Source organism: Notamacropus eugenii, chromosome 7, assembly GCF_028372415.1.
Source record: "Notamacropus eugenii isolate mMacEug1 chromosome 7, mMacEug1.pri_v2, whole genome shotgun sequence".
Lineage (NCBI taxonomy): Eukaryota > Metazoa > Chordata > Mammalia > Diprotodontia > Macropodidae > Notamacropus > Notamacropus eugenii.
In genome coordinates this window covers 128,774,527-128,842,797 of record NC_092878.1, presented here as the reverse complement: position 1 = coordinate 128,842,797, position 68,271 = coordinate 128,774,527, and the positions used below count along the sequence as shown (strand labels likewise).

General features: G+C 36.7%; 1 protein-coding gene across 9 annotated transcripts; it reads right to left on the bottom strand.

The window, feature by feature from the left end:
• Positions 1–8,267: 8,267 nt before the first annotated feature.
• On the bottom strand, positions 8,268–65,740 carry UBE2D3 (ubiquitin conjugating enzyme E2 D3). Of its 9 annotated transcripts, none has more exons than XM_072624369.1 (9): positions 62,673–63,342; positions 61,902–62,067; positions 35,559–35,622; positions 35,441–35,472; positions 18,629–18,706; positions 17,745–17,850; positions 11,626–11,719; positions 11,122–11,171; positions 9,496–9,600 (listed from the first exon to the last, which is right to left on the bottom strand). In XM_072624369.1, exons 2-8 carry the CDS (start codon positions 61,923–61,925, stop codon positions 11,123–11,125), a joined length of 447 nt encoding a protein of 148 aa, XP_072480470.1. In that variant the 5' UTR covers positions 61,926–62,067; positions 62,673–63,342; the 3' UTR covers positions 9,496–9,600; position 11,122. The 9 variants fall into 9 exon arrangements, with proteins under 9 accessions (XP_072480473.1, XP_072480474.1, XP_072480476.1 ...); XM_072624371.1 differs by having other exon boundaries at positions 62,615–62,768; XM_072624372.1 differs by lacking the exon at positions 11,122–11,171 and having other exon boundaries at positions 8,268–9,600.
• Between the last annotated feature and the right edge of the window lie 2,531 nt (positions 65,741–68,271).

The following is a 68,271-nucleotide window of genomic DNA, read 5'->3' as shown; positions in this document are numbered from 1 at the left end:
TAGATTTCAGTCTGGAGAGGCAAAGAAAAAAACATTTGGCTGAGACTGCCCCAAAAGATCATGATTTACACCATTTGATCAAACCTAATTCTTGAAAAAAAAAAATACCTAATTCTCACAAAAGAACTTAAGACTTTACTTTTATCTTTAGGAACAATGTTTTACACATACACACACACACACACACACGATTTTATAAGACCTTCCGCTTTCTTATTTAGGTTTGGGATACATTGTTAGGATGCTTCTATAAGGTGTTAATAGCATATGATGAAAAGTGATTGTCCCTTGACATGACAAGATGTTATTTAGAATTTATGTTTTTCCAGTTAAGACTGTTTTTATAACAAAGTTTAAGTACTACATATTGATTATAACCACTATTCATCAATTAAGTATTATTGACTATGAAAGTATATGAAAATATTTTAACAAAGAGAAACTTATTTTGCCATGAGAACATGACTGAAATGCAATGGAGAGTTCCAGATATTATGTGAGCTGCAAATTGAGACAGGTGTAAGAATCATAATATTCCTCAAGCCTTTATATCAAATTGATATGGTTTTTCCCTCTATGGAGAGAAAATGTGTTCAGCACTTCACCATACTCTTAATTACAGACTAAAAGGAATCAGCATTTAACTGAAGTGACATTTTATTTTCATTATTCATTTTCTTTCAGCTTTTATTGGCAGAGAACAAGCTGAAAGGAAAATTTTCAGGTATCCTTTCAGTTTAGTTTATGGTGGAGAAATTGTGACATACACTTAAATACATCATTATTAATCTGTTTTTAGAATGAGCTACTTTAGAACACAAATGTATTAAAAGACTTCTGTCAATTTAACACCATCCTGTACAATGAATTTTTTAATAATGTTATTAAAAACACTAATTACTCAAAATTTTTAAAAATCTTATTTTATAAACTATCATCATATCGTCATGTAAATAACTTGGTGGAATAGAGCTGGTCCAAGCAGTGCCAATTTAGATGCTGCTTGCCAGAGGTAATTAATAGCACTAGGCATGCACTATTAGCAGCACTATGAATTCAGCATATATAACTGACCAGGGAAGTCTAATGTGGATACAGATACTTTGTCCCAGAAGTCCTACTTAAGAAAAGAGAGAAAGCTATGTGTCACACTTTGGAAGAAAGCTGAAGTTTAGAACTTCTATAATACATTATGCCAATAGCAAATGGAAATAAAAACTAAGAAGCCACAATGCAAATGGAGTTTCAAGGCTCTAAAACCAAAGAGAATGGTGAGAAAGAACCACTGATAAAACTACTCTACCTGTAAAGGCAATAGCCCAATTTGTCCATTTTTTTTTCTTTTTGCTCAAATATGCGTGTTACAAGAGTTTTAAGTGTTTTTCCCCTAAGGCAGGAGCAAGGAGGTAAAGGAAATGAATACTTGTTAAAAAAAAACAAACACCTTTTTTAAAAAAGAAAAATAAAGAATGGATGTCATGAAAGCAGGATACACAAATAAAACCAAAAGAAGACATCGAGAAGGGCAGATCAATTTTCTACTAAAACTACCAAGAAAGATGGTCATGCAAAGGTTGAATGTACTTATGAAAAGAATGCAGCTTTGGTGCTGCAAGAAGCTGGGGTTTGTAAAGGCAGGACAGAGAATGAGATAAGAGACAAGGAAGGAAGTCTCCCTGGAACACCAAGTGTTTCACTAAGTTGTTTATGGGTCTATCTCACTGAAATTTATAGGATCCCTGAAAAGAGGTGATGAGAAGATTGAGAATGAATTTACTTTCTACTTTGAGAGGGGAGTAGAAGTGACCCTTATTTCCCGCTTTTAACAGATATTTAAGAAAGCCTGTTATAGCCTCTAGAAGGGCTTGGACTTAAGAATACTGAGTTACAAACATTATTCACATCTGGACTACATCAGAATGAACCTGGAATCTACTAGGGTGATTTTTAGGGTCAGGAGGAAAATAGACACCGTAGCCCAGGTATATGGAGACCAGAAAACATGTCTGCACCAACTGGAACAAACCAATCTGTTAACTAGATGCTAGAAGGATTCTTGCAGACAAGAAGCTGGAACCCAGTATCTTCACACTTTGTGGTACATGCAACTTAACATAGAGATTTACAGGATGGAAGTGATCACAATGAACATTATGCAGCACTGACTTTCCATCCCAAAAATGGATCCTAAGATATTTAGATGATTTTCTAGTGCCAGAAATATAGGAGCGGTTGAAGCAGATTTGGCAAAAAGACAGGGGTGTGATCGCTGCACAGATGGGATATGAGATATGTCCAAGACACAACTCAAAGGAACTTCCTGATTCCCAACTGTATCTGGGAACCATCTAATTAGATTCCAGTATATGTGATGACAGAAATCATTTCAAAGAGCTGATCAATGGCATCATTACCAGTTCAGCAGCCCATACAAATCACCTATAGTCTAAGTATTGAAAAATGGAAAGGTATCCATGTATGTGTGAACTAGTCCACTATGCCAGAAGTCCAAGATACCCTGGACAGTCTGTTAGTACCGGACAAATTATGTAGTTGCTACTTCCAGATTCCTATGTCAAAGTAAGAACAACTCTCGTTTTAGGTTGACAGGATTTAGAATTGGGAGACAATATTGTACAGTAGGAGCACAAGATCTGGAGCCAGGGGACTGTGCTTGAATCCCAGTTTTGCCATTTATTACCTGTGTGACCTTGGCTAACTCATGTTACTTCTGAGTGTCAGTTTCCTCTACTATAACATAAGGGGGCTAAAAGTCAAACTAAGGTCTTCTGTTTAAATTCGATGCTGTTTTCCATTATGCTGTATATTTACTCTATTTAGATGACTATTTGGTACTACTATCTCTACAGACAGACAAGTATCTCATTGAACTGGTGCTAAGGTTTCCACGTACAATTTGGAAAAGCACTTGCAGATGGACAATGAACTCTAGGTCCCAAATTAAGGGATTGCCAGGTACGGCACTGCACATTTTTAGTGGTCCAAAGCTGCTCCAGGATGCAAAAGCCCATCTTTTTTAACAGACTGTTCTTCCAGAGTCTACATAGCCACAAATCATAAGTTGTTGAGATCTCAAAGGAATCAAGGTTCTATACAACTCAACAGCAATGGAAAAATTCACAGTACTTCCCTTTAAAGGACCCAGCTCTTCTGGTTTTTCCCTTTATTTTTCCTTCCAGAAATTTCAATAAGATACTAGATGATATAGAGCCATGATGAAAACTACTTCAACAGAGCCAGTTTTTTATAATGGTGTTTCACCTGGAGTAGTAAGTAGGCTAAAAGAAAAACAGGCAAACAAATTGTTCATCAGGGTCTTCACTTTCACTGGCTGCCTCAAAATGAAAAATAACACCATAAGTGGTCACAACTATTGCTTTTTGCCTCTCTGAAGTACAAGAATTTATATTCCAAGAGTGGAAGTTAAAAGAATGAATGTAGCTTGAACTTATGTGAACAGCAAAGTAAAATCTAGAAAACCAAATGCTCTGATACATAATTCTAAAATATTTTCCATGACACTAAACTTGATTACGATCATGTCTAAAGTAATGCTCATTTGGACAGAAATCTCGCTATCTACCTATGTACCTAAAATATGCGAATCATTGCACCTTTGTTCATTCATTATCACTATATTAGAAAAGAAAAAGAAGTAAGCCCTCTCACACTGTGTGTGTCATTCCAGAATATAAGTTATGCTCTTTGTTATGGGCTGAATTTTGGCTTCAAGATCAGAACACTAAAATCTATTGTATATACGTGTTCTGTTTTCATTGTATATATTTTTTACTTAATTGAAGAGCTCAGGTAGTATGTGTGGTTTAAAAACATCATAAGAGGATGATCAAAGTAGCAGGTGGGAATTCATTATGTAACATAAAAAAGCGGAAATCAACAAAAAACTTGTAAGGCAACAGAAAAGGATCTAGGTAATCAATTACATGTGCTTTGGCAATCTGGGGAGTAGAAATCAGATAGAAATGATATTAAAATGAACTTTCAAATAAAATCAAGATTTTAAATGCAAAACTTTGAACATTGCTAAACTCATTAAGGAGCGGGCTATCAAGAGAAGTTTTCTCTTCTCCCAAGTTTTGTTATTTAAAGGATCTATTGTAAGCGTGACTTTCCAAAACATTAATTATACTGAGAAAAAGAATACAGGATGCACAATAGCAGTTTTTAAAAATGCTGCTATACTTTTAACTCCAGTAATAGTTTTCCTTTCCTGCTCCTTTCACATTGGCATGGATCTTTTCAAAATTAAGAGAGGACAAGCAAGCAGGCTCAGTAACTTACAAAGCAACTTCACTTACATAAGTCTCCAAAGTCTCTTCCCATTCTAAATCTTTTGTCAAGTCTAGTAGAGTCCTAGGAATGTTAGTTTATATTTGTAGATGTTTTCATAATTATTTTCAAATATACTCAGATCTTGTTGCTTTGACCTTCCCACTGACAAATGAGAATGCTTTCAATGGAATGCTAGATTATATTTAACTATCTTAGAGAAGGGTCAAACTAGTAGATCCAGAAAAGATGACTTTGTAGGCTACCCCATGAACTAATACTCTAATTTGGGTACTTTGAACACCTTTTTCTTTTCTTTAACAAAATACTAGCTAGCACTTATATAGTGCTTGAAGGTTTGCAAAGTGCTTTGGTCCATCTCATTTGGTCCTCATAGGAACTCTGTGAGGTAGGTGCTATTATTATCCCTTTTTGAAAGATGAAAACAAAGGAGAGGTTAGGTAACATGCCCAAGAGTCGGAGCTAGCGTTTCAGGTTGGATGTGAACTCACACCTTCTTCCTCAAATTCCAATTATACTGGCTTCCAAATTTCAGAAATTCAGAATTCCGCTGTACACAGTTCAGTAATAGCTACAAAGAGGAGAGTGCTTGCAATTTACAATTATAATTAAAGGATTTCTTTGCAGCAGTGTTTTGCAATTAGTTTGTGATGGAAGCAGAAAATGAGTCAAAATGAGAACTGGAAATGGGGTCTAGTTCCAGTTCTGCTCCTTTGACCTTTAGGCAAGTCACCACTTAGCAGTAAAAACAAAGGTTTTTTGACTATGATTACAAAGTTCCTTCTGACTTTTAAATCTACTAGCTCTGTTTGGATTTCACCCAATTAAAATCTAAGGCAGCCTGACCAATTCAATAGAGCAGACCTTAGTCAGGAAGAGAGGGGTTCAAGTCCTCTTAGTGCCCCAGGCAACTCTCCAAGTTGCACAATTGCCAATATGCTGCATTGGTAGTTCCTCAGGATGAGCTCCCTATACAGACAAAATCAAAGGTCGGTTAAAAAAACAGAAAATTAAGTTTTGTGACTAAGTAACAAAAAACTAAGCCCCAAACAACTAAAGAAAACATATTTTGATAAGAATTTGTGGTTATGAAACTATGTGCTGTTTTGTTTTTCCCCAGAAAGTAATCGAATTTCTGAAAATCAATATTTTCAAACTTCATACTTAATTTAAAATTGCTTTAGACAAATCAAGACCCATTATTCAAGCTTAAGTTATATACATGTTAACTTTTTTTAAAGACCTCAACTAAAACCCCATTATTGGAAGAGCTATAAAGACTATCATTATCCAAAGCAATTTCAAATATTCTAAAGTTAATAATGCTAACACTATATAATGAAAATAACTATGTACGTGTCAGATCTTGTGCTGAAACATGGAATACTTAATAAAGCTAGTTATCCCATAAGATAGAGGAAAACACGTATAAAGAACTTGGGAGATGACAAGATGAATAAGGTGGAACAAAAATTCTACTTCTGCATCAAAGTACTCCTTTAGATATCTTATCAAAATAGATAAATATGGATTTTTGAAGACTATGCCAGCAGAGATTAAAAGCCCTCTCTTGGAAGCTCCTGCTCAAGGTAGAAAATTTTAGTAGACCTATTATTAATGAACTGTATCTCTTGCTCAAGAATCTACCTTAAATTGGGTGAGGTTCATCATGTAGTAATCACAGCTAGAAATTTCATCATGTAGTAATCATAGCTAGAAACTCAAAAGAACACTAATTTACTAAATCTTAAGAGGAACTGTGATCTTTTGAGGGAGGGAGATGTCAAAGCTTAGGGAAGTTTTTTATTATTATTGACATTCTCAAAACCCTTACTTTTTTTAAAAAAAAGGTAAGAAATCTGAAATAGGCTTCATGAATAACAGTACAATTCCTTGAAGCTCAATTTATCCTATCAAAGGCCTTCTGCAGGAACCTTTGTGAGATGAAATTTTAATGACATCCTTAATTAAACAGGTGGAAAGAGGCAATATGGCACAATGTACAGAGATAATCTTGGAAGTAGAAATACCTTTCAACCTCAATGTCATTATCCTTAATACCTACAACCAAAGTTAATACTTTAAATGTGAAAGCTCATTTTCAGTGAAAAGGACCATTAAGGACTATTACCAAATAGTCTGCCTCCCCCCCAAATTAGTTTTTCAAAAACACAAATACTACAAATGCATCCAGTAACATTCACTTAAAAGACTGAAGACAGAAAGACACTGAAACAAAGCTCTTAAGTACTACTAAAAGGCCAACTGGATTTTTCCTAAACACACTATTTGCATTAAAAACTTACGGTAGTTTTACTAAATCACCTATCATCTATTTTGGTTAGTAAATTCATAGGACCATAGGATTAGAGCTAGAAGAGACCCCAGAGGTCATTTATTCCAACTATCTCATTTTATAAATGAACTGACACCCTGAGAGGCTGTGACTTCCTAAAAAAATCACACAGGTAATAAAGTGGCAGAGGTAAGATTTGAACCCTCAATTCCAAATCCAGAACTCAATACAGCACTAAATAGCTAATACCATCAACAAATTCACCTCAATTTTCTGCATCCCTAAGTAACGCAATAGTAATTAGTAGTCATGTGGCTGGCATTTTTTTTTTTCCATTCTAGCCCTTTCCTTGTGATTTCTGGAATCTTCTTAAGCTTATGCTTGTAATGAACTGATATCAACATAATATCCATATAGTAAGAATTCAGAACAGTACATTAGTTTCTCCAATTCCATCATAATTGTTCTGCTAGACCGAAAACACTTCCTGAATAGTTTCTCCAAGAAGTCAGTGATTGTCTTGTGAAAAGCTAGGGACTTAGGTTTCAAAGAAGGTGCATTTTCTTTGATCAGCTCGAAGTCCTAACCCCTTGACTTTGTCCCTTATGACAGTTTATGAACTAAAGTGTAACTGTTGCAAAGACTAATGCTGAAAAGGTCAAATTTAAGAGACTAATTAAGGAATCAGTTTGCGGTGAATGTTTATCGCTTATCCTACACGTTCAAACTTTTGGTCCCAGTAACTAATCACTGAATTTCTGAATAAGGAAGATATTTTTTACATTTAAGAAAATTAATCTTAGGAGGCAAACCAAAATTCTTTACAATCGTGTGGGTAGAAAGAACTTATGTTTTATCTTTTTTTTTTTTCAAAATAAATCTCCCTTTGAAAAAGATTAGATTTGCATTTTTCAAAATGCTTCAAATTTTCAACAAAACTGTATTATCTACCCACCATCATTCTATAATTTGTGAACTAAGTCAAACATTAAGTTTAGAATGACAATGAGAATTTTCAAAGCAAACCTAAATAGTTGGGTTAAGATGAGTTTACAATGTCATTCTTACTAATATAAAAAAACTATTTCTGAAAGCATGCATTTCAATTTCATTTTAGAGAAAAAAATTAAGTCAATAAATCATATCCAAACTACATATTCAAAATTTTTTATAAAAATTAAGGTTTCACATTTATTTTACATCTAGCTTTCCATGCCTGTGTTCAGACAAGGAATAAGATTGCACGTAACTATAAGTAGTGCAAAAATATAGTGCTGGAGAGAAGTCACAGACGCACTAAAAACTGAGAGCGTAAGACCATTAAGAAATGAAAAGACAATCAACACAACTAGGGAACACAGGCAAAAACTTCAGAACTGAACGTGTGAGTGTGAAGATGAAGAAAGATTATATAAATGCCCTAGTTGCTTTTGAAGTTAAACTGTTGGTAGAGATAGCACTTGTTGAATGAGCTCCCTGCTCTCCCCAAAACTGTCCCAGTAGTAATGACTTTTATCCATTCATTTCTAGTCTCCTGAAGTATGTCTGTTGCATAAAAACGCTTAACGTAAAATGGCTGAACAAATCTTTTTCAACGGGTATGAAAATTCCACATAAGTAAATTCACTTCCACACAGCCTTTTGACAACTCCCACACCAAACAGTACTTTATTTTGTTTATTTGTCCCATTATTACTCCCATGTTAGGATTTTTAAGCTGTTTTCAAATGTACATGGTGAAGAAAAAGTCAGCAAGAAGGGGTGGCACCTGGAGAAAGTTTACCCCCACAAAAACTCTTTTCCAAACTGCTGGGTCCCAAGTCCATTTGAACTCTGGGCTACCAGTAGTAGGTGTAGCAGTCCAGCTACACTGTTATCAGATCAGCTTATAACTTTTGCACACATCAGGCTGATCAATGTGTCAACCTGAAACAGACTGTGTACTTTAACTGAACATGGCAAAATAGTCACTCTATTGAACTTTACATCATCATTTGATGTCAAACAATGAGGCAAATCCAAACAGTATATACAAAAAAACAGCTTTGCATTTACAAAAGATTTTTGTTTCCCATATTGATTAATCCAGGCAGCTAACTCATTGGTTTATGCAACTTTATTGAAGAAAAATAAATCAATTACTAGCAGAGCTATTAGTTGATCACTCATCCATTGACAACTTGCATCATTTATTCAGTGCTATATTAAACAGTGTATTGGAAGATAGATTAACTAATAGCTCCAAGCCTCCTAACAAAATTTAAATGAAAATTACAAAAAGTTCAAGACCCTATTTTGGAATACAAGGGGTGTTTGACTTCCAATTTCCATTCTCTGTAGAACAAGAACAGGTCATTCCTTTATTGACATGCATAAAATACATCACGTTTTCTGTTCTGCTGATGCTATAAATTCAGTACCAATTCTCCAACCACATCAGTTATGAGCATAAAGTATATCATGAAGACCTCAAATCTCTAACAATGGAAGGCTTAAACAAGATGGATGCTGCTACAGTAATGTTGCTTCCTTTGATATGACAATTTTGCATCCATCTCCCTCCCCCTCAGATGGTATCTTCAGCATCTGTTAGAGCAGTGAGGAATGGTTTTAGTCTCATAACCAAGTTAGAGTGAAGACATTGGCCACATAATACACATGCTCCATTTTTTAAAAAATTCTGAATCTTGGGCAATTGTTCTCTTGTAACTACTTTACAGTTTCTAAAAGCAGTTATTGTCCAAAGCTGGAAGAACTTAAGTCTTCTCAGACGAGCATGTGCATGAATGGAGGGAGGTAAACAAAAAATAAAATTAAAAAAGATGAGGTCTGATAGGGGAGCAGCCGGATAAGAAAATCAAAAAAGGAACAGTAATTTAAAGTTTATTCCAGCTATAATGCAGGTTATTCTGACTTTAAGGTAGCATCACATGGCATACTTCTGAGTCCATTCTCGAGATATTCTGTTGTACCTGTAAATAATGGAAAAGATTTTGAGAAGTTCTAAACCAATAAAGCTTTAATAGTCATACAATTCTTTAAAATATTTAATGAGGAAAGGAAATTACCACCAAATGGAATCCTTTTAGCGAACACCATTCAAAGGCAAAGAGCTTTTGGTACTCATGTTAATGTACTGAAATGGGGGCAAATAAAATTTCTATGTGGAAAGCCCCCACTTATTGTTTTTAACAGACTTAAAACATATTAAAATTGTGTATTCCCACATTTGAAAATACTTTATATCAGTGGAAAAGTTCAAATGGGTACTCAATTTTTAAAAAACCCTTCTCACCATGTCTAAGCCCCCCCAAAATTGCTTAAACTATAATACTAGGAGTTATCTCAAACTTGTTGTTTATTGAGGCCAGAAGTGGTATCAGGAGCTTCCTGACTGCAGTCCCTTGCTGCTGGGGAGCCTGGTGGAGCACTTTAGTTGCAAGTTCTGAACTTTGTAGGACCAGTAAGGCCAAGGGGGAGGCAATGGTTAAAGTTAGAAAATAGGAGGTTAAAAAACGAACACTGGTCATTATTGGGATTAAGCCTATGTATGAATTGCTCTTCTAGGCTGAGTGAGATAGGGAGACTCATTCTCACACAGTGCCCTGCTTTGAATCCTCTTCCCTGCACTCCCCCCAAAAAGAAAAAGAATTTAGATTAAAAAAGATCTAGTAAGTTATCTAACCCCAACTTTCATCAGAAAGATTCATGTCTTTCTGGACCACCAACAGACCTATGACACAGGCAGAAAAGGACTAAAGGAGAAATGATACAGAAATGAAATACATGGTAAGAGAAGTAAATGCCACCCATCACTTTTTATAGTATCAGAAAGACATCAAATGTTACTGGAGGACTACCTTGACTTAAAATATAATGATAGTTCTTTAAAAAAAAAAGTGTACATATTTGGGTAGAGGATATGAGGTGTTTTTCTTTGAAGCAAAAACAAATAATCACCTACCCTGTGCTTTCACATAAATTCAACAATAAACTTCTATCCCACCTACATTTATGGCTATAGTCTTTGTCTAAGTACCCCCTTCAAAAAACCTTGCACCTTAAAACAATATACACTGGGATTCACAACAAAGTGACACAGATACACATGCATTCTTGTCAGTAGTAATAATTATGATGAACTGAACAGGCTTAATATTTTCCCCAAAATAAATCTGGTAACTTCTACATCTAACATTCCATCTCTACCAAAGCTGTTAGTTAAATTTGTCTTACTTACCAGCTCAAGAGACAAGCCAATTCAAATTTCTTATTACTACTACTAATTACTCTGCCATGCATATGTACCATCAAGCAATAACTACTCAGTTATATTGTCCACACTAATCAGATATCAAGCTGTTAAACGTACAGACTGAGTTAACGGCTGCATCCATTACCTTTTGTTAGTGATTCAGTGCTTTAAAGCATGCAGCACTCGAGTGCTGGCAATACTCATGGTTAAGTGCACTGTGAAGTGCAGATCTCCTTACCCTACAACATAGCGTATTTCTCTGTCCACTCTCTGGCTAACCTATTGTACCTAATTAAACAAGTTGGGATTAATTACCACAAATATAAAACTAATCATGTTGGTGATGAATTCTACATACTCAAAGTAACAAAGATTAAGTATTTATGAAAATTATATAAACAATGATTAATGAAGGATAACCAATTTTATCATAGAAAAAATGGTGAAAGTTAAAGTAATGGATTTTTCTCTACTTGTATCTAAAACCTATTAAAATTTTTTAAAACTATTTTCAAGTTCTAAACTTTTAAAAAAAGTCTTTAAAGGCTCATTTTTCCTTCATAATAAAAATTTTCTTAAATTTAAATCCCACTTCAATGTGGCCTGATTTCTGCATGTCTTAACTGGGAGTTTTCCTAAAGAGAGTCATACAGTGTATGAGTATAACAAGTTCAGTGAGTAAAACCATTTTTCCCACTATTCAAAGTGTACTTTTTTTTTTCTTATATTATTCTTTACTTACTTGTCTCTGTCTGTTTTATAGATCCGTGCAATCTCTGGCACTAAGGGGTCATCTGGGTTTGGATCACATAGCAGTGAACAAATGGATAAAAGAACTGAAAGAGAATAGTGTGATTCAAAATATCAAACCAATCTGTAAAAAAATCAATTAATATTTGACTGCTTTAAAATATGCATCAGGGCTTTCTTAATTCTTAACATTTTGGAGGTTTGCAGTTTTAGTCATAAGGTGGCAATAAGATAAAGAAATGTTACAAAGAGCACGCTGGAGCCAAGGTCACACTTTCTACAGAACTCTTCAGAATCAAAGTCTGAAAGCCTGACAGTGGCTACTGAGGTAAATAAAGATGTAAAGACAATGCTGAGCACAGATTTTAACCACAGAAAAATAAACATGTTATGCAATCTTAGTCTATTTCGCTATCATACAAAATCCTAGTTTAATCCTTTCTTGTAACGTGTAGGCTGCTCTGGCTTCTTGAAGATTATGCCAACAGTGTGAGGTAAGCTTTGGCAGATTCTATGATGTTGGCAAGGCTTCAATTATAGTCCTCAAAACAGACTATTCCTGCTTTTTGAGAACAAATTAACCTATATAGAGTATCTTATTACCAAGGTTTATTAGCAACTCTCATTACTCAGTAATGAATTTTTTAGCTATGAATACTCATAAAACAAACAAATATAAACTCTCCTTTAATTCTGTCTGGGCCCTTCTGCTTCTACAGTAATGATAAGATTGGGATAAAAAGAGGGAATGGGAAGAATCATACCATTTTAAAACACCAACATGGCTTTTGACTTTCTAACATGATATGCTTATCAAGTAATTAATACTACTGAACGTAATACTAAAGGAACTGAATTTTGCATTCATGATACTCATACTATAAAATGAGACAACATCAACAACAAAAAAATTATAAGTAAATGGAAGGATAACTCAGTTTCTCCTTGGAAAGGAATTGGTTTGGCCATATATAAAATGGCAACATTTCAGAGGGTACCTAATTACTTTATTTTGTAGTACTCATGGATAAACATTTGCAAAAGCCTCTAAAAAATAACTCCAGCTTTTTCATCAGTATCTAATGCAGAGGATGAAGATGAAGGGAAATTCAATAAAGATCTCAATGAAACCCTTAAAAATATCTCAATGTATAATTTAATGATAGAATATAGGTTGCTTCAAAAATCTTAACAAAATTTTAAACTATTAAAGCTTAAAATTGCATTAAGACTTTTGGAATACCCTGTGGATGACAGAGCTGGATTTGGCTGGGAGCATGTGAATTCAAGAACCACCTCTAAGGAATGGGCAAGTCACTTTACCCTCTATGTTCCTTAAGCAATTCCCTAGGAGCCAGTGACGATAATCATGGTGGGAAGGTCTTGCATAGGGATCCTTCCCATTTCTGTGTGCCTAAAAACCTCAATGACTTCAAATGCAATGGTGAAGACAAGGTTAAAATGAAGGGAGTCCAAAGGCTTTATGTCTATAGATAGCATAAATATTTCAAAAAGGTTGTGAAGTACCAGAACTGATCAATAACAAATAATATCACAAAAAAATGAAATGACTGGTGAATAAGAGAATTTTTGAAGCAGCTGTGTACAGAAAAATCAGTCAATAAATATTAAATACTTACTATGTGAGAAGCAGTGGAGATGCATTGAAAAAAAGTCTTTCAACTATGTATTAAACATGTAGAAAATAACAAATAAATTTAACTATTTGCAGAAGAAAGTTATTAGCAGCTAAGAAAGGCTTCACGTAGAAGGTTAGTATCTGAATGGTATCTTGAAGGGAAAGATAGTAAAAAAAAGAAAAAGGGAGATGTACATGGATTCTGCTCTTTCTCACAAAGGTGATGCGTGAGGAAGGAAAGAGGGTATCAGGTAAATCTTAATGTTATCTGAATTGAAGAAAGGAGGACCTAACACACACGATCGTTTGGGGTAAAAATATCTCCATGTCAGATAGGAAACAAACAGGGCTAGAAAACAAGTGGAGTAAGAGATAAAGTAACACTTGTAGTTGTGAGCAAAAGAAACTTCCTAATCCTTATGGAGGGATAAAAAGACAAAGGGAGGCAGGTGAGAAAAAGAACAAGAATCTAAGGCACTATCCATGAACTGGAAAAACTGTGGTTATAGTACCTGGAGAAAAATAACTGAAAGTAAGAACTCTGATCAAAGCAATCCCTAACCATTTCTACCAAAGACCTAGGATAATACATGCTAGTTGCTTCCCAACAAAGAGGTGCAGAAAGGGACATACATTTTAGGATAGTCCCATAGTGGACTCATTTTCTCTTAATATACTTAGTCGTTAACCAAGCTCCATTCTCCTTTTGGTTCTTAATGGAAGAAGGGGAGGAGAAATAAAAGTGACATTAAAAAAAAAGTCACTGAAACATTTTTAAAGTTGCTCTGAAGTTCAGAAGGAAGCACAGGAGTTTTGAAAAGTGGTAAATTTTGTTGTATACGTTAAGAAAAAAAGCAATATATAAAATGGAGATTCATATTTTGTTTAAAATTCTTTTTATTTTCTGATCTATATATGGAAATGCTCCTTTTTGGTGTTGAACATTAAAATTAAAAAGAGAGAAATTATGGGGATATCCATCAATTGAGGAAAGACTGAACACCTTGTGGTATGAGAATTACAACAGATTATTGATTCTAGTCTAAAAAATACCCCAAAGATGCCTTCAGAGAATTCTGAGAGGTCACACCTCACCTCTCAACTGTACCTTGGGAAGGGGAGTAAGGCAACAATAATGAGAAAAAGATGAAGAGAATCATTTAAACATCTTTTTTTCATGCACAGAAAGCTACAGAAGGAAATTCTGAAGAAGTATGGACAAATAGCAAGACACCTTTGAAAGTAGCATGTTTTTAAAAAGTAAGCAGTACAGAATTGTTTCAAAGACAATTATACATATATGAAAATCTCTTAGTTTTAGTCTGTTAAATTCAGATTTAAAAAAAATTAAATTGAAAGAAGAAAAAGTGGCCAAAGACAGAGCCTTGGGGAATATTGGCAGAGGATATGACATGAAAAACAGGCAACGGAGATGAGGAATACCAGAAGACAGAAATGTCACAAAAAATCAGAAAGGAAAATATCTAGGAAAAGGTGATTAATAGTGTTTCAAATGTAGCAAAGAGGCAGAAAGGATCAGGGCTGAGAAACGACATTTGGCAATTAAGAAGATCATGAGTAACTGTGGAGTGGCAGCTACATTCAATGTATGTAACACTGGCCTTGGAATCTTTTAAGACCTGAGTTCAAATTTGGCCTCAAATATTTACTAGCTGTGTGGCCTTGGACAAGTCACTTAAGCCTTATTTGCCTGTTTTTCACCTGTAAAATGAGGATACACTAGAGAAGGAAATGGCAAAATACTCAATTATTCTTGCAAAAGAAAAAAAGCCTAGAGTTGGACACAAGTGAACTTAACAAGGACAAAATAATTTTGAAAGAAAGCAATTTCAGTTGAATGATGAGGTCAGAAGCCAAGCTACAAAGAACTGAAACGTAAGAAGGTGTATAAGCAGTGAAGAGAAAACTAAGATATAAGACCATGGCTTGACGTAACAGTAGGATCTGAGTGGGGAAGGGATGTGTTATGTTTGGAGGCAATAGGGAAAGACTACAGATTAAAGAAAAAAGATGAGTAATTAAAAGGGTAACTGCTATCAAAGATGGGAGAGGGTGGGATTAATGACACAAAAAGGGTCTAGCCTTGAAAAAAAGAGCAACCTCACTGCCTCCCTCCTTGCTCTGCACTGGGGGAAATGAGGAGAATGAGAGATGCTGGAGCTTAACACAGAATGGCCTCTGCTAAAAGACTATGATGTATAGGAGGCTTGAGGAAAGAAGACCTGAAAGAATTTTGTGGGCAATGAGGCAGGGAATTCATTAGGAAGGAAGGAAGGAAGGAAAGGATTGTCTTGTTGCAATAAGGGCTCAGTTGAGGTTGTACAACATGAATTAATAAAACATATACTCAGGAGGGGTGTGAGATTTCCTTTAGGTCTGTTCATAGAAGAATGTGAAGGAGGGAGAAGAGCAAATGATGGGAAATAACTTAGGTGTTCAGATTTGCCAAGAGTTTAATTAATGTAGAAAGACAAGGTGGGGAGGGGGGACAAAGCGTTTTGGAAGGTCAAACTGGTTAACTATAAGGTCAAGATGAGAAGTACTTCAAGTCAAATTAGCAAAGTAATGAGAGACTGGAGGTCCTGATAACTTAAAGTAAGTTTTAAGAAGAGTGAGATAGGGAAAACTGGGATTATAGGAGGCTATGATCAAAGAGAGAAATCTTACAGCATTAATCAAAAAAGTGAATAGTGTGATCCAGTGTGTAACTATTCTTGTGCATGGTTATGGTAGAATAGGTTGTGGGATTCAAAGGCATTATAGAATTAGGAGGTTAGGAAGTTTTATTAATATGGACATTGCAGTCTCCTAGTATAAGGCCCTGGCTTGTAGAGAAGATGACAGTAAACTAAACTGAGAAAGGGAAACTGTGGATCTTCTATAAAACATTCACTATGCTCTGCATTGAGTAGAAAGTCACACCACACATTTAAGCAGAATAAAACTGACAGCAAATTAGTAGATTAACTCTAAGTGATGGCACACAGTTAAATCAACTGCAACCTGATTTAAACAAGCTACTGAAACTGAGAAATGACCATAAAAACAAACCTCTTGCTATAATGAGTAAAACTGCCTAGCCATCACATCAGTCATAAATACTTGATCTCCTTGCCAAGCAGAGAGCTATGATAACTAAGGATAACACCAGTTCAGATTACAAATGTTCATTACATGATAAAATAGAAAGGTGATAAAAAAAATTCTGTTCAAAATCACCCCATAAACAGCAATGAATATGAGAGGGAAAAAAGTTTACAGAAAGCTTGGTCAAAGACCTCAAAATCTCCAGTTAGGCCAGATGATGGGGCAGCTAGACAGCTCAGTGGATAGGCCTGGAGTCAGGAGCACTAACCTTTCTGAGTTCAAATCTGGCCTAAGATACTTACTAGCTGTCTCACTTAGACCTATTTGCCTCAGTTTCCTCATCTGTAAAATGACCTGGAGAAGGAAATGGCAAACCACTCCAGTCTCTTTGCCAAGAAAACTCCAAAAGTGACAAAGAATTAGACACAACTGAAATGATTTAACAACAAAAACCAATACCAAGGAACATTTCAGAATGAAACTGAAAGAACAGAATGGAAAGGGAAAGACTTGTAAAGATGTGCTTTATAAGCTCCTATTCAAGTCAAGGACAGTGAAACTATCCGTTATATGTGAATTCTAAAATCAGTGTCACATACTGTTCATAGAGATAAATTTCAAGATACTCTTCCTTCTATTCCCTTCTTCACAAAAGTGACCAAAAACTACCAAAATCATAGTAATTCTAGCTACAGAAAACCTTTATGAAAAGTATACATACCCATACTACATCTGGGATGAAATAAGAGGTATTCGCAATGGTTTCTTTTTTAAGCCTTTTATCTCTCAAGGTGCCTAAGCACAGAGTTCTGCACACAGGCATTTGTCTGTTGAAGTCAATTCTATGATGTAAGCTGGCATAATATTTATGTGTCACTTTAATTTCTTAGTTTGGAGTTTTTCAAGCTATCAGTTTTATAAATTCATCAATTTAGCTGAGAAGCAAAGCTAAATGTTAAAAGAAATATTTTTTAAAACGAAGAATGGTCTTTTTTTTGTTACCAGCATGCTGTAATGCCAAAGTCTCAAGATCCTTTCACTCTGCATGCTAAGTAACAAGAAATGTCAAAATATTATACAGTATTTTGTTTAAAAGAGTAGAGGGCAATCTATAGAACTCTCAGAACAGGTTTAGACAATAGGAGATTATTCAAAAAACAAAAAACTACTTTCTTACCCCAAGAAAACTCTTAACAAGGGCTTGCTAAAGTAGCAACAAACTTCACCCAGTGATGGAAATGTGAACAAGTAGTAACCAAAAATAACTTTTCAGAGAGGCCTTGAATAAAACCCATCAATCAACCAACCAAGAGGGAGAAAAGTACTATCAAGAGCTACATAAACTTCATTTATTTTTTTTTTACCTTTAGAAATAGTTAAAGCAGGAGACCATTGTGATCTTAGAATATCGAGACAAATGCTGCCATTACTGTTAATGTTTGGATGATAAATTCTTGTTGTAAATGCAACCTAAAATAAAGAACAAAATACTTAAGGGCTTTTGAAACAAATCAACATCTTCTGCAATTTTTCATGCACCAACTTAAGTAGAGAAAAAAGATTTTAAATAAGCCTAAAAATTAGTTCATTTTTAATTTTGGCATCTAATTCTATCATTGATACATAAAGCAACAAAAATAAATTAATCCCATACTTTACTTTAATGCTGTGTTTGAGTAAAAAAAGAAACATTTATTTAGCATTCACAAATTAACAAAGGCTAAAAGGTTGGATGTTACTTCTTAAGTCAGGTAATCTCGATTGTCGTAATGAGAATTTTAGCATGGCAGGACTGATAGAAAGTTTAGGATTTATGCTTTCTGGATTCTACTAAAAAATTGTGTCCCAAACTACTAAAATGATCTATCAGCAAATATTCACCTAGAAAAGGAAGAAAAACATTTCTATTTGGACTGACAACACTCATTAGCCTTCAGACCTAGTTTGCTGCAATGGCACTACAATCATAATTCCTATAAAGTCAAGTCATTTTAGGGACAATGTATATATTTCAGCTTTGTTCAAGATTTCACTATAATGTAAAGTTTTATGTAACAGAATATTTTTCTGACTAAAAAGAGTTGAAAATCTTAGTCTGAAGAGCTTACAAATGTGAATTAAGACATTTTGTTTTTAAAACGAGATGAGACCACAATTCTGTTACTAAGTTATATTTTGAAGGCCATGTGTAAGTATTTCCTTCTAAGTAAAACTTCATCATATGTCAATACTTTTGAGAAATACTTGCCTTGGGTGGTTTGAAGGGGTAGTCTGTAGGGAAATGAATTGTCAAAAAGAATACACCGCCTTGATATGGGCTGTCATTCTGTCAAAAAAAAAATCTGTTTAATGTCCATGGTATCATTTAAATATGCTGATTCAAAATGAACTTTATCTATTGTCAGTGCCTTTGATCATGAGTCAAAATTAGAAAGCAGTACCATAATTAAATCCAAATTAATTTTGTCAAAATTCCAACTAAATATTCCATTTGAAATTAATCTATTCCAAGAATTTTCTATATCCTATGCTCTATGGCAAAGGTGTCACACTCAAATAGATTCCTACGGCTGTATACTGACTTAGAAAATCACAAATTAACATTATCTACGTTGTGTCATATTTTAATTTTGTTAAATATTTCCAATTGCATTTTAATTTGGTTCCTTCAAAATGAGACAGTTGCAAGTTTGACATCTCTACCCTACAACATTAAAAGAAAGATGTTGTTAAGCACAGTATTCATGTTAAGCATGCCAAACTAACACTATACACTGGAGGGAAGTTAAGATAAAAAAATATGCGGAGTATTTAATTAACTATAAAGCAGTTGGCCAACAAAAGGTGAGTCTTCGGATTGAAATTACTTAAAGGCCATTCCAATCCCCAGTCAAAAGAATGTTCTTTTCAATAAATGAGTAACAGTAGCCTTAACAGGATGACCACATATGTTCATATCTGAAATTTAGGTTTTGTTGTTTTGTTTTTAAAGAAACCAAATTAACCCTAATGTTGCCCCTTAGTTCTAACAGGCTCTGATTTTCCCTGTTCCCCTATGGAAAAATAATCTTAAAATTGCTGTCACCTTTTTTTTTAATTTCCATACAAACACATACACTAATAACCAAAACCAAAAAAAGTTAGGGAAATGGAAAGGAAAATACTGAGAAAAAATATGGAAGTTAAATATTACTTGCAGAATGTGAATAGGCTAGGGAAGAGGAAACCTATGAACTTAATTATTAATGCATCAGAATTTCATTTAGTTCTAGGAAACTAAGCAATTGAGTTTTTTTCATCCCTAACTTAAGTTACAAGAATAATACAGCATTTATCTGTCCCAAGCTATTTTTATAAAAGATTCAATCAGATGGTCCAGAAAATATCCTTTTCTGACAAAGTTATGGTTTTGTTCAACTGTAAGAGTTCTTTTTCAAACTTCAATTTGGCAAGACATCTTCTAAATCCAAGGTACTCTATTTAAGACCCTCGGGACACAAAAATGAAATAATTCTCTTAACTTCTTAGGACCTTTCAAACTAACAGGTAGATAAGACAAAAAACTACTCAAAACAATTCCAAAAACCCTAAGTTCCAGGTTTTATCTCAATTTTCATCTTTAACAGTAGAAAGGTACTAAGTGTTTATTCGAAGGGAGACTCAAACAAAGACAAAAAGAGACAGCTAACTGTGCTGAAAGAGACAGGATGCAAAAAGTCGATAATAGGCATAATTCAAAATATAAATATAAATGCAAAATGCTGTATTTAGGTTCCTAGGGCAGCTAGATGGTGCAGTGGATAGAGCACTGGGCTTGGAAATCATGAAGATTCGAGTTCAAATTTGGCCTTACTAATTGTGTGGCCTTGGACAAGTCACTTAACCCTATTTGCCTCAGTTCCTTGGTCTGTAAAATGGAGACACACTGGAGAAGGCTATGTATGGCAAACCATTCCAGTACATTTACCAAGAACACCTGGTGGACCAAAGTCCACAGGTTCACACACAGTAGGACATGAATGAACATCAACCAGAAATACTTAGGTTCCAAAAAAATCCCCAAAACAAAAAAGTCACACCATCAGCTCCAGTCTCACATCTCCAACTGCCTGCTGAACATATTGGCACAGCAGAAAGACAACTACTTGGAGTTCTGGTGTCAGAAGACTTAGGTTCATGCCCCATCTCAGCCTAATTCCTTGCATAACTTGGGGGAAATTCACCAGCCTGGCCCCATCAGTCAAATGAAGTCTATAATAGATAGCTTCTGAGATAGATTTCAATTATATAGTGATAATCCTGTAGTCATTACCTGCAGGTCAAATAGATACCTCTATCTCCTTATACACAAAAAAGAACTCATTTTGTTTCTCCTTAAACCCAACTTTAACTTCTCTGCTGGATGTACTGCCCCCTGTATTTTAGTCACAGAGGTTCACAGCCTAGGAATCATACTCATCATCCTCACTCGCCTATGTCTTGTGGTCAATTATATCTCCACAACATATCTTGTATCTGTGCCCTTCTCTCTACTCACATCAAGACCACTTAGGTTCAGGCTCTCAGGGCCTCTTGCACTGGACTACTTCAACAGCTAAATAGTGTCCCTAGGTCAATCAAATTAACAAGTATTTATTAAGCACCTACTATGTGCTAGGCACTCTGTTAGACCTTGGGCATACAAATAACAATGAAATAATATCACAATGTAATGAGGAAAACAAGTCACAAGCACAGACAGAGAGAACACAAACTATGAGGCAGCTCCAGACAGATGTTATTGAATGAGGGGAATCAGAAAAGGCTTCATATAAAGGTGATATCTGACCTGAACTTTTCATTAAAAGAGGGTTTTTCTATGAGGCAGAAGAACATTGCATCCACTCAGACTGACCAAAGCAAAGGTGTTGAAGCCCCCAGCATAAGGAGTAGAGAGAGGGCCAGTTTGGCTAAATTACAAAATGTGGGATGGGGAGAAATGTATAAGGAGACTGGAAAGGTAGACTGGAGTCAGGATGTGAAGGATTTTAAAAGTTAAACAAAAGAGTTCATATTTCATCCTAGAGACAACAGAGAACGACTAGAGTTGATCATATTGGGGGCGGTGGACGTGATTTGTGTTGCAAGATGAGGAGGGCCTGAACTGAATCTAGGTTGGTAACTGAGGACGCAAAGAAAAGAAATTGCATACAAGACATGTTGTAGAGGCAGAAAAGGTTAAGATTTGGCAACTAAATGTATGGAGTGAAAGGAATAGATAACCTAGTGTCTCACCTTTCTAATCTATCAAATACCAAAGAAAGATCCCTAAAAATAAAGGACTACTGCTAAGGAAACTTCAGTAAGTCCTGATTTCCTCCAAGATGCAAACTTCTCCATCTGATATTTCAAGGAAGACCCTCACAGTCTAGCTCCAGTTCATCTTTCTACTGAATGACTGTATGCTGAATATGTGCACACCTCATCCTCCCGAAATTCCCTCTACACTGAAGCTAATCCAACTTAACTGCTACTTCTCCCCATACAGAATATACTGTTTCCCATTTCCAGGTCTTTGCACAGGTTGTCCCCGATGCTTGGAAGACTCTTCTTCCTCTCTCTACCTCTTGGAAGCCCTACCTCCTTCCAGGCTTTTCTTGATGTCTGCTTCCTGCCTCCCACCCAGTACTGGGTTTTGTATACATGCTATTTATTTGATCTGTGTGTTCCCTTAGCAGAATGTCAATTCCTTGAACGTAGTAATGTTCTGCTTTATGTTTTGACAGCCTAGATGACAAAAAATACTAAAAGAGCGATGGGTTTTAGTGGACAAGCATGAGACAAAACTTGACAGGACAGTCAAAAAAAGCTCATTTCAGGCTTCAGTGAAAACGGCCTATAGTACTGAATCCAAAGAAGGTTACGTAGCCCCAGGATTCTGCTCTGCAAGACACCCTGGAGAAATTGCATTAAGAGCAAGGAAATCTAGTCATTCTATACAAGAATTATTCGAATAAACTGGGAATATTTAGCCTGGAAAAGATTAAGAGTCAGGGAAAAACATGTTAACTGTCGACATACTCAAACAGTTATCAGGATTAGAATCAATTCTGTTTTTTCTGAGAAGGCTGAACAAGGATCAATGGATGTCAGTTACAAGTTTTATCAAGAATATCTTAGTAAGTCCAGACTCATGGAAAAAATGTTATACAATTCCAGAAAGAACTGAAGAACTCTAAATATAAACTGAAGCATAATTTTCTCACTTTTTCTTTTTTAAAAAATGTGGCTAATGAGGGGGCAGAGCCAAGATGGCAGAGTAGAAAGATGAACCTGTTCTTGCTCTGCCCCCATAGCCCATAAAAGACCTGTAAAAAGTGACTCTAAACAAATTCAAGGGCAGCAGAAGCCACAAAATGACAGAGTGAAAGAGATTTCCAGCCCAGGACAGCCTGGAAGGCCAACAAGAAAGGTGTTATCACGCTAGGTTCAGAGCAGAGCACAGCCCAGCCTTGGCAGCACAGGCAAAACAGGACTGCAGCAGGTTTCAGGGCGCAGAATGACAAGTAGCAGTTGCTGTTCCCAGATTTCTCAACCCACAAATGCCAAAGACAGTTCCAAAAGTCAGTAAGAAAGCTCTTTCACCTGGGTGAAAGGGGAGCGTGGTCTGGCCCCAGCCTCAGGATAGCAGAAGGGTCCACTTCTGGAGCCCTAGGCCTAAAGACCCTAGGGGAATCGAGTAGCTGATCTGGGTGGCTCAGTCCTGAGTGGCAGTCCTGGGGTGAGGATGAGCACTGAAGCTGGTGTAGGCTCTAGAGAAGAAATTCTACTCCCAGAACCTGGGCAGAAGAGTGCTTGTGGTTGCTCACACACCACAGCACAGGCCAGGAGAGGAGTAAACTCCTCTCCCTTGATTGTGCCACGTTGGAGGAACTGAAAACTTACAGGTCCCTAGAGTATACTCTCCACTTCACAAAGTCAAATGCCCAAAAGAGCGTAAAAAAAAAAAAAAAAAGACTATAGAAAGTTACTTTCTTGGTGAAAAGGTATTTTCTCCCATCCTTTTGGATGAGGAAGAATAAAACATACCATCAGAGGAAGACATAAAAGTCAAAGCTTGTGTATCCAGAACCTCCAAAAAATATGCAATGGTCTCAGCCAATGGAAGAGCTTGAAAATCAAGTAAAAGAGGTAGAGGAAAAATTGGGAAGAGAAATGAGAAGTGAAGAAAGAAAATATGAAAAGCAAGTCAGCACCTTGTTAAAAGAGGAGCCCCCACCACCAAAAAAATAGCTGAAGAAAATAACATCTTTAAAAATAGACTAACCCAAATGGCAAAAGGGGGCCAAAAAGTCAATGAGGACAAGAATGCTTTAAAAAGCAGAATTAGCCAAATGGAAAAGGAGGTTCAAAAGCTCACTGAAGAAAAGAGTTCCTAAAAATTAGAATTGAACAGATGGAAGCTAATGACTTTATGAAAAATCAGAAATTATAAAACACAATCAAAAGAATGAAAAAATAGAAGACAATGTGAAATATTTCACTGGAAAAACCACTGACCTGGAAAATAGATCTAGGAGAGAGAATTTAAAAATTATTGGTTTACCTGAAAACTATGATCAAAAAAAGAGTCTAGACATCATCCTCCAAGAAATTATCAAGGAAAACTGCCCTGATATTCTAGACCCAAAGGGTAAAATGGAAAGAATTCACCGAGATTACCTCCTCAAAGAGATCCCACAAGGAAAACTCCTAGGAATATTATAACCAAATTCCAGAGTTCCCAGGTCAAGGAGAAAACATTACAAGCAGCCAGAAAGAACAATTCAAGTACTGTGGAAATACAATCAGGGTAACACAGGATTTAGCAGCTTCTGCATTAAGAGACTGAAGGGCTTGGAATACAATATTCCAGAGGGCAATGGAGATAGGATTAAAACCAAGAACCACCTACCCTATACTGAGTATACTTCAGGGGAAAAAGTGGAATTTCAATGAAATAGAGGATTTACAAGCATTCTTGCTGAAAAGACCAGAGCTAAATAGAAAATCTGACTTTCAAATAAAGAATCAAGAAAAATACGAAAAGGTAAATAGGAAAGAGAAGCCTTAAGGAACTCATTAAAGTTGAACTGTTTGCATTCCTACATGGAAAGATGTTATTTGTTACATGAGGTCTTTCTCGGTATTAGGGTATATACCCTACATATGTGTGGGTTTATATGTATAGGTATACATATGTATATAAATACATGTATATGTGTGTATACACACAGACACACATGGCACAGAGTGAGCTTAATATGAAAGAATACCTAAAAAATAAGATTTACTGTTGAATAGAAATGTACTAGGAGTAAGAGAAAGGGAAAGGTAGAATATAGCAAATCATCTCATACACAAGAGGGAAGAAGGAGCTTCTATGATGGAGGGGAAGAGGCGGGAGATGAAAGGAAATTGAGCCTTACTACTCTCATGGGATTTGGCTTAAGGAGGAAATCACACTCAATTGGACATGGAAATCTATTTGACCATACAGGAAGGCAAGAGGGAAGGGGATAGGAGAGGAAAGATAATAGAAGGGGCAGCAAATTGGGGAAAGGGATAATCAGAAGAAAACAAAATTGTGCGAGGATAGGTCGAGGGAGAGAATGGAATAGACTGAGGGCAGGATAGGGCTGAGGGAAATGCAGTTAGTCTTTTACAACATAAATATTATGGAAATGTTTTGCCTTCTTACACATGTACGATGACCTATGTTGAATTGCTTGTTTTCTTAATGAGGTAAGGAAGGAGGGAGAGAATATGGAATGCAAAGCTTTAAGAATGAATGTTAAAAAATGTTTTAGCTTGCAACTGGAAATTAAGCTATACCGGCAATGGAGTACATAAATCTATTTTGCCCTACAGGAAAATAGAGGGGAAGGGGGATGGAAGAAGGGTAGATAACAGAAAGGAGGATAGACTGGAGCAAGGGGTGGATGGGGTGCATGCTGTCCTGGGGTGGAGTGGTGGGAAGGGAAAGGGAGAAAATTTTGAATTCAAATTCTTGTGGAAGTGAATGTTAAGAACTGAAAAAGTTCTTGATATATTTTTAATATGACACCTTTATAAATGATAAACTGTCCATAAACTTTTTCCCAATCTTCTTTCACTCTAATCTTGGCTATATTTATTTGTACAAAAACTTAATTTAGTGTAATCAAATTTTTTCATTTTACACCTAACTTTGTTTTCTATGTCTTACTGATTTATAAACTGTTTACCTATCCATAAGTCTGATAAGTAATACATTCCATGTTCTTTTCACTTTCTTGTTATCTCTCTTTATATCGAGGTCATACAACTAGATATAATGTATCCATTTTGACCTTATCTTAGTAAATGGTGTAAGATACTGGTCTATACCAATTTCTACCTTACTCCTTTCCAGTCATATAAAATGAGGTATTCTATACCTACCTGACTAGCTAAAATGATTGAAGGGGAAAACAATAAATGTTGGAGGGAATGTGGAAAAATTGGGACACTAATTCATTGTTGGTAAAATGATCCCACCACCTTGGAACGCAACATGGAATTATGACCAAAGAATTATTAAACTACCTATACCTCTGTGACCCAGCTATACTGCTACTAGGTTTATTTCCAGAGATGATTAGTGAAATAGGAAAAGAGCCTATATGTTCTAAAATGTTCACAGTAGCTCCCTTTGTGGTAGCAAAAAAAATGGAAATTGTAGGAATGCCCATCAATTGGGAAACAGCCAAACAAGTCACGATATGTGATTGTGATGGAATACAACTACTGTGTTATAAGAAATGATGAACTTAATGATCTTAGAAAATCATGGAAAGACTAAGATGAAATTAAGAGCAAAATGAACAGAACCAAGAGGACACTGTAAACAGTAACAACAATACTGCTTTAAGAATGACTCTGAATGAGTTAAGTTAATTTGACTAAATACCCAAATGATGTATAAAGGACATATAAAGACACAATCTGCATCTAGAGAAAGAACTGATAAATCAAAGTATGTACAGATTATACGTATGTGTGAGTACACACACATACACTGATGTCTAATGGCAGCCACCCAAAAAGGGTGAGGTAAGGCAGAAAAAAGGACGGGAAAAAGGAAATTTATGCAATCATTTTGTTGTATACTTGAAATCTTGTAAAGAAGATACTTATTCAGCAATGAACTGAATTAGATAAGCTGGAAGATCTGTTCCAAACTATAGAATTCATGGTTCTGATTTTTAAATGTTTCTTAAAAAACCCCATATACTTCCAGTTGAAAAATCAATATTACCATTAAAGTGCTTAAATTCAACAGGAAGTGGGTTGCTATAAATTCAACTGAAAAAAAAAAAAGTGTTCTGGACTTCTCAGATTCAGATAAATTACTTCTGTTAAAGAAAAATATGGGGGCGAAGCCAAGATGGCAGAGTAACATCATGGACTTTCTAGAAGACTGTCCCCAACCCCAGCCAAATGTCTGTAAAAAATGGCTCTAAACAAATTCTGAAGTTGCAGAACCCACAGAATGACAGAGTGAAGTAAATCTCTAGCCCAAGACAGCCTGAAAGGTCACCAGGAAGTGTTTTATCATACCACATGGGAGCAGAGTGTGGGCCACAAGTGCACAGAGGGGACCTGAGCAGGTCTTGGGGAGACTGAATCTCTCCCACCTGTGGAGGTTTCCACACTTCATGACCCCAAAATGCTGAATATAAATTGGAAAGTCACTGGAAGAAGCCTGTGGGACCAATGCAGGAGTGGAATGGTCCAGCCCCAGACCCAGGGTGGCAGAGGGGGGAGGGGATGGAGAAACCCGAGGCAGCAACAGCAAAGGCAGCAGCAGCCACTGTTTCGGGAGCTCTAGGCCCACAAATTGTGGGAGTATCGAGTGTCTGAGAGTACACTCCCTAATCCCACTAGAAGCAGAGAACTACCTTGACAAAGAGCTCAAAAGTCAAGTAAATGGCTGGGGGTAAATGAGCAAAAATTGGAAAAAGAATCAGATTATAAAATCTTACTTTGGCCACAAGAAGATCAAAGAATGCAAACAAAAGAAAACCATGTCAAAGCTCCTTCTATCCAAAGCCTCCAAAAAAATTTGAATTGGTCTCAGGCCATGGAAGAGCTCAAAAAGGATTTTGAAAATAAAATAACTGAAGTAGAGCAAAAGTTGGGAAGAGAAATGAGTGATGCAAGAAAATCATGAAAAATGAGTCAATTGCTTGCTAAAGGAGACCCAAAAAAATGCTGAAAATAACACTTCAAAGAAAATAATTCCTTAAAGATTTAAATTGGAACAGAAGCTAATGACTTTCTGAAAAATCAAGAAATTATAAAACAAAACCAAAGGAATGAAAAATTAGAAGACAATGTGAAATATCTCATTGGAAAAACAACTGACCTGAAAAACAGATCCAGAAGAGACAATTAAAAAATTATGGGACTACCTGAAACCCATGATCAGAAAAAGAGCCTAGACATCATCTTTCATGAAATTATCAAGGAAAACTGCTCTGTTATTCTAGAATCAGAGGGTAAAAAAAAATATTGAAAGAATCCACCAATCACCTCCTGAAAGAGATCCAAAAAATAAATACTAGGAGGAGTGTAGCCAAATTCCAGAGTTTCCATGTCAAGGAGAAAATATTGCAAGCAGTCAGAAAGAAACAATTCAAGTATTGTGGAAATACAATCAGGATAACACAAGATCTAGCAACTTCTACATTAGGAGATCGAAGGGCTTGGAATACGATATTCCAGAGGGCAAAGGAGATAGGATTAAAACCAAGAACCACCTACCCAGCAAAGCTTAGTATAATACTTCAGAGGAAAAAATGGTCATTCAATAAAATAGAGGACTTTCAAGCATTCTTGATGAAAAGACCAAAGCTGAATAGAAAATTTGACTTTCAAACACAAGAATCAAGAGAAGCATGAAAAGGTAAACGGGAAAGAGAAATCATAAGGGACTTACTAAAGTTGAACTGTTTACATTCCTACATGGAAAGATCAGACTTATAACTCTTGAGACTGTTCTCAGTATTTGGGTCGTTGGACGGATTATATACATATAGACAGAGGGCACAGAGTGAGCTGAATAGGAAGGGATGATATCTAAAAAAATAAAATTAAGGGGTGAGAGAGGAACATATTGGGAGGAGAAAGGGAGAATTGGAATGGTGCAAATTATCTCCCATAAAAGAGGCAAGAAAAAGTTTTTTCAATGGAGGGGGAAATAGGTGAGAAGGAAAAAGTGAAGCTTACTCTCATCACATGTGGCTTAAGGAGGGAATAATAGGAACACTCAATTTGGTATGAAAATCTATCTTACACTACAGGAAAATAGGGGAGAAGGGGATAAGTGGGATGTGGGCGGATGATAGAAGGGAGGGCAAATGGGAGGACAGAGTAATTAGAAGTAAACACTTTAGGGAGGGACAGAGTTAAAAGAGAGAATAGAATAAATGGGGGGCAGGATAGGATGGAGGGAAATATAGTTAGCCTTTTACAACATGACTTTTATGAAAGTCTTTTGCATAATTACACGTGTATAACCTGTATTGAACTGCTTGCCTTCTCAATGGGGATGAGTGGGCAGGGAGAAAGGGAGAGAAGCTGGATGTTAAAAATTGTTTTTACATGCAACTGGGAAATAAGAAATAAAGGTAATGGGATATAGAAATCTATCTTGCCCTACAAGAAAATAGAGAAGATAGAGATAAGGGAAGGGAAGAGTGTGATAAAAGGGAGGGCAAGTTGAGGGAAGGAGTAATCAGAATGCATGGTGAAGGGAGAGATGGGGAGAAAATTTCGAACTCAAAATCTTGTGGAAATGAACGTTGAAAACCAAAAATAAAATAATTTAAAAGAAAAATTAAAATGTGACACTTACTAGTTAACTCATAAATATCGGTACTTCAAAAACTGTATCATTTTTAACAATCCTAAACTGGTGAGTTTTCAGAAATGATTTATAATTAAGAATATATACTGTACGTAATAAATATCGTTTGGGTTCTTTACTGATTATCAGCAATGGCTACAACTCAGAGCTTCTTAACAATAACAAATCAGTAATAGTATTTTAGATTGTGAATTCCTTTTGTGTTCATTCCTAAAAGAAATGACTAAAGCGATGATTTGGTGGAAATTTCAAAGTTAATTCTAACCTGGAAATCATCATCAAAGACAGAAAAACTCTGATTTGGTAATAAATTAACTAAGAAAAGAATAGGAAATTATATACATGAAAATCCAAGAAACTAAAGTTCATTTGGGACCACAGCAGTCAAATCAATAACCCATTTCTAAGTCCTGGAAGATTTCTGGAAGGGTTTTCTGAAGAGCTATTGCCCTACTTCTTCTCCCAATGTGCTTACATATCAGGACCACAGATTTAGAAGAGGGGTTCTTAACCTGGAGAGCTTGAACATACATAAATACATACATACATACATACGCACACATATACATAAATACTGATTTCAACATGTTGCCTTTGTAATCTTCTGTGTTTTATGCATTTAAAAATATAGTTCAGAGGAAAAATTCATAGGCTTCACCAGACTGCCAAAAAAAAGGTCCTGCTTAAAAAAAAATAAAGAAGGTTTAGAACTCCTACTCTGGAGCTAATAGGAACCTCAGAGGACATCTAGCCTAACACTAGTTAACTGACTCATTTCATGTATGAGAAAAACCAGAGCCTATGAGTATATTAGTTGTTCAAGTTTAAATAGCTGTGTACTCCATTTATGGAACCAGAGAGTTTCAGAGTAGAAGGGACCTTGAGCCATCTAGTTCATTTCTCTTCATATAATGCTACCAACTCACATTTAGAATAACTTAAAGTTTGTAAAGTGTGCCCTCCCAATAGTCCTGAGAATTACACGGTGCAACGGCTATTATTCCCGTTGTGAAGATGAGAGAACAGGAGTTCTAAAAAATTATCTTACCAAAGGTACAGCTTTTAAGAAAGAGGCAAGATCTGAACCCAGTTTATAGCCTCTTCTAGTTCTAATTCTCTACTAAGATCCCTTCCTAGTGGTCTGGAAGTTTAGCCTGTACTTGCAAATTCCTTCCTGTACCTACAAATTCCCTCCTAGCATTGCTTTTGGGATTGAATAGATTAAACCTATTCCTTTTTCCCATGAACAGCCCTTATAGAAATCTTTCTCCCATCTTGCTAGGCATCTTCTAAAATGTCATCCTCAGGGGCTCCCTTTTCATTCTATCCTCTTTCTCCTTTGGTTGATATCCTGATATCCACTCCCAGAGTTTCAATGATCATCTCTCTATAGATGACTATTGATAAGGTACAGTCCAAATTTCTAACTCCACTCCCACATGACCAACTGCCAATCTGGACAAACAGACCTAACTCAAATTCAATATCACTTCTCCAAACTAAACATCTGACAGCACCACCATCCTTTATCACCATGGTGTCCAATCTTAGAGTTACCTTTGATGTTTCCCTGAAACCCATACCCATTAAGAGTAAACCAACTTTTGGTAACTGGAACTGCCTTGGGGAATTAGGGGAACAGCTGAACAAGTTATATGATTGTAATGGAATATTACTGTGCTATATGAAATCATAAGCAAGCTGATTTCAGTAAAACCTGGAAAGACTTACAGAAGCTAAAAAGTGAGCAGAACCAGAAGAATATATTGTACACAGTAACAGCAATACTGTACAATAATCAACTATGAATGAATTAGCTATTCTCTGAAATCCAATGAGCCAAGACAATTCTAAAGGACTTGTGATGAAAAATGCTATTCACATCTAGAGAAAGAACTTAAGAGTCTGAATACAGACCAAAGCATACATATTTTTTCATAGTTTTTTCCCACTTCTGGTCTGTTTCTTCTTTCACAACATGACTAATATGGAAATGTTTTAGATGATTACACATACATAACCTATATTAAATTGTCTACAGTCTTAGGAAGGGGAGAGGTGAGGGAGGGAGAAAATTTGGAATTCAATTTTTTAAAAAAAACATTAAAATTGTCTTCATATGTAACTGGGGGAAGATATTATTCATTTTTTTAAAAAAGAATAAACCATCTTTTGGCACTACTAGCCTTGATGACATCCATACTATCCACAATGATAGTCCATCCCAGGTTTAAGAAAAAAGGTTTAAGACTTATATGAACACAAAAGTGAAGTGAGCAGAACCAGAGTAACAATGTACACAGAAACAAAAATACTAACAATAATCAACCATGAAAGACTTATAAGGGGTGAGAAACTTGTGGCCTCAAGGGCACATGTGGCCCTCTAGGTCCTCAAGGGAAACCCTTTCACTGAATCCAAACTTTACAGAAAAAAATCCCCTTAATAAAAGGATTCATTCTGTGAAACTTGAACTCAGTCAAAAGTCTGAACCCAAGGACCTAGAAGGTCCCATGCAGCCTTGAGGCCACAAGTTTCCCATCCCTGTGAGCAATTCTAATCAACAGAATAATCCACAACAATTTCAAAGGTCTCAAGATTAAAAATGCTAGAGAACTGATGGACTGAGCACACACTGAAACTTTTTTTTTTCTTTGGCAACATGGCTAATGTGGAATTATATTTTGCATGATAATAGGTATCATATTTCTTGCCTTCTTAAGGAGTAAGGAAGCAGAAAGAGGGAATCTGGAACTGAAAATAAAAAACAATATCCATCCCATTCTTCATTAACACAGCCTGGGTCATTCCCTCATCATCCCTTGCCTCATGTGCCTCATCAGTTTCCTAATAGTATCTCTGGCAATATTCACTTTCTTCTTCAATCCACTTTTTTACACACCCATATTCACAAATCTTCAATGGCCTACTGCAACTAGGATGAAATACAAACTTCTCGGCTTGGCATTTAAAGCCTTCCACAGTATCCCTGCACCTTACCTTTCTCTAAGTCTCATTTCATTTTAAATCCTTTCATTCCAGTCAACTGACCTCACAGCACAAATTTATCCAGTTGCATATTCCATAGCTATTTCAAACTCAAAAAGGGCAAAAGGGAACTCATTTTCTTTCCCCATAAACGCACCTCCTTAACCTACTGATGTCCTGTTTTCGATGAAGGATAATTAAGTCATTCAGATTCACAACTAAACTCTTCACCTTATTTACTCCACATATTCCATTAGTTGATAATTCTGGTCAATTCTATTACTACAAACTACTTTGTATCTATGTCCCTATTTCTAATATACCACAACTGCCCTAGAATTAGGTCCCAATATTTCGGCCTAGACTACAAAAATAGTCTGTTAATTCTCTCTGTGCATCTAATTTGTCAATAATCTCATCCTCCACACAGCAGCTACATTGATATTCCTAAAGTTTAAGTTTGAATGTGCTACTATTGAGTTCAAGAAGCTGCAATGATTCCGTATTGCTTTTTAGGATAAAACACAAAATCCTGTTTGATATATAGAGCTCTTCTTAATCTGGCTCTATTTTTTGCAGGCTTGTTAGAATTACTCCACTCTACTTCACAGTCTGTGAAATGTACCCATTAGCTAATCTCCACACATGAAACTCAATTTCCTACTTTAAGCCTTGGCTTAGGAATCTTTCACATCTACAACACGTCCTTTCCCTCATTTCTATCTCTTCAAATACTTACCTCTCTTCAAGATTCAGTTCAACTACCACCTTCCTTCATGAGGTTTTCCTGATTCTATCCAGAAATAGCTTCCCTCACAAATTAAATTTATGTACTTTGTATGAATTTTTCTATGCACACCTTGCTCCTAGGTGTCTCCCTCCGCAAGAAGAAAATAAATAAGAATTTTGTATGTTTAGTGCCTAACGTGTACCTGGTAATCTTTAGTATTTAGTAGGTATTTATTAAGTGTTTGCTGAATTGGACAGACTACACAAGAACAACAGCTAACTAAAAAGTTACCCAAATAAAGGCTGACGCAAGACTTCGTACTATGTTATCAATTACCCATTATACTACTACAAAAAGTCCAATGAGTTCCTAGTGCTAATGTCATATACAGGACAAAAGCAGGTAGATATACAGTCCAACTTGTGTTGATCCATCCCAACCACCCATAATGCTTCCAGGCAATGTCTCCATTCCCTGAAATCAGGGAACATAAGCTATATTTTGCTAAGTACATACACAGACCATCATTTTAAAAATTATGGATTTATTATGTCTATTAGGGAGCTGACTTTCAAGTTAGCATCTGAACTTTTGGGTGCAGCAATATCAATCTAAAAGATGTGGTTGTATTTTAAAATGTAAAATTTCTATGAATTGACTTAATCCTAGAAGAAATGTCAAGATAGTAGCACTCATTCTCTGAAAATCTTGGGAAGAAAATTCACCTAGTCATTAACGTGTAAGTGTTGCTGGGAATACAGAGCTCTAATTCCACTAAAAAAGGCAGAAAATACCTGTTTTGACAACTTTCTACCTTTTGCAAAGTGCTGATTTACTTTCTGTATCTAAAACAAAAAAATTCATGACACAATTCTGAAAACCATCCAAAAAAAGAAGATATGCCTTGAATATGAAAATGCTGGCTTTTCTGGTGACTAGAACTTACTATCCAACAACTATTCCCATGCCTCACCTATATAAATAAGTGGTTCTCATAAAGAGCATAAGGCACTACCAAAAACCTAAAGAATCTTATAAACCTAAAATAAAATGACCTCTAGTATATAGTTTAAGTGTGTCCACAAAATTCATCTCTTAAAACAAAAAAACCTGTGCTTGGAAATTCTGATTATAGAGGATGCACGTTTATGTATTTTTTATTAACAATTAATTTAATATTTAGTATTCTTACGATATAGCATAAAATTACATTTAAGTTTTATATATACCCCCAAATTCCACCATCCTATGTAAGTCTCCCAAAAAAGTTTATGCTAACAAATTTAGGTTTACATTTAAATCTCTGAAAATTGGTTTAGAACAATTATTAAATATCTATCAACCTAAAAAGCTAAATAATTTTTTTCTGTTACCCCAGAATGCCAATACTATACAATCTTGTCTGACTCAAAAGGTGGAAAAAGGAGAGGAATCTGTAGAAGAGTAGGAGAAATAACTCTTGGATAAAATGACATGCAGCTCAAGCACTTCACAGATTAATCTAGATTCTGACTGTACCATGCTCAATTTTTGCTCCACTTGTGAAGGACTACAGCTAATTTTCCTTACCAAACTTTCCTAACCCCTGACACTTCTGATTGCGAATTGTTAAAATGGCTACCATTTACACGGTAAAGTATAACATCATTTGAAGTAATATATGAAAACCTACCATTTATTTTAAAATCCAAAATTACTCCAACACTAATCCTTTAATACAGAAAAATCACTGTTCAAATAAAGACACCACAAAATCCTAAAATATTTTCCAATTCAAAGACTGCTATATTCAGCATTTATTTTAGTGTGGTTTACTGACAAAATTCTTTTAAGTGTTTAATCTATATGGTATGGTAATTCAGAATAATACAATTAATCTTTATCTAGGTTGGATTAAAAAGCAGTTTACTATTCCTGATGCTGTTTACCTAAAAAATATTTTACATTTCTGTAAAGCTATTAATACAATTAAGGAGTTAAATGTCAACATAGCTGATTCACCACTACACACTTAATTTAATGATCATGAACTGTAATTAAACAGAGTAACACCTTTAAATAATGCCTGACTCATTGTAAGGTCAGAATTATTTAAATAATTTGTCATAAAAATAACCAGGAAAGCCTATGAGAGTGCTTTGTACAACAGCTATAAAGATCATCTGGATTGATGTCAAGGAAATTTTGCCATTTCATTCAAGTGCCACACCCTTAACAACAAGATGGGTCACAAATATGGAATTTAAGACTTGTGACTGAGTCTTTAAATTACTTGATATTTCCTTCAGGGGAAATACTGTTATTATTTAAAAACAAACTTTTATGACTACCACCTCACTAAGCAAAGAGGTCTAGCAAAATTTAAAATTCTAACCAGATCAAAATTGAATTTTCAATTAAAATCATCATTTAAAAAGGTTCACAATACTCACAGGTCCCATAATTGTGGCTTGCCAATGAAACACTAGAAAAAGAAAAACTCTTGTTATCATCTAAAAAAATGTATATGCTCTTTTCAAATTAAATGGTAAAGTTTTGGAAAGCACTTACTATCATCCCCAACTGGACCTGCAGAACACTGTGCTGGAGGATCACGGGCCAAATCGCTAAGTTCCTATGCAGAAAGAAAGTTATAGGTCAATATAATATGCAAATGTACAAATAAAAATAGCATTAGTTACAAGTTACTTTACATACTTCCCATTCTATAGATGATAGAGATAATACGGAATACAGTACAGAAAGGAAAGCAGATGCAAACCAGGACAGTTTGCACTTTCCCAGTGGTTGTATTGTGTGTGTTGGGGGGAGGAGAGGGAACGCAAAGGGAGGTGGTGTGAGGGGTGGGGGGGGCACGGAAGTCCTATAGGTAGCTACCACGGGTTAATCTTGTTAGTTGAGAATAATGCAATTTTCATAATGGTAGAGCCTATAGAACTATCTGAACCTTGGTCAGCATCTGCCCTTTTCCATTCATTACACTTCAAAGTCAGACCTTGCCAGCAATGCTTCCTTATATAATAAGGGTTTCCCCAAAGTTTTCAAACTTGATTTACTAATGCACTGCTTTTGAGAGGTAACTGTTATTGGGCTTAATGTCATTCCTACATGTGGCTCTCCTTATTAAACATAAGCTCTTGTGTACCAATTTGTTCAAATGTCAAACTTTCCAGGATAAGGATTATGACCCCAAAAACTTAAATGCCAATATCTAACTTGTAATTTGGATGAACTCTAAAATAAAGAGTATGAAATACCCACTTTCATCAAAAGCAATAACTTTTTACGAATTACCACTCACACCATTTACCAACACAAAAAGGAATGCTTGTGAAAACTCTCAAAGGTAAATATTTATTGCCTACCAAATGCAATAATAATAGTAATAATGATAGTAAATCATGGTCAAAATTTTAGTGATAAGCCTTATTTTAGATATGTGATACCGAGAATAACTAGATCCATCTACAGAACACAAAGATAAAAAAACTTGGGTCAGGCCAGAGTGCTCAACTTTCCATAGTCCTAAATATTTACTAAGCTACAAAGAAACTTTCATTTTCATGTCCTTTCACAAATGCCCCCCCCCCCTCCACGTTACTTTTATAGAACTTAACGACTAGGACACAAAAAGCTGCTTTAATACAACAAAAAAACTACATTTTTGTGCTATCTTATTCTAAACTCAATTTCCAAAAGGTTCTTCTCTTCCAACAATAAATAGCACAGTTCCTTACCAGAGAAGAAAAACCACTGTCTTCGCTTCTATTAATTTTTGTTGTTCTAAAGTTATTTTTTTTTTTGCTATAACCATCTTCTCAACTATATCATCCTAGTTTCCTCTAAACCAAAAGATAACTATATCCTTTTAGGTTTCTGTTTTTTTCTTGCTTTTCCATGTTGTTAAATCCCAAACTTGCACCCTCAGATCGTTTAAAGCTACACGTAAATGAATTCCTTGTGTCCCGAAGAAGAATACAATGGAATCAATTCCGCAGAACTCCCAAGGAGTTTGGAGAAAGCAGTGCGCTGCTTTCATCAGTGTAGGAGCTCCCAATGAAGAAAGCAAATGGGGAGCCTCTCAGGAATTTTTAGTTTTAGAGATTTAGGTGACTTGCTCAGGTCATCCTGATTTTCAAGCCAACTCTATAACATTATTTACACTACCATGTACCTGAAAACTAATGACCTCCAAAGTCTGATGTATATAGTAGCAGAACCAATGTGTTTAGAAACCCCTTCACAGATTTTCAGAAAACATGTTTGCATAAGGAGATCCTGTTTTCTAGGGCTTAAAAAAGTTTAAGAGAAAAAACAAATTACTAAGTTACAAGAGAATAATTATCAAAAAAGCATTAAGCTGAAGCAATACTATTATAGCCTGGCTAATTAGATGTTAAAACCAGCTTGATTCAAACTCGATCCCTTCATCAAAAAAGCTTACAGCGTAGAATTCCCATACCAAACAAATTAGCGTAAGTCAAAGATGAGTTTTTTCTTTCAGAACTGTAAGAATTAGAAGATCATCCCCAATTGATAAAGGGTCAAAGGATATGAACAGGCAATTTTCAAAGGAAGAAATTAAAGATATCTATAGTCACATGAAAAAATGCTCTAAATCACTATTGATTAGAGAGATGCAAATCAAAACAACTCTGAAGTACCACATCACACTGATCAGATTGGCTAACATGACAGAAGAGAAGATGATAAATGTTGGAGAAGATGAGGGAGAGATGGAACACTAATTCGTTGTTAGTGGAGCTGTGAGCTGATCCAATCATTCTGGAGAGCAATTTGGAACTATGCCCAAAGGGCTACAAAAATGTGCATACCCTTTGACCCTGCAATACTGCTTCTAGGACTGTATCCCCAAGAGATCATAAAAATGGGAAAAGGTCCCACATGTACAAAAATATTTATAGGAGCACTCTTTGTGGTGGGCAAAAACTGGAAATCAAAGGGATGCCCATCAATTGGGGAATGGCTGAATAAATTGTGGTACATGAAGGTAACGGAATACTGTTGCACTGTAAGAAAAAATGAATAGGAAGACTTCAGAGAAGCCTGGAAGGACCCGTATGAACTGATGCTGACTGAAAGGCGTAGAACCAGGAGAACTCTGTACACAGCAACAACCACAGTGTGCAAGGATTTTTTCTGGTAGACTTAGAACTTCATTGCAATGCAAGGACTTAAAAAATTCCCAATGGTCTTTTAAGGCAAAATGCCTTCCACATTCAGAGAAAGAACTATGGAATTCAATTGTAGATTGTAGCAGATCACTTTCTTTTGTATTACATTTTGGTTTGCTATATGATTTCTCCCATTCACTTTAATTCTTCTATATAACATGACTATGGTGAAAATGTATTTAATGGAAATGTATGTGTAGAACCTCTATAAAATTATATGCCATCTTGAGGAGGGAAGGGGGAGGTGGGAAAGAAAAAAATCTAGGTTGTATGGTAGTGATTGTCAAACACTGAAAATAAATAAAAAACATTTCTAAAGAGAAAAAAAAGGAATTAGAAGATCAGAAGAGACAAGATCATTTAATCAAATATTCTATCTACTACATTTAAAAGAATTTCCTCTATGATATACCAAACAGATGATACCTGAAGGCAAGTTGACATCCCAACAGTGTAACAAGTGAAAAGATTCTAGAGCACATCAGACCAGAAAGATCTAACCTTTCTACCTCAAACCACTAAAAATTATATAAATGGTGTTTTAGTTCAGCTGTTTCAATCGTTTCCTTCTCTTCATGAGCCCATTTGGGTTTTCTTGGTAAAGATACTGGAATGGTTTGCCATTTCCTTCACCAATTCATTTTGTCAGATGAGGAAACTGAGGCCAATAAGGTTAAATGATTTGCCCAGGATCATACAGCTGAGGTCAGATTTGAACTCAGGAAAATGAGTCCTCCTGACTCCAGAACCAACAAACTGGAATCATTTGTGTAAAAAAAAATCACTGTGTGAGGTAGACATCAACTCCCTCCTTCCTCCCTCCACCCCCCATTAATGATATTAAAAACAATTAAGGACAGAATTTAGTTGGGGGAAAGGGAAAGTTAAGATACTCCCACAAGTAACTAATGTTTAAGAATGAGATCATTATATTAGAAAGGTACAAAAGCTTGAGTGGAAAGACTTTAGAATTAATCTATAAAAATAGAAAATCATCAAACAGAAGGTGAGAAGCATTTAAGGAAAAGAGGTTACCAATTTTTTCTGATAAAGAGCAATACAATTCAAATGAAGTATCAAGTGCTTAAAGAAGAGTGCTATGAGATAAGGTTGGTACCAAATCACGAGAAATTCTCCAGTACTTTTAACTTTGCTTAGGCATAGGCAATCAATGAACATTTCTGTGCAGCTGACTGGCATAACCAACTCCACAAAGAAAATTAGTCAAGAAGAATAAAGGGGGAATAGAGACAGGTGGGTAACTAAAGCAAAATAGTGGTGGTGGTAAAATGGGATGTAAAAGATACCCTTGAGTTAAAAAACCATTAATAAACCAATGAGATGTGAGAGAGAGGGAAAAATGCGAGACAACACTAAGGTTTTGAACATAGACAGTGGAAGAATACTGTGCCTCTGATAGAAAACCAAGTCAGAAGGAGAGTTACGGGGAAAAAGATATTTAAAGGCTTGATTTTACTTACACAAAGTTGAGGTTGTTCCAATTTGCCTACCACACATTTTTTACAAAGTCTTACTTCAGCTCTAAATTGTCTCTCTCCTCAAATTTCAACACATTTTGCCACTGCCTCTCCTTGAATCTGATCACTCTTGCTGGTATTATAAGGGATTGCAAGCTCTTAGAACTCCAGAGTGCCACACTGTCTTGTTTATTCTCAAAGGCTAAAATTACAAACACCCTTTTAATTCAACAAAAATGACCCCTGAGCTAAGCCTCCAAGGGAACAGATTCTCTAAGTTAAAAGTGAAGAAAAGAGTGTATTCTAGGTAAAAAGAATAAAATATGCAAAATGCATAGAGAAGTAGTATTGGTATTGCCTTCCTGGAATGCAAGTAGCCATTTGGGTGGTGTATACAGTTGGAGGAATGAGAAACAAGGAATATGTTAAGTTTGTTACAAGCAACTAATTAGAGGTGATGGATAGACCTATCCTCTCAAAAATTTTTAACTTAAAGTTGAGACTGAACAATATAGAAATACACAAATGTATTTGCTTTGAGTTATCCAAGTGGTTATTTGCTGACAGCTAGCCAAAAGAAAATAAAAATACTAAGCACTAACCAATGATTATCAAACCATATTTTAAAATTTCTTCTGATACTTGATTTCAAGGTTTCAGTTTAAAAGGAAAAAAAATGGTTCAGTTTTCTAATTCTGAGTGTTTTGTTTTCAAATAACAAAGCTTTGGTGTCCTCATTCTTGAGTCAACAAAAGGGCTGCACAAATAACACATTGCTACAGCAGTAAATTCTCCTCTGATTTTTAAAATAATAAACTTTTAGTTAGAACAAAAGAAAAATCTAATCATTTTGGCAATCAGTTTCATTTTTTTATCAGACATATGCAAACATGTCTGATGTGCCATTTTTCTATTTATTAAAAATCAAACAGCAAACATCATCCTCAACACTTTCCACAATTCATTTTTAAAAAGGTTTCTTAAAATTTTTTTTTTGTCATGGACCCTGTTGATGCCTTTTCAGAATTTTTAAATGTATAAAATAAAACACATGGAATAAAAAGGAAACTGATTATCTCAAAATACAATCATCAATTTTAAAAAGCCAAGCTCATAGGCCCTAGGCTAATTTACCCTTAAATTTCACTCTTTAAAAGTCACTCATTTATTTTATTAATCTTACTTATTAAGTTCAAATTTTGCCTTGAATACTAATTTGTCTTGTACTTGTGCTTCTCTATGTTTCCTAGTTTTTTAAATGAAGTGACAGCAACCATTCATATTTGGGAGTACATGTATCCCAAAATTTACTAACATAAAAAAGGATACTTGTTTTAGAACGCAATGAATTTGTTTTCCTGATACTAAAATCTTTTTAAGAACATGTATAAAACTAACTCTCCAGCAACTTACAATTTTAACAAAAAATGTAGCGCACATAAATGCATTCCCCCAATAACTATGATGCAGTAAGAGGTAAAATTAAAATAATGTGTTCAATGTCTTCCCATGGCAGTTTCAACAAAAGCCAGGACCCTCAATGGTCAGTGTACTTTCCTACCTTCTTCTATAGATCATAAAATAAGGAAAAACAATTAACTTTATACAAATTCACTTATTCTTGAAGAGAGATGTAGCTGAATATACACTTTTGGACAATAACCTGGCAACATACTATAGGAGTAGTAACAAAACTGCTAATACTTTTCTTGACCTAGGACCTGTATGAATATATAAAAGCACTGCTGGTTTTCCAATTACTGAGTAGTAGGCCAAATTAAACCGACATCTACTGAATGGAATAAAATATTATAAAGAATTTAAAATATGAAAAAGCGCATACAATGTAAAACAAAAAACAACAATTGCAGAATTGGTACATTCATTTTGAGTACAACTACTTTTAAATGGGGAAAGCTATTTTACAAGGCCACAGAAGATATAAGTAGAAGGTGATCTAGACCAAATAAATGTCACTGTTCAGATTTAAGAACCTGAAGGTCATCGTTTGGGGCTTTTTTCACCTTTTTTTTGTTCAGTTCAATTAAAATTTAATAAGACAAATAGCTTAGAAAGTTATAGTAATATAGCATACACCTCTTTTAAAAAATACTGATTATACTCCTAATAGTTAGAAAATAAATAATACAGTAGTCTTTATTAGTGAGTTAATACCAATCAACACAACTGAATTCCCACTATATGCAAGGCACAGCATTTCAATCTGTGAAAGATATAACATTACCTTATTTCAAAAGTACTAGATGAAATCACAGGATTTTGAGAGCTGTACGGGACCACAGATTATCATCTAATCCTCAACTCCCAAGAGTATATAAGTAGTGTGCCCAAATGGACATAACTATAACAGGTCTAAGAGATTTAAAGCTAATTTGGGGCTTTAAATCCATTACCCTCCCTAGAGTATCCTGTCATCAGAGAAGTGGTCAAAGGAGAGGTGGGTAGGAAAAGAATACTACTATATGCACTCAGAAGAGAGAGATTAATGTGGGTTACTACAGAAAAGAAAACTCAGTGCCTCTCTCAAAATCCACCTTTCCATTAAACATTTGGGGGGAGGAAATTATAAACACAGCAGAATGGTTTTCTTTAAAGAACCAACAGCCACTTCAGTGACTCAGCTCTGGGTTATATAAGTTATAATTATTGTAACATTAGTTTATTGAAATTTTTTTTTATAAAGCTTCATTTTGGGATCCTGAACAAATGGGTCAAAGGTCAACCACTATATGTACTCTCAAAATAGGGAAAGGAAAAAAACTGCAAAATCTTTTATATGTATAAAATATGTAGAAAGATCTAGATATATAATGACTCTCGTTTGACTCTTTACTTCAAATATTCCTTTAAAAACTTGTTATTTGTTAGTATAAGTATGACCTCAACTAAAAAAAAAATCTTCCACAATAGGCTACTTCTGAAGTTTCTGTGACCAAAAAAGTTCATCTGAAATAATGGCCAGCCCCTTTACATGTGGCTAAATTTGCCTTTCAGACAGGCAAGTGCAATCTATTAATGTCCATTTGTATTCGAATCCTGAGAGGATCTGCCATGCCAATGACAGGGACCTTACAGAAAGCTAAAAAACATTACCAAGTCAAAAGGAGGGAATAAAGAATAAGACTTTAGGAGAAGTGCTGGCTTCCTAGTAGCAATCAAAAATTACTTTTTAAAGAATTAAATCATTCTCTAATCATCTGAAAAAAACCTAACACCCAATGTTAAAACAAATTTTCTTTTCCTCACAGGTAGGGTGATGCTCATAAGTAGAAGGTGCTACTCAGAATTTAATAACCTCACATGCTGCTAATATAGTATACATTTACTTCTGGCTGGTAATAAAATCACCTTGGGGCACATTTCACAAAACTTTATTATTACAGTTAGAGTCATAAGGTCGTGTGGGATATGGTTCAAGAAATCATTTCTTCAGAATAACTGGTTACTAGATACAAAATGTGACAAGAGTGAGACAACTTTTATTTTTAACATTTAAAAATTCTCTATCTGCATGAATTTTCATTAATTTATCATGCCACATATACAAACAAAAGATCACACAGAGCTGGCAATTCTAGATATGTCTCACAGCCACAACTATAGTACCTTTTGTACTGAATTCATGAATGTGAACTTCAGGAAGTAATAACAGCCATTATTGTTAATTCAGGGGAATACTGTGTCATTTCAAATTCAATTTACTCCTAGAAATTAAACACAGAAATAGCATCATTGTAGGATATTCCCCAGGAGACTAAAGTTCTACATTGCCCATAGAATTAAATATTCTTATGAAAAAACTATAGGGAAGTAATGAAATTGAAGACTATACATACCACAACTTCAACTATTAAAAAAAATCAGTAATCACAATGAACACCCTTGAAGCTAATATGTTAAAGTACATGGTCTTACAGTTCAGTAAATAAGAGAAGGCTGTACTGTTACATGAATCCTTAAGACCCTCAAAAAACAAATCCGTATACATTTTTAACACTCAGGGAATCCAAGTGAAGGTGGGCATAAGGGAAATGGTGAAAAATGTTGGCAAAGATGATCCTGGAGTAAGAAATTAAAGGTCAATGGCTTGTACAGACAGCTCACAAGTACTAGGAATGTCCAGTACCAAACAATATTCCACAAAAAAACCTGGTTATGCCAAAAGAAACTACTAAAAGAAATATCTAGTTACAAATATGGGAGTTTGTTTTCTGAATTAACTATCTCAAATGTGAGAGATAATAATCAAAATCACATTTAAACATAAAAACATGCAATACAATTGAGATAATTTCAACTTGACCTATTTTGAAAAGTTACTGCTGCTAAAAACTGGGAAGTTGACAGAAGAACAGACAACACCAGATTACAACTATTTTCTAAGTAAGCTTAAACAATATTAATCAAATAGTCTCAGCTACCACACCACCCCTAGATCTCCCTAGATCTCCCACCTCTGCCAAGGAGTCAAGTGGGGTTATCTTGTCATATCCCCTTCATATGTTCTTGAGTATAGATGACACTGTATTAATTCCATTAAATCCTAGAACAATGTAGCCTACTAAGTTAGTTCCATAATCACCCAAAAGAATCAAGCCTAAATGTTCACCAAGATACATAACCAACATTATAGATCCAGACTTGGAGAAACACAGTTGGCTGGACAACCTAGAGTGAGTGAGTGAGTGAGAGAGTGAGTGAGTGTGTGTGTGTATGTGTGTATGTGTGTATGTGTGTGTACATTTACCATGCATGATTGTTCTTGGTATGCTGTATAGTGCTTTTAATAACCAAGCTTCTCCCTGAAACCAAGATCGATGTTTTAAAATTCTAATATTCTTTTGATAATCTTACGCCACCAGAATTCAAATTTGTGTGTTAGCTACAGTAGGCTTCAGTTGGTTGCAACATACTACAAATGAAGAGCTGAGCTGAAGTGTAATGTAAGAGAAATGTATTATCATAAAAAGCGAGCTAGTTATGTAGTACAAGGGATACCTAAAAGAGAACCTGTGCTCTACAGGTATCCTTATAAAATCAAGAGGACTACAAGTCCCTGCAGCGGATAGATTTATAGGACATGGATGTGAGCTGCATATAATGAACAAGTACGGATACGTGATTGCGAAGGCAACCAATGGGGCCAGTGATGATGAGATCACTTTTTCAAAATGCTAAGTTAGAGGGGTGAAGGAGAGTCATTTATTCAATAACTGGCTTTTTAATTAAAATTACATGCAATTTATTTTAAGAGATTTGTCAATTTTTTTTTTAAATGGTGAAAAGGGATATTGAAATTAAGACAAAAAGTCATGTACCACTAGCAATACAACACAGAAGGGTCACCTGAAAGGGCCCTTGTGGATGTAACAAGTTCTGAACACCAAAGTTACTTCAGTAAGGAAATTATTTTCTATAGGAGCTTCAAGCCAGTGAAGAAAGTTCACCAGAAAAATCAAAAGCTTAACATTAACACAATTACCGTAGAGCTAGATAACTTAAGACTATCAACTTTACAGGAATTCCCTAAATTCTTTCACTGTCACAAAACTGATACAAAGTCACTAGATTATATACCATGAATTTGCATTCTATAAACAATTCTGTCCCAACTTCAGATGTGCAGACAAGAAACTCAAGGTCTAAATTAGAACTTTGGGTTAAACAAAGTGATAGAGACATTGCAACCAATCATACTTTTAAAATGGCATGTGATGCCAAAAACAAGCTACATTCTTCAATTTGGAAGGCTGATAATGCTAAAGCACTAAATATTATTTTTACAGTTTTGGTAAGAGGGAAGTGATAACTTTATTCATAACCTACTTGATTTTTAAAAGTTTCTCACTGTGACCTTGGGGTCACAAAAAATTTGGCAAAAATAAAATTAGGTTTCTGAAACACGACCAAAAATTAAGTCAAAATAAATTGAGTAATGAATCAAGAGGTGTTTCTGGCAGCACTTTACCATGCTGTGTTTTGAGCATCTCCTAACTTGGCTCTAAACACAAATGGCTTTGCACTGAGCATGCCCTCAGGCTATGCAACACCAAGGAACCAATCCACAGTGGCATAATCGCATAAAAGGGTCATGAGTGGAAAAAGTTTAAGAAATCCTGGACTAGATGATCTCTAAATCTCAAACTAACTCTTTTTCTTCTTCCCCCACTTTTTTTGGGGGGGCCCTTTATTTTTTTTAATTTATTAATTTGTTTTCCGTTTTAAATGATCACTTCCACAAGTTCCAACACATATATTCCTATTTAAACACATTTTCACATTAGTTATGTTGCGTAGAAAAATTACAACGAATGGGAGAAACCGTAAGAAAAACAAAACATAACAAAGGAGAAAATAATCTGCTTCATTCTGCATTCCAACTCCATAGTTCTTTCTCTGGATGTAGATGGCATTTTGCATCATGAGTCCCCTTTGGAAATGTTTTAGGTCCTTGCACTGATGTGAAGGGGCTAAGTTCAAACCAACTCTCTTGGTGGAAGGGTTTGGGGAGATGGATTCAGTGGGAATTACAGATAAGAATGAAATAAAATTTTCAAATAATAAATCCAACCTTTATATCACCTTAATTATGATCTATGATACACCTTCTCTAGTATAAATTGTTGGAATGGATTTAAGAAAAAAATATCAATAATTTTTTTTAAGTTTTAGGGTTTAAAAAATGAGATATCTTTGAACATTTTAAAGATACATTAAAAACATCATGGAGTGTGGAGAACTTCAAAACTTCAAGTTATGTAACTGCCAATATAAATATACCTTATGACAAGAGGGTTCCAACAAGTAAACTATTTTTCTTGTCAAAATTTTTAACTTAGTACCAGAATCAACCTCCAAATACACTGTCATTTTTCCATAATACCAACTACATTTCACAACTAAATCATTCAAAGCATGTGCCTTTAGCTTATTTCTTAAGACACTGGTAACTAGTATAAGTCATTTGTAAAATTCAACAACAGAAACAACTATTTAACTTTCTCATGTCAGCCTAGATGAAACCATCTACTACAACAAGAACTAAAACTCTAAAATAAATATTCTGCTCGAAACACAAATCACATTTAACTGCACTGCCTAATGAGGACATATGTCTACAATAACTGACACTATTGAACAAAATATTAAAATGATTCCATTTTCTGAAGAACCTGTAGTTAACCTATCACTCCTTTAAAAAGCTACATATGTAACAACTAAAAATGAAACCTATTACCTACCCCTCCCCTTCTTTACCAAGGCAATTGGAGCAAAATATTACATTAGACTTTGGTGATGTTTTGGGTTAGAGGGGTAGATTCTATGGGAAATAGAGATGATGTAAAAACAAAAGAGAGAATTTAAATGTTTTATTGATGTTTAGCCATCATTATCACCTTTATTTCCACATTACCCTCCTCTCTTTAGAAAGCTCTTTTAACAAAAGAATTTTATTTTACAAGTTCAGCAAAAGTAAGATGCCAAGTCTGACAATATATGGAAAATATGCAAGCCCCCCCCAGCTTTGCAAAGAGAGATGAAAGTATCTCCTCTCTTCTTTAAGACCAAGCTTAAGTATTTTAATTTACACAGCAATGAAGAATAAAGATTAATTTAAAGAAAAAAGTGAAATTTTTTAAAAGTAATTTATAAAAATGGTCCCACCAGGGACCCTTTACACACCCTTTAACGTTATTCCCTTGGGGGAAGGTAGGTGCAAGTCAATTCAGCTACTGAGCTCACCTATATTTTCAAGCCTCTACCCTCTCCTCCCTTCAGGAAAGTCTCCCAGATGCCCTTTTCAGACATGGTCAACATGAAAATGTTTTGCTTGACCGTACATGTTTGTAGCAGAGGCTTTGTTTTCTTGCTTTTTCAATGGATAGTGAGGAGAAGAGAAAGAGAAAGAGGGAGAGAGCTGTTCTTCATTCAAAAATAAAATTTATTTTTTAAAAAAGTCTTTATAAATGTGTCACACCATCTGAAAAATACACTCATTGACACATGGAGTTTCTTCTTCTCTGAAACTTATATACATAACTCTTGGAGAATTGTCAGGAGCACAGAGACACTAAATAATGACTTTGCCTAGGACCACATAGGCGATTATGTGGCATATAGAGGCCATGAACTCAGATCTTTCTGACTTACAAAGCCAACTCTTCAAACAATTTTACCACTACATGCTGGCCCCAAATTTAAAATTAGCCTTACACAAATTTCCATTTCTGAAAGGGCATCTTAAATCCAAAGAGCAACACTAAGAAATATTCTAAACAAAATTACCATTAAAAAAAAGTAAAAGCATATTGTGGGGCAAATCTTCACACTTCTAATATTACAGACTCAGTCTTTCCCTTTTATTATCATTTTTCTAATATTGTTTCTTTGCCTATCAGTAGCCAATAGTAGGGAAAGTTAAACAAGGTGAAAGGAAGGTGAACGAGATACAGAAAGGGAGGTTCATATTTAAACAGGGTATGGCAAAAGGCCACCAACAATTATAAGTCACAACGAAAAAGCAACTTTTAGGTGCAGGAGAATTTTGAATTAAGTATAAAACACCAATGGAAAACTTGCTTTTTGTTTTAGGTACAAGTGTCACTTAATTTAATTTTTTGCGATGTTTTGTTTTCTTCTCTGCTCTTTTCCCTTCTTCCAGTGAGGTGGGCACATGAAAAAAACGTCAGTGGTCAGGTTCCAGATGCAGGAAGAAGTCAAGTAATCATGTACAAAATGTACTTGAGGGATGGAGTAGGAGGGGGTCTGTTTAAGGTTAAAAAAGTCATTATATTATTTTGTAAATAAGGAAACAACATCCACAAAATTAGGGAAAAAAGACATTTAAATATCTCTTAAATGAGCATCATAAAAATCTAAGATAACCAATTTCAGAAAAATTAATTGGCTGCAGTTAAATTTGTTAATGCCAATGATTTAATGGTTTTAACAAAGGAGACAAACTTCAGAAGCAGGAAATATTAGAGGTCAGGCATAAACTGATGAAGCCAATTTTAAGACAACTATCAAAAGTGGTTTCTGGAGAACCCCAGGCCACTGAGGTTATCTACATAGCAGCTAGTACTTCACTGTCTTCTTAAGTAAGTCAGATTTATCCAGATCCTACTATTCTACACTACAGCTAGTCAGTAAACCCATACACTGGTCAGGCTGTTAATGTAATTGACTTGATCCCAAGATGGGCCAGTTAATTTCCAGTCAAACCTCATCTCCAGTCTGTTAGCCTTCTTCTAAATTACTTGTGTCAAATTCAAATAGAAACGAATCCCTGGTGAGCTACACATTGATTTTAAAAAACCCACAAACTAACATTATCTACATTACATTGCATTTTTATTTTTCTTAAATACGTCCCAATAACAATTTAATCTGGCTCAGACCCAGCTCTGGACTTTTGCCTGCTAGGCAAGCAGGTTAGACACCTCTACTGGAGCACTTCATCTTCTGTTGGCCACCCCAGGTGTGGGGAGAAAAGGAACATTACATTACATCAACCAAAGAGTATAGGCAGTACAGGCAAGTATAGACTTGCAGAGTGAGGGAGAAAAATGCATGTGGCAAATAAAACTCTGTGGAGTTTATAAAACATTTTTATTTAAAAGTTTTGAGTTCCAAATTCAATTCCTGCTTCCCTCTTCCCCTCCCTGAAACAGTAAGCAGTCAGATATGTTGTGCATTTGCACTTATTTTAAAACTATACTTTAAACTGATACTAGTTTTAATGGAGTCAAGTTCCAGACTGCTCTTTTTTACTGACCAAGGGAAACAAACTAGTCTCAACAAGAGTGAAAAGGCACAGAGATCAAAAATTATTTAAAACAAAACAAAAACAAAAACAAAAAAACCCCACAAACAAATCAGGGGATTCTCTACTGGTTGAACTTTTGGTCTCAAAGGACCCTTCCAAGATTGACTTTCTATGAAATGTTACAATTTTAAAACTTACAATGACATATGGTAATAGCATAGAATAGAGATTCTGGTGATTTCATTGATTCAGGGAACTACAAGGAAACACTACCAATTGGTACTTTCTATAGAAGAAAGAGTCTTAAGAGAATTGACTAAAGCACTGAAAGAATGAGTGAATCATTAAACAACTACTAGTGCTGGGAGGCAGACGAACTTCAGGCTTCCTAGCTCCAAGGCCAGGTCTGAGTTTCCAATGCCTCTAGACAATGACAAAAAAATACTACAGGAAAAATAACCAAATCAAAATAAATATTTGCTAAACACATAACGCTAAAACCTAGGCACCACTGGAGAAAGGGAGGACAGTATAAGAATGACAATAAAGATCACACCTTTTATGTATGTGTGTGCATATATATGTATTTATACACATACATACATATACATACACTATATATATGAGCTTACACAATTTAATCTAGTGCAAATAAATTTATTTATTTATTTAAAATTTAAAGTATAAAATACTTATTTATTTAAAATAAAAATTTTTAATAATTAAATAATCGCTTCACATATTCAAGACTGTACCTAACTGTCTAACTAAAAAATCATGGCTAGAGATCATCCATACCTCCCTCCATTTTACAGACTAGGAAACTGAAGAATCGGAAAGAATCTACTTGCCCAGAATCACAGAATTGTGTCTGATGCAGTATTTGAATGTTGCTTTCCTGACTGCAAGTCTGGCATTCTATCTACTGTGCCATCTAGATGCCAAATGCTATGTAGTAACATAAAAAAAGAAAAGTCACTTTAATCCAAAGTGATGAGCAAGATTTACAAGATTTAACAGTTTGGGTCTTATGAAATATCTAAACAGGACATTAAAATTAGAGGGTAATGGCTGACAAAAAAGACAATTACTGCTTCCACTGCAGAAATACTTTGCCGAAGAGTCATTAATTAAATCTTTGAAGAGAAGGGAAAGATTAAGTCCTTAATAAAAATTATGGAGCTCCACAATAATTCAAAGTGATACAATTCTGTTCTGGAAAGTTTTACTAATTCCCATTTTAAACTCTAGTTTGAAGCATTAATTGATAAAGCTGAGAAAACACTGAGAAAAATTTGTTAAGAACTAAGGTTTATATTTACTCTTTGGTCATTGTACACTGGCATTAACACAAAATTAGTAATGATTTTTTTAACTCCTAAGCAAGCTTGAAAACTTTTATCTTCAAGACTCACAAACCCCAGCTTCTGGGATAAGAACTCCTTGTTTGACAAAAATTGCTGGGAAAACTGGATAACAGTGTGGCGGAAATTAGGCATAGACCCATACCTGACACCGTACACAAGAATAAAGTCCAAATGGGTACATGATTTAGGTATAAAGATTGATACCATGAATACACTGGAGAAGCAAGGAATAGTGTATTTATCAGATCTATGGAGAACGGAAGAATTTTTTTACTAAAGGAGAGATAGAAAGCATTATGAAATGCAAAATGGGTAACTTTGATTACATTAAACTGAGAAGTTTTTGCACAACCAAATCCAATGCAACCAAAATCCAGAGGGATATAGTAAATTGGGAAAGAATTTTTACAGCTAAGCTCGGGGATAAAGGCCTCATTTCTAGAATATATAGAGAACTGACTCAAATGTATAATCAAACAAGTCATTCCCCAATTGATAAATGGTCAAAGGATATGAACAGGCAATTTTCAGAGGAAGAAATTAAAGCTATCTATAATCATATGAAAAAATGCTCTAAATCACTACTGATTAGAGAGATGCAAATCAAAACAACTCTGAGATACCACATCACACCTATAAGATTGGCAAACATGACAGAACAAGAAAATGATAAATGCTGGAGAGGATGTGGGAGAGTTGGAACACTAATTCATTGTTGGTGGAGCTGCGAGCACATCCAATCATTCTGGAGAGCAATTTGGAACTATGCCCAAAGGGCTACAAAAATGTGCATACCCTTTGACCCAGCAATATCGCTACTAGGACTGTATCCCCAAGAGATCATAAAAATGGGAAAGGGTCCCAAATGTACAAAAATATTTATAGCAGCACTCTTTGTAGTTGCCAAAAACTGGAAGTCAAGGGGATGTCCATCAATTGGGGAATGGCTGAATAAATTATGGTATATGAATGTAATGGAGTACTATTGTGCCATAAGAAATGATGAACAAGAAGACTTCAGAGAGGCCTGGAAGGACTTATATGACCTGATGCTGAGTGAAAGGAGCAGAACCAGGAGAACTTTGTGCACAGCAACGACCACAGTGTGCGAAGAGTTTTTTCTGGTAGACTTGGAATTTTGTAATAACGCAAGAACTTCTTATTAAAAAAAAAAAAATCCCAATGGTGGTTCTCAAGGCAAAATGCCTTCCACACTCAGAGAAAGAAATATGGAAGTCATTCGCAAAATGTAGCAGATCATGTTTGTGTATGTGTATGTGTTTGTGTATCATGTTTTGATTTGTTATATGATTTCTTTCATTTATTTTAGTCTGACTACATAGCATGACTATAGTGAAAATACACTCAATAGGACAGTATATGTAGAACCTATACAGAATTGTATGCAGTCGTGGGGAGGGAAGGGGGTAGTGGGGGGTAGGTGTGGGGGGGATAAAATCTCAATTGTATGGCAGTGATTGTTAAACATTAAAAAAAAAAAAAAGACTCACAAGATGGAACTGTACTTCTCTCATTTCATATCACTAAGAAGATAAACAGAAACTTCCTGTTTAATTATAGGTGAGACACCTAAAATAAATAAGTTCTTTGCAATTAGATATAATGGGTAAGGGAAGTTAGCTTTTACAAACAATAAAATTTTCCTTTTAAAATCATCTATGTAGATAGTCACTTAGTCTCAAATCTTTATAGTTCCTAGACAACTTAGGAACAAATCAATTTAAACTTTTAATCTTTACTATGTTAAAATGATTTTAAAATTAGTAGCTACACACCTTATGTTTAACAAAACAATTATGAATAAATACTAAAAACCAGGAGTCATGTCCATCATGTAGTAAGGCAGGAAAAAGGTTCTAGAGCCACATGCAAACTTAGAGGATTTATAAAAGGACATTGGCCAACGTTAAGAAAATTCAAGAGAGGGGAGGTTGCATTGCAATCTGCACCTGCAGGATTGTGAGAAAAAAATCACAAATCTCCGCTTAAATTAATAATGTACAGAACAAAGACTTGGCAATAAATGTCATTTGTTGATGAATGGAATAAGTGCTGCATTTAGAGACAGAGGGACCAGAGCTGGAATTACAGATCTATATGTACTAGGAGGGCAAGATGCTTACTTTAAATCTCAGTTTCCTTGTCTATAAAAAGAAAAATCATTGCTTTAGTTACTTCAGAAAGGTAGAGGAAGAATCCAAAGAAAATGAAGTTCTTAACCTTTGTTTTATCATGGAACTTTTTGGTTTCTTTTGGCAGTCTGGTAAAACCCTTGGACTCAGAGTAATTTTTTTTTTACAAGTGTAAAGTAAAATACATAGGATTGATTACAAAGAAAATCAATTGCAAATACAGCTATCAACCAACTCAGACTCCACGTTAACAACTGGTATAAAATATGGAAGAGATTATCTTTAGGGAGAAATTGGAAAACTTACAACTTCTGAAGATGGCTTTTTACAAAGTACAGTAGATAAGATAAATGCAAAGCATTTATCTCCACAGGTACATTTTGGAGAGTGGGCAGCAAGATGATTTAAGAACTAAAAAATGTAAGTAATAAAAGTTACTCATTAAAAATATGTATTATTGATATTCAACCTTAAAACTAACGTGATGATACTGTTTTCTATCATTAATGAAAACCTTTAAATTTAGAGAAAGATTAAATTTTCAGTCAATATAGTGGAAACAATAGCTCAACCTAAAGAAAAACATGTTTATTTTGCTCAAACCCAAAAGAATGGTGGAGTGGGAATGGAACAAATATTTAATATAAAGTTCATGTTTGCAATACATTTTTAGCATAGTCTAAGAAACACATGCAAAAATCTGTGTAACAATTCTTTATGGTTTGCCATTTTCATTATTGTAGTTAACTTTTTAGAAGGCACCTCACAAAATATTTTTTTTTTACAATAAGACTAAATATTGAATAAAATTAAAAAGTAGGTGCGCTCCCAAGTACACGGATCCTGTGATAGGTACCAAAACACAGCACTGAGAATTAACTGTATGATTAATAAAAGTATTTCAGTTTAAGAAGACTTTTTTCTCTAAAAAGTCCCATGAAACACCTTTTTTAACAGATAAAAAAACTAAGTCTTAGAGAAGTATAAATAGTTTGATAAGGAAATTTTCCTACCTATAGTGCTGTTATACTGACACATTTAGAAACAAAGATGCAATTATTTCATATGCTTTTATTTTTTCAATTTTGTTTAAAAAGCTAAGTTCAAAATCAGAAATATGAATGCTAGACAAGGCATCAGCGGTACCCAGATTAGCCACAATGACAAATCTTTGGCTAGGAAAAAACATAGTTCTTCCTTTCTAGAGATAACTAAATGGGAACAATGTTGCATATGTTGTAAGAGTAGTTTTGTTGGTACGTTTCACTTTTGTTTTTCTTTGTTAAAAGGGAAGTCTTCAAGGAAGACAGGTTTAATGAGAAATGAATTTGTTACCAATAAGACTTAAAAAATAATAAAGTATCTTTCTGATGTTTTTAAAGGCACAAAATTACCATATGTACTATCATGAAGTTCAAGAAAAAAACCACTCGATTTACGTTCAAATTTCAACTCTGCCACTAAAAAGCTTTTATGACCTTAGATGAGTCGCTTCGCCCAATTCCTTCCTTTCAACTAAAAATGAAGATAATAGTTGAACAAGCTTTCCTGGGCTGTTGTGAAGAAAGTTCTTTGTAAACTATACAAAGCTACAACAATGCAATTATTATAGTAACTAGTACCAATGTCCATTGTTCTATGAAGACAAAAACCATATTCCCATCGTATAAAGTAATTCCAAAGAAAAAATCCACGGAAGTCAGAGTCAAAATGAGAATTAGATGAATTTTAGCTATGAGACAGCATAAAAGGATATAAAAAGTTGTCAGTACTAAATTTAAGTGTATGAAAACTTTTCATACAGTACTTCATTTAACATTAAGATGCAAACTTTTCGCAAGGGAATTTTAAACTAAAATGAAATTGAAGTGGCCATAATCAAACTGGAAAGATAGTCAAGTAGAAATTGTGGGGATAGGATAGGAATTATTCGGATTTCAAGAGCCAAAGATCACACACCCACCCACCCACTAACAGAATGAAATGGCAGCTCAGCAACTGACCTCCAAAAAGATATCCAAAACACAAAAGGAGAAGCAACACTGTGAAGGGTCTTAAAAGACAGCGGAGATAGTTGTGTAGCATTTGTTTTATATTTAGGTACATGATTAATTTCTTTTACATTTTTACCAGGTCTCCACAACTTTCAAATATAGAAAACCAAAGACAGGGTTATCCCAAAAACAAATTTATATGAACACTTTAATGAAGTCAGAGAATAAGTCATATTCTGACAATTATGTTTTAAATGTACAATAGTAGCTGAAGTCATAAATCAAAAGCTTATTTAATTCGTAACTTAAGGTATATATGGGAGGGGATGGGGGAAAGGTGAAGAATTCATCAAAACTGAAAATCCACTTAAGGAAAATGTCAACATCCATTTGTAGATTTAAGAAATGCCATTCTGTAGCTAGCCAATCTATCCATGGGTAGTGTCAGTTCCAGAACTCTTTGAAAAATAGAAGATGCTTGACAGACATTCCTAACTTCACAGTAACACTAAAATAGATTTCCCTCAGAGCTCACCTTAAGCCTAGGCTAAGAACCAGCCCCTGGCCCCTCCACTATTTGAAAATGTCTCCAATTCCTTTAACCATATTCTTTCCACTTCAGAGAAAATCAACTTATAATGTAAATAACTTTGGCTCTTTATTGCCTACAAAACTACTTTAGATTGGCCTTCAAAGCAGCTGTCACATGCAGATACTCCAACTAAATGGGGACTACTTCCCCAAATACATTCCTCTCCCCATTCTGTTTGAGTACTGAAAGGGTAGCCCCTACCCTTTCTTTTCATGCGGACATCTTATTTCTCATCCTTCAAAGCCTAGTTTAAATGCTATTCTCAAAATATTAAGTACTTGATTCTATCTCAAATGTAAACAATGTCTTCCTCTTTTGAATTCATCATCTTTTAAATGTCTCTCTTACGGGACTGTATTCTATTCTGCATTGTAACATTCAATTCAATAAACATTTAAGAGCCCACTATGTGCCCCGGTAAGCAATGGGGTTAGGCTGGGACACAAAAAGAGGCAGGAGACAGCATGAAAACAAATATATACAAAGCAAGCTGTATATAGGATAAATAAGTAAATGAGGTAAAAAATTGGAATTAAAAAGTTAGGAAGGTTTGATTTTAGTTGGGACTTGTAGTCAGAGAGGAGAGCATTCCAGGTACAGGGGACAGCTAGAGAGAATACCCAGAACTGAGAGACAGAGTGTCTTGTTCAGAGAACTGGCAGGAAACCAGTGTCACTGGATCAAAGAGTAAGGTGTAAGAACACGTGGGGGGGGGGGGGGGAGGGGGGAAGATGACAATAGGTTATCAAAGTCTTGAACACCAGACCATTCTGACATTCTGTATTTGCTCCTGGAGGCAAGAAGCAGCCACTGGAATTTATTGGGCGGAGGTGGTGGTGGTGATGTGATCAGATGTATGTAAGGAAAATCACTTTAGGGGCTGAATGAAGAATGGATTGGAGTGGGAAGACCTGAGGCAAGCCTAATCCCAATCACAACCACCTCCCCCCACCCCCCAGCAGCTATTGCAGTAATTAAGGTAGGAGATGATACAGGCCTGCATCAGAATGGTAACTGGCAGAAGAGAGAAGTGAGTGGGTTTAGAGAGAGACTGAAAAGGTGAAATAGGCCTTGGTAACAGCCTGGGTGGAGGTGGGAATAGTAAAAGATACTGTATATGCCCCTACTAGATTATAAATTCTCTGAAGGGCAGAGATTATCTCTGAAACACCTCACTACACTAAATTTGAATTTAGCAGGGATTTACAAGTTCAAATGAAGTGGGCTTTCTGTGTAAAGACACCATAATAGTATAAATGAGTTTTGGTTAAAGAATGGCTGGTATCAGATCTTTCCCAGGTTTGGTAAGGCATGAAGGTTGGCAGCAGGTCATTTTTTTTCTTATGTTTAAGATAATTATGGGACAGGGTAACAAACCCTGCCTCCAAGCGTAGAGGAATTGGAGGATCATAGGCTAGTATACCTTCAAGGTCACAGAGGCAATAATAAGGAACAGAGTTGCAAATCATCAGAAGAAGTGAGTGAAAAAAAGCAGGTTAGCTTTGGAGTCAGCCTATCTGGGCTTATTTCCAGGTTCTACTACCTGTGTGACTTTGAGATGACAAGTCACTTCACCTCTTTGTTAAAATAAGGGGATTGTACTAGATCTCTTAAGATCTCTTCCAGTTCTAAATTCTGTGGTCTGTGACTCTAAGTTCAGTCCAGTTTTCACACTGCTATCTGAATGGCACTAATCTAAAATCAAATTCACCTTGAATTTCAACTAGGGCTAACCTCATTGACAGCTTTCAAACAAAAGGAAATTATCCCCTCCCCCAAACAAGTGTATTTGGGGTAGAAATAGCTACACAAGGACATTTTGAGTGAAGGAACAGCTCAGCTGTAGGATACAAACTTTAACATTAACAAAGTGAAGGGTTAAAAGTGTATTTAATAATATCTATCAATTATTCTTATAAAGCAAGTATTTAAAATAAAAAGGACCATACAAATTTAGCACTACCCTCTCATCTGACAGCTATAGAAACTGAAGGGCAAAGAGAGCCCCAACTCACAAAGATTCACTTAGCAAAAACCTCCTAAAACCAATTTCGTACTTATATTCTTAAAATCTAAATGCATAAAATTCAGCAAAACATTTTTTTAAATAATTAAAAAAACTGAGCAATGTTCCCCTCTTTAATAGGGCAGTATTATGGGGAAAGAGGGAACAGTGACAGAACAGGACCAGTTTAAGGAAATTCCTTTAACCAAGGCAGGTACTTTTTCTGAAACATATAAACTGTTTCCTAGAGAACAAAGTGCTGTGAAGTTAGGTGACTTGCCAAGAATCACACAACCACTATGTTAGTGAGGTATGAGCTGAGGTATGCTATCTATAAGCTATGCCACGGTTGCCTCTAATAACTCATATACAAGAATTTAAGATTTGGCAATTATAGTCTCAGTCAACAGTGAGTATCAAGTATCTACTACGACACTGGGGATAAAAAAAGAATGGCAAAAAGAGAAAAGGAGAGGGGGGAGGCCCAGTGGATTGAGCATCCAGCCTGGAGTCAAGAAGATCTGAGTTCAAATCCAGATTAACACACTTACTAGCTGTGTAACCCTGGGCCAATTAGTAACTTAAGCTCTCTATGTCTCAGTTTCAACTGTAAAATGGGGAAAATAACAGCTCCTATATCCTAGGGTAGTTGTGAAGATCAAAAAAAAGTGCTTAGCACTGTATTTAGCAAATACTAAATAAATGTTTACATCTTTCCCCTTCCTTTCTACTCAATCCTGAAGGTAACAGCAAGGCATTAGAGTACGGAAATTCAGGGGGACCTTTGCTTTTGGAAGACCAATTTGCAGCTAAGTGGAGGATGGAAAGGACCTAAGAGCTAGCTGCCTGAAGCACCATGAGGTTAAATGATTTAACAGAGCGAAGCATTTGTCAGAAAAGGAACTAGAACTCAGGTCTTCCTGGTTTTGAGGCTGCCTTTCTAATTCATTACTAAATTATCAACCATTCAATTAAAACTATCCCAATGATGTGTATTAAAAAACTAAGGCACTTGAGAATCTTTTGTGTGCATTTGGAATCCTGTTACGTATGGAAAAGGAAATCTGGAAAGTGTAGCCAACAAACACAATGTCTGGCATATATCAGGTTTGTTGTTGTCTATGAAAGTAGAACTCATTTAAAATTGAATTTCCCCGACAGGTCAAATGTCATTATAGCAAATATTATGTAATACTAACCACAAGCACTTTAAGGTAGAAGCCTATGAAAAACTCCCAGGCTAAGGCAACATGATGTATGACTCTAAATAGCACTGGATTGAGGAAACTAGCTATATTTCTAAGTTCCACCTCTGCTAATAATGACTAGTTGTGTCATCTTGGGCAAGTCACTTAATACCCTCTGAGCTTCCATTTCCTGACCTGTAAAATGACTACATATTCTTTAAATATTCCTTTGGAGTTTGTTCCAAAGAGGTTTATAGCATTAGAGAAAGAAGAGTTGGAAGGAACCTTATCAGTCCCTTCATTTTACAGATAAGCAAAAAGGCCAAGAGCAGTTAACTTACTTATCTAAGGTCATACAGGTAAAGGTTAGTAAGTAAAGGTTAATAGGAAGTGGCAAGCCAGATGATCCTAGAAGCTTCTAATTTTAACTCCCCTTCTTTAAAGTCCCTTTTTCACATCATGCTTCACCTCAACAAAGCTATTACTATGTAACTAAATGCCTTAACATCAGTTCTTCATACAGGAAGAAATGCTAAAAATTTCCTAAGTCTAATAAAATTGTTCATACTTACAGACTTGGGTATCTTAAGATTTTAGAATTACCTTTGTTATAAGACAAGATTCACTGGGTCGAATTGGGGATGGATACGGGCCCCCAAGGTTTTCATAAAAACAAAAGGCATAATTGAAAAAAGAAAATAAAGAATAAGGAAAAGGTAGAGAGGATTACTCTCTCCTTATGTTTTGAATTTCTTTTTACAAGGTGGCATAGTAGATAAGAGTGCAGGGCCTGGAGTCAAGAAGACTCATCTTGAATTCCAATCCGGTCTCAGACACTTCCTAGTTTTGTGCCCAAGTCACTTAACTCTTTTTGCCTCAGTTTCCTCATCTGTAAAAGAAGAAAATGGCAAACCACTCCAGTATCTTTGCCAATAAAATTCCAAATGGGATAACAAAAAGCTGAACAAGATTGAAAAAAATGACTGAACAATAAACAAAGAGAATCACACTAAAATAAAATCTAAGCCTTTTCAAATGAAAAACAACATACTTGCATCACAGAAGCTTGGTGTCACCAGAAAAAAAATTATGAAACTACCACATTTCTAAATGTATTCAAGAGTATTTTATTTGGAGCCAGAGCACTTGAGTTCTAGCTTTACCACTTACTACCTGTATGACTTTCACTAAGTTACTTCACTTTTCTGGGACATTCCTGTAAAATTAAGGGATTTGGACTAGATCAGTGGTGGCAAACAAATAGAAATAGATCCCTACCAGTCACACGTTGACTTAGGAATCAACAAATTAACATTATTTATGCTGTGTTGCCTTTTAAAAACATATATTTTTAAAACATTTTCCAGTTACATTTTAATGTAAGTTGAGCTTCACTTGGGCCATGAGTTTTGACACCTGAACTAGATGGCCTGTCAAGGTCCCATTCAAATCTGAATTCATAAATTCTATGTTCAACTTCATGTGAATAGAACCCTAAGTTTAGTGAAAATTCAGCAAATTGTAAACTAATCAACATGCACTTCTCTATGCTACGTTTACTACAGATGTATGTACTAAAATCACTCTTACCCTAACTGCAAGCTCACATTCCATTGGGGGAAACACTATGCATATACACATTGGGGAAAATGTTACGTACATACATAGAAACAAAATGCAAAATAAACACAACGTAAATAGCAATAAGATCAAGGACATCACGAAAGCTTTCTGGTAGAAGATAAGGTTTGAGTTGAACTTTAAAGTACTTCTTTCCCTCGGTCAACCACCTGAGTCCTACCTGTTTGATGAATAAGTCCTGCTGGTTTGGGGGAATATTTAGACCAGTGATTAGTTAAGGAAAAATCTTCTAAGATTTACAGATCGTTAGAGCTGCAAGTTAACTTAGAAATCATCTAGGTCAACTCACTCTTAATTTACAAACGAGGAAACTGAAGTTAAGTAATTTGCCTTAAGTTCAGACAGCTAGTAAGTAGCATAGTCAAGACCTAAAAGCAACAATCAAGACTTTAGTGTGAAACTAGTAATCTACTTGCACTAAAGTCGTGTAAATTTACTAATCCATATCCTCTCCACCTTTTTAACAGTTCGAGCCTTGCCAAGCAAAGCAATGTTAAAATACCATCAAGCACATCCAACGAAAATTTTTAAAGTACAAAAACATTCTTACTAACAAATGGACATGACATAGATTTAGTTCAAACCACTTTTAAAGTTTTTGGTTTCAGATAGCTTCTCAAACAAAACTTTTTAGTAATTATTACATCAAAATTCTTCACTCTAACTTCTTTCCGTTCCTAATTTCTGGGAAGGACAAGTTCATGGCCAGACTTTTTTTCTTTCAGTTTGTTGTAAATACTCCACCCGCCTGGACGGTGTAAGAGCCAAACCCTGGATAACAGAGCAAGGAGGCCCCGGCTGGGAAAACCACCAAGGGCCATTTCCCTCGGGCAGATTCGATTTCGGAGCCCGTGGCCTCGCCTCGCAGCCCCCTCTGACCGAGGCGGCCTAGAACTGCCCATCCTCGGGGGCAGGTCTGTCACATCAGAGCGCAAAGAGACAGATAAGCGAGAACTGGGAAAGCCGCCGCCATCTTAAAATGCGGGCCCGAAGTTCAGAACAAGCAAAGCCTCCCCTCCCGACCGAGGCTCGCTCGGCCCCTCCGCTTCGGGGGCCGCTCGGCTTAGTCATTTACTGTCGTTCCGGAACAACTGGCAAAACCGCACTCGCCCCGGAAAACAGCGGAGAGGGCCGGGGCTGATCCTCCGCCAGCCCCGCTTGGGAAACCGGGGACCCCGGGGTCCCAGGCCAAGGGGGGCGCCCCCCTTTCCGAAAACCCTCACAAGATCGCGGTGACTCACTCGGCTCCTCCCCCCCAAACCTCATGCCGGTGGGGGGAGGCTCGATCAGGGTCCGCAGCATGGAGCGCCCCCCAAGGTCACCCAGGAGCCTCTCTCCACCCCGGGGGGCCCCGGCCCGGCCTCCACGCTACGACGCGGCCCCCGGCGGCGCTTTCGGGGCTGCTCCGTGCGGGGGACGCCACTTCCGAGACGGGACGCCCAGGGCGGGGGTTCCAGGCGGCCCCCGCCCTGCAGCCGCGGCGTGCTTTACCTTATTAATCCGTTTCAGCGCCATGGTGCGTGCTTCTTTCCGCCTGGGCTCCGCGCTCCCTCGGTGGGCAGAAGGGTCCGGCCAGAAACTCTGATTATCCCGGGTGGCGGGGAGGGATGGGGGAGGGGATCTCTCTTCTCACACCGGCTCCGCCCGACACAGGCGCCTTGTGCAAAAACGGACCCGATCAGCACTCGCCCGGACCCCAGGACGCCCCCCCCAAACCGTCGCGATCCGGGGTCCGGGGGAGGCCGCGAAGGCAGGGTCGCCAGGGGCGGCCACGAGTCCGAGCTCCCGGAGGCGAGAGGGGGCTGGGAGCTGGGTCCGGGCCGGCCCCGGGCCTAGGCCGCGCCGGCGTCACCGGAGCCCAGGGAGGCGGCGGGGGGAGGGGGGCCTGGATCCGCTCGTCTCCACTCCCGGCCAAGGTGGCCAGGGGGTGCGAGGGGGCTCCGCGGGGGCCGGGGCTGGCCGCGCCGCCCTCTCCGCCGGCCAGGGGCGAGCACGCGCGCTCCCGCCCCGCCGCCGCCTCCGCCACCATCACCGCCACCATCAGCACTACGCGCCCGCGCCGCCCCGGGCCCCGGCGCGCGCAGCGCCCCCCGCCCCCGCGCCTCCCGCGCCGACGGGCCCTGCGGCCCCGCGCTCCCCTCCCGGCCGCTGCCCACCCCACCCAACTGGCAGGCCGCTCAAAGCCACCCGACCTCCCCGCTTACCCGGCCAGCCCAAGGCGGCCGGCCTCCCCTTCCCCTAGTCATCCACACCCACGCGTACAGAGGGGCCGGGGCCTCCCTCAAGCTGCGGCCTCGGCCTCCTCCCCGCGCGGCAGCTGGTGCCTCCCCGGCCCTACGGGGCTCACGCGCACGACACAGCCACAAGATGTCCGCTGACGGAACTACTGCCAGCTGCCACGCTCCGCCCCTCCCCCGCCGGGCCCCTTCACCGCCGCCGCGGATCAGTCCGCCAACGCCGCCGTCGCGAGGCCTGGACGAGGACGAGAAGGGCGGAAGGGAATGGATCACTTCCTACTCCTCCTAGGCTGGGGGCCGCAGTTACGGGCGCTCTCCCTTCTTCTAGCCCAAAAGGCGGAATCCTTACGAAACCGATCGGAGGTTGGGCAGAGAGGGCGGGGGCCGGAGGCGGGTCCTAAGCTGAGGTGGGAGGAGAGCCAGCTGGAGGCGGGGAAACTCAGGCTGAGAGAAGCATCGAGAACCGGAAGGAGACCATGGGGGGAGGTGGTAAAGGCAGCCGCGGCGGGGTCCCCACGCCCCTTCTCGTTTGGTAGGGGGTAAAACCGAATCTCGCGAGAATCTTGTTGCTTGCTGGCCGTCCTGGAGGCTTGGCATTTACGGGGCGGGGAGTGGTTAGGGGTCGTTTTCGTGATGGACACACTTGGTTCTTTCTCCACCCCCCCTGCCCCGTACCCTAACTCTCGCGAGAGTTTAGCGGGGTAACCGGGCTGAATCCTGCGCCGGGAACTAGCCGGAAGCATTACGCGGCCGGCCTAGAGAGGAAATGGAATTCCCCGAGGCGCGTGCCCCTCTCGGAGTGATGTTGAGCGTCCAATCAGAGAGGGGCGGAGGGGAGGGGCTGGGGCGTGATAGGAGGTTGCGCAATGAGAGGGCCGCTTCCTCTCGGGGACGCAGAGCCATGGCGGCTGCCTTTGACAGTTCGGAAGGGCGGCGCCTCGGAGCCTCCGGGAGCCCCGTGGAGCAGCTCCCGGCCGGTGGTTCGGCGATCCCCGGGTCACCTCGAAGCGGGCCCGGGCCGAGGTCACCAGTCGGGTTCGACGCCCTCAGACAGGCCGTTCCTCGTTTTTCCATTTAAACGCCCAGGGTTGGAAGGAGCGAAACCCGGCAGAGTAACGTAGGAGGCCTTTTGGTAACCGTGTAGATGAACATAGTCCTGCTGAGGGCAAAGTGTGCCAGAGGTCGAGGTCGGGACTCACTTCCCGGCGGTCTCGGAGGCTCCGCGTTTCCTAGCCACCCAAAGCGGGGGGAGGGGTGACTTAGACGTAGTTAGGCAACCCCGACCCCCCAGACCTGGCAGAAACCGATACCGTGGGTCTGTAAGTATTGCTTGGAATAAACTCTTCTCTCCATCCCTAAGCTGTAAGGTTTTGTACTTGGGAAGGGTGTGGAAGTGAAGCGCTTTCCAGGAAGGAAGCCTTAGCCGTCCCTTCTACAGAAATGTGGCGGTGGTTTACCGTAATATGTGCGGGATACCGTGCTGGGGCTGGAGATAAAAAACTGGAAGGGTATACTTCAGCATTGTAAAAGAAAGTTAGACTAGTTCCTCAGTGCAGAAGATATTTTTAAACAATGTCAAAAGACAGACTCTGAAAATGTTGATTATCCGCTTGGATGTCTGGGTCAGCAGGGTGACACGATGGCTTTTAGCACATACACGTTAATGGTCTCGGAAGGGCCTCTTCCCTCTCCTTAGCCTCTGCCCCTTTGTCTCCTCCACTCTGTATTCTGCTTTTTGTCTCCCTTAACTAACTGATTTTGAAGATTATTTGTTCAGTTGAATTTTCTGTTTCCTCTTATGTAGGTGAGTGAGACGTCTTAATTTTTAACTAAGTTAAATTCTGTGTAAAAGAATTATGGGAAAAAAGGGAGGAAAATCACATAGTATGAGACAGCATGCATAGGTTACAGTCTAAATCAATGAATGGCAGATGGGTATCCATGAGGTACTGGCCTTCATTGATAACCTTTTTTCCCTGGTAGTAACCTGTGACAACTAGAAAAAAAGTTCTTAATTCCTCGTATATGCTGATTTTGGTCCAGAGAACTTATAAGAGACATAATATTTTTTTATACTGCAGTGCCTTGCTACATATTAGCAAGTTAAGTTTTCTGAATGAACCACAATCAGTTTTGTGAGATCACTAGTGCATTGTTCCTCCCCTTATAACCTGATTTTAAAGTTACGGGATTAATTATATTAGAAATTTGGGCATTGTGTCCCCAAAGAACTTTGTACTTCTCATAATTTACCTCTGACATAAGTAATATGTTACGATTTCATTGTTTTAATATAAAAATGGGACTTGAGAGGCAAAGTAGCTTGTTAATTATAACTTAATAGCTTGACAAAATGAGAATGAGAGTTGTATAAAATTCAGTACGCTGAATAAGACTGACATATGATGAGTAAACTGTTTCATAGATATGAATTCACACTTTTCAGGCACATTAAGTCTTAAACTATTAAGAAATCTAACATTAAAAAACATAGTGAACTTACAGGGAAAAAAGTTGGTTCACAGAACCTTTACGAGTCCTTATACAACATAGAGATGATGCATCCTATTATAATAATAACCTTACTTATCTGGAACTCACCTATCCGGTCACCTCATCTATCTGGAACACAGACAAAAAACCAGCAGATAAGCAGCAAAGGTCTGTGAGTAGCCAAAATAAAAGTCGTAAAATCCAAGCTTGAACTTCTTTCACTAATACTTACAGGAGAGGCCATGGGAACTTTACTCAGAGCTTATTAACTCTTACTTGCAGTCTAATAATCAGTCTGATAAACTAATTTCCGATTTCACTGTCAGACCAGAAGCAGCATATTAAACAGGAGGAGAAGGGCTACTGAAGGTGTGCTGACAGCCAGATATCAAGAAATGAGAAAAACTAAAATATAGACACAAGAACTTAAAAAAAAAAAACCACACCCTTCTGGGGCCATTTAGTGTAGGTGCAAACAGACCTCCACACTGCACTGGGGCCTGATGGCATCACTCTTGCATCACAGTAAATGATGTTCATAATGCTGGTGCTGAGTCATCTTCATGGAAAGATTAAATTGTGTTCTGTATACTCTGTTTAAAAAGGCAAGGAAGCATAGAATACATACCTAAGAACCAAAAGCAGGAAGCATTTAGAAAGATTTCAATCCAAAAATGGCTAGCATTTTTTAAAACTTTTGTTGCTAATGTAGGTAAACATTTAGCCATCCATAAAACTCAGCTTATTCACAGTGACTCATAATAAATAGGAATAGGGACGGAACCTGTGATGTTATTGATAGGGGTAACTCCTAAAGAACTCCCTCTAGCAATGGAAGGGTTCACCACCTCTGAGGGTAAGTGACTTGCTCAGGGTTACAGAGCATGTATGTGACAGTGGCAGATGGCTCAGAGGCTATGACTGCTCTACTAAGAGTACCTTTCTTAGACCAATCCTGTGAAATAGGTAGTAAACATATTATTCCCCTTTCACCGATAAGGAAACTGATTCATACAGTTAATAAATGTTGATTTGTGGACTCAAATCCATGTCTTCCAGGTTCAGTGCTTTTTTCACAATATTCTATGGGGGCTCTGAACAGACTTTTTTTAAACTTCAATATTAACTCATTGAGACACATTATTATACTGAAAGTGATTATTGAGGTGTCAAATTCAGATAGAAGCAAATCTCTGAAGGTCAGATAGTGACTTAGAAAACCTCAGGTTAACGTCATGTTGTGTATTTATTTTGTTGAACATTTCTCAGTTACATTTTAACCTGATTCAGCCATACAGGAGCTTAGGAGTTTTCCTGGCCAGGAGTTTGACACTTCTGAATCTATAAGAGTCTAATGGGTGGTGGTGTTTGTCCTTCATTCTCAGAGGACCAACAGCATCATGAGGGTGATGGACTTGTTCCTAAATTGGATTTAATTGAGGCAAAGTTTCACCAACTCATCAGTATCGATCTCTCCTCCAGTCATGGAAATCCCATGACAAAACAGAAGCCAAGGCAACTGACAATAGCCCAGAATACAGTGGATGACCTTGATCCTTCTAAATTTCCCAGGCCTTAGTCTGAGGCAATACCTATCTAACAGATAATGGAAGCAGGAGGACTTGAGTGGGCTTAAATCTTGCCCTGGTGAAGTTATACTGTTCTCCTTAGGGCTATACAATCCTATATTTAGAGTTGGAAGCCTCTCAGAGAACTTTACCAATGAAGAATTTAGGACCAACCAAGATTAAACTTTCTGAGTTGGGAAGTCTTTTAGATGCTAAGTTCAGGACTCTACCCCTTAAGCCGTGCTACGAAACCATGAGTCATATTTTTAATTTACACAAAAAAAATTGTACTTGCTGATGACATGATACTTTTTTGGCCAGTACTGAGCAGCTATGGTGGCTAAGAGAAAGCATTTGAATTTACTTGTGGATGACTAATTAACATGGATCAATACATATACTTAAGTTGACAATATATTTGTATTTTTAGATGTTATAACTTTGTCATTTGTTTTCTAGGTTTGGGAACATTGAAAACAGTACAAAGGACATAGTTTTATAAATTTAAATTATATTCATTTGGTGCTTATTCTCATATTCTTCTGTGGAGCATAATGGGTAAAAATGTTTGGCAAACCAAAAGAATTAATTCTAGGCTATTTTAAATACATTGAAGAAAACCAAAACATTCCTATACCAAACCTTTATGAATGTGAACTGGGACGCAAATTATGATTGATACAACTTTGTGTTTACAACTTTGGAGATAAACTTTGTGTTTAGAACATCAGCTTAGTCTTTAAATGAAATTGTAGCCTGAAGAAAAATTGAAGATCTAGTAAAGATCAGACTAGAATTTTAGAGTGAAAATTAAAATGTATTTTCAAATGCAGGATGTTACAGAATCATCTTATGTCAGAAGTACTGAGAACTGGGAGATTTTCAAAATTTATATTAAAAACCTGGAAAATTATAATTTGAGATAAAAATAAGCAACTTATTGTCAAATAGTCAGACCATGACTTTGAAGATAATATCATCAGTACTTATTTATACAATGGAAATTACTGAATAAATTATTTTTTATTTTGTACTTTGTTTCTTTAATTTTCATAGCTATGCCATGAGTTAATGGAAAGAGTATATCTTAATTTGACTACCTTTGATCCAAAGTTTCTGTGAGTTGCCAGTTTTTTGTACTTCATTTTTGTATGCTTTCTAAAATTTGGCCTATAATTTGCATATTGAATAAGCTTCCCCATTTTTAATCATCTCAGGATGATAAAAGTGTCTCATTCATGGATTGCTATGAATTTCTTGAATTTTGTTTTTTCCTAAAATGTTGGTGTCACTAGGCTCTGTTGTTCTTCCTCTTTTTTTTTCCCAGGGGTCCTTTACCTGGGGATTTATGGATCCCAGAAGAGTGTTGATAAATTTTGGGGAGTCCTTGAACTTGGCTGGGGAAAGATTATTTTTTTATTTTCACTAACCTCTAATTGAAAACTAACATTTCCTTAATTATTTAAAAACATTATTCTGAGAAAGGGTTTATAGGTTTCTCCAGATTGTCCAAGAAGTCCATAACACGAAAAAAAAGGTTAAGAACTCTTGCCCTAAAATGCA

Excerpts from the sequence above, each read along its gene's own strand:
- UBE2D3 (XM_072624370.1), bottom strand. The coding sequence starts at position 65,680 with ATGAACATCATTTACTGTGATGCAAGAGTGATGCCATCAGGCCCCAGT. Across the intron at positions 11,720-17,744 it reads TGCTTTAACTATTTCTAAAG|TTCTTTTATCCATTTGTTCA; the intron begins GTAAAAAAAAAA and ends ATTCTCTTTCAG. Across the intron at positions 9,601-11,625 it reads TATAAAACAGACAGAGACAA|GTACAACAGAATATCTCGAG; the intron begins GTAAGTAAAGAA and ends CATTATTTACAG.